This window comes from Hordeum vulgare, chromosome 5H, assembly GCF_904849725.1.
Source record: "Hordeum vulgare subsp. vulgare chromosome 5H, MorexV3_pseudomolecules_assembly, whole genome shotgun sequence".
Classification (NCBI taxonomy): Eukaryota; Viridiplantae; Streptophyta; class Magnoliopsida; order Poales; family Poaceae; genus Hordeum; species Hordeum vulgare.
In genome coordinates this window covers 96,551,621-96,623,709 of record NC_058522.1, presented here as the reverse complement: position 1 = coordinate 96,623,709, position 72,089 = coordinate 96,551,621, and the positions used below count along the sequence as shown (strand labels likewise).

The following is a 72,089-nucleotide window of genomic DNA, read 5'->3' as shown; positions in this document are numbered from 1 at the left end:
ATTTAACACAATCAAAATTAAGTTTTATACCTGACTCTTTACCTTCGTCGAGTTCCCAATCTTTACATTTTCGTTTAATCCTTCCGAGAAGATCCAATTTGAATTCAATAGTCTCCTTAATGTAAGAACGAGTAGCACAAGAATGGAGTAATGCTTGATCATCATGAGAAAGCCAAGCATAAACTTTTTTGTATAATCATTTCTCTTGAGAGCTCATGGTTGGGCAAGTGTGCATCATAGATTTAAGCGTCCCCAAGCTTGAGCCATACTTTCTCCTTCACGAGGCCAACAATTATAAATAAAGTTCTGATCACGATGAACTAGATGCATAGGATAAAACTTCTGATGAGATTCCAGCTTCAAGTGATTCGAGTCCCATGATCCAATATCATCCAATAGCATGTACCACACTAGTGCTTTTCCCTCCAAAGATAAAGGGAAAATTTTCTTCTTAACTATTTTTCAGGGTAGACCTGGAAGCTTAAACAATCCACAAATCTCATCGACATATATCAAATGGTAATCAGGATGATTGGAACCATTATAAGGATTAGCCAATAGTTTCTCTACCATACCCGATGAAATCTCATAATAAATATTTTCAGTAGGTTCAGTAGGTTGAGGAACAACTTTCTCAACTTCCGTTCGAGGCGAAGATGCCCCGAATAAGCCACTCCAAGGATGACCGTTCATAGTGACAAGCAAAAGTAAATTTCAGCACGTACCAAAAATGTTTCCTTAGCAATTTCCATTTACCAAAGACTCGTCACTCCTTGGCAAGGGTGCCCAAAACATTCTTTATGACCCACAAGTATAGGGAATCAATTGTAATCTTTTCAATAAGTAAGAGTGTTGAACCCAACGAGGAGCAGAAGGAAATGACAATCAGTTTTCAGCAAGGTATTCTCTGCAAGTGTTGTAAGTAATAGTGATAGATAGTTTTGTAGCAAGATAATGCATAACAAGTGACAAGTAACAATAGTAGCAAAGGTGCAGCAAGGTAGCCAAATCCTTTTTTTAGCAAAGGACAGGCCTGAAAGTACTCTTATATTAAGCAAGCGCTCCCAAGGACACATGAGAATTTCAGACTAGTCATTTCATCATGTTGAAATTAATTCGCGTTTGCTACTTTGATATGTGGGTGGACCAGTGCTAAGTTGTTGTTCTTACTTGAACAAACAACCAACTTTACATGATTACTTAAACAATACTTCTTGTAATGCCCCAGAGTGTAACTTGCCATATTTGGAACCTTCTTGTATGTGGGTCCATCTTGTTATTGCCATGTGAGATCTATGCATGTGTTATTTCATGTGATGTTACCTTGCCTACCCTTGCATACATGCATCCATTCATCCATGCCTTCATTGTTTTGTTGTTGTTGTTGTTCCATGGATGTGTTATGTGGTGTGAGGTGCTATGTGTAGTGATGTGGAGTGGGGTTTGTAATTGGGTTGCAACTTTGCTAGATTTCAAATAGGTTTCAAAACCCCCCTTTCCATTTTTCTCAAAGCTCAAGTTTCACTTGCTCCATCCCCCATTCAAAAATGTTCATATTTTAGAGTGAATTATGGTGGATGTGATGCTAGGTTTAAAGTGTTTTGAATCTATGTTTGAGAGAGGTAAATATTCACAAAACAGTTTAATTAATCCTGTTTTGTAAATATTTAAATGCTCCAAAAATTCCATTTTCATTTTATTTAAATAGGTCATAATTCCTTATGACCACGAGCATTTTTATCTTTATTTTTGAAGCCATAGAATACCTAGGAGATTTATTGTTTGTTGGCTGTGTTTTATAAAGGAAAACCCCAGTGGGTTTTTCCTTTCTCTATCTCGCGCAAGCGAAGCCCAACTCCTCCCCTAGCTGGCCCAACTAACCCCTCCTCGCGCGCAGCCCACTCCTTCCCTCCTATGTAGACGTCGTCTCCCTCCTCTCGCCCCTTTCCGTCAGTTTTCTTCAAAGACAGCGCGACAGAGAGCGACACCATGCTCACGGACATCGAGGCCGCGCGTCCCTCACCTCCTCCTCCTCCTATAAAGCCCCCTCGGTGTCGAGGCCTCTAGGGTTCCTCCCTAGACGTCGCGTGTCGTCGAGCAGTAGGTGTAGGCCTTTTCGTGGCGAGTTAAGTAGTGGAATGGAACCGGGGACGTTCCCTCTTCCTCCCAGCAACGAGCCCGTGCACAATTCGGTGTGGATCACCGGCGGTGTGCTTCCCCTGTTCCTGCCACCGTCGGCCTGTAGCAGATCCAGAGGGGGTTGCTCAAAAGAGAAGATCCCCCTCTTTGTTAACAATCAATAGCAGTAGCGCAGTGGTAGGCGGGTTTTTGCATATCGCCAAGGCGTGGGTTCGAGTCCCGCAGCGTGCACCCCTTTTGTTGCTTTATTTCTGTGGCACAGTAGCTTCAGGGGAAGAGTATATCCTGCATACTCCCTCTATTCTGTCAAGCCAGAGTAGCTTAGCCTAGTGGTGTGTAGTGGTGTGTTGGTGCAGTGGGTTGAGGGTTCGAATCCCCTCTGCCCCCTTTTATTTTCTTATTTCTTTTGCTATTCTGTAGCATGTTGCTTGTTGTTCTATAGATAGGTTGATGGTTATATTGCTTGGGCATCTCCATTTTGTTGCTAGGATTTCAAACCAGTAGGTTTTTCACCTTGTTCTAGTTATATGCATGTGTAGGAGTTAGTGATTGATGTGTGTGTGTAGGTGATGCTAGTATTTGTGTGTGCAAGCATCTATGTGCATGTGTGCTTGTGTGGTGCAAGCACCCAAGAGCATGTGTAGGTGCATGTGGTGATTTGTGTGTGCATGTGCATGTGTGCACTAGTGCATGTGCATGGGGTGTGTGCTTGAGTGTGTGCAAGCACCCATGTGTTGTGTGAGTGTGTATGTGTCCTTGTGGTGCATGTGTGTGTGACACCCACATGCCCAAGGCATGGCTTTGCCTTAGGAGCACTTGTGTGCAAGCTTGTATGTGTATGTGTAGTGATAGTGGTGTGAGTGTTAGTATGTGTGTGTGTGGAGACTAGCATGTGTAGGTGCTAGTGTGTGTATGCTTGGTGTATGGTGATACGTCCATTTTGTATCATGTTTTCACGTTGATATTTATTGCTTCTTTGGCTGTTATTTCACTTCACTGTACAATCCTTATGCCTTTTCTCTCTTATTTTGCAAGGTTTACATGAAGAGGGAGAATGCCGGCAACTGGAATTCTGGCCTAAAAGTGGAGCAAAGTTGAGATACCTATACTACGCAACTCCAAACGCCGTAAAAATCAATGAGGATTTTTTTCCCGATTTATCAAAAATACTGGGCCGAAGAAGTGCCAAAGGGGCACCAGGGGGTGCCCACAAGCCTGCACGGTGTGGCCACCCCCCAAGCCGCGCCATGAGGGCTTGTGGGCAGCCCATTGTCCCACTAGCCCCCCTCTTTTGCTATATGAAGGGTTTCGTCCAGGAAAAAATCAAGGAGGAGCTTTTTCGTGGTTTCGCCGCTGCCACAAAGCGGAACTTGAGCAGAACCAATCTAGAGCTCCGGCAGGACGATCTTGCCGGGGAAACTTCCCTCCCGGAGGGGGAAATCGTTGCCATCGTCATCACCAACACTCCTCTCATCGGAGGGGACTCATCACCATCAACATCTTCAGCAGCACCATCTCATCTCCAAACCCTAGTTCATCACTTGTAACCAATCTCCGTCTCACGACTCCGATTGGTACTTGTAAGGTTGCTAGTAGTGTTGATTACTCTTTGTAATTGATGCTAGTTGGATTACTTGGTGGAAGAGTTTATGTTCAGATCCTTGATGCTACTCATTATCTCTCTGATCATGAGTATTATTATGCTTTGTGAGTAGTTACTTTTGTTCCTGGGGACATGGGATAAGTCATGCTAATAGTAGTCATGTGAATTTGGTATTCGTTCGGTATTTTGATATGTTGTATGTTGTTTTTCCTCTAGTGGTGTTATGTGAACGTCGACTAAATAACACTTCACCATTATTTGGGCCTATAGGAAGGCATTGGGAAGTAGTAAGTAGATGATGGGTTGCTAGAGTGACAGAAGCTTAAACCCTAGTTTATGCGTTGCTTCGTAAGGGGCTGATTTGGATCCACTAGTTTAATGCTATGGTTAGACTTTGTCTTAATTCTTCTTTCATAGTTGCGTATGCTTGCGAGAGGGGTTAATCATAAGTGGGATGCTTGTCCAAGTAAGGGAAGTACCCAAGCGCCGGTCCACCCACATATCAAACTATCAAAGTAACGAACGTGAATCATATGAACATGATGAACCTAGCATGACAGAAATTCCCGTGTGTCCTCAGGAGCGTTTTTCCTCCTATAAGACTTTGTCCAGGCTTGTCCCTTGCTACAAAAGGGATTGGGCCACTTTTCTGCACCGTTGCTACTTTTGTTACTTGTTGCTCGCTATGAATCATCTGACCACACAATCACTTGTTACCGCCAATTTCAGTGCTTGCAGATTTTACCTTGCTGAAAACCACTTGTCAGATCCTTCTGCTCCTCGTTGGGTTTGACACTCTTACTTATCAAAAGGACTACGATTGATCCCCTATACTTGTGGGTCATCAAGACTCTTTTCTGGAGCCATTGCCGGGGAGTGAAGCGCCTTTGGTAAGTGGAACTTGGTAAGGAAACATTCCTATAGTGTGCTGAAATTTTTGTCACTTGTCACTATGGATACTAATCCTTTGAGGGGCTTGTTCGGGGTATATTCACCTCAGACAGAAGCACAAATATTTGCTCCTCAACCTGCTGCACCTACTGAAAATATTTGCTTTAAATTTCCTTCGGGTATGCTTGAGAAACTGCTGGCTAATCCTTTTACAGGAGATGGAACATCACATCCAGACTTGCATCTAATCTATGTAGATTAAGTTTGTGGTTTATTTAGGCTTGCAGGTTTTCCCGAGGATGAGCTCAAGAAGAAGGTCTTTCCTCTATATTTGAAGGATAAGGCGTTGACATGGTATAGGCTATGTGATGATACTGGATCATGGGACTACAATCGGTTGAAATTGGAATTTCATCAAAAGTTTTATCCTATGCATTTAGTACATCGTGATCGGAATTATATTTATAATTTTTGGCCTCGTGACACAGAAAGCATCGCTCAAGCTTGGGGGAGGCTTAAATCAATGTTATATTCATGCCCCAATCATGAGCTCTCGAGAGAAATTATCATTCAGAACTTTTATGCTCGGCTTTCTCATGTTGATCGCACCATGCTTGACACTTCTTGTACCGGTTCTTTTATGAAGAGAGATATTGACTTCAAATGGAATTTATTGGAGAGAATTAAACGCAACTCTGAAGATTGGGAGGTTGAAGAAGGTAAGGAGTCAGGTATGAATTTCACGTTTAATTGCGTTAAATCCTTTGTTGAGACAAATACCTTTAGTGATTGTAGCGCTAAGTATGGACTTGACTCTGAGATAGTAGCTTCATTGTGTGAATCTTTTGCTGCTGATATTGATCTCCCCAAAGAGAAGTGGTTAAAATATCATCCTCCTTTAGAACTCAATGTAGTTAAACCCACTCCAGTTGAAGAGAAAGTCATTTGCCTATAATGATCCTGTTGTTCCCAGTGCTTAGATTGAGAAACCACCTTTCTCTGTTAGTATAAAGGATCATTCTAAAGCTTCAACTGTGATACGTAGAGGCTATATTAGAACACCTACACCCCCTGAGAAAATTAGAGTTGAACCTAGCATTGCTATTATCAAAGATCTTTTGTCCGACAATGTTGAGGGACATAATATTCACTTCTGTGAAGATGCTACTAGAATTGCTAAACCTCACGCTAGAGACAAACATAGGCATGTTGTTGGCATGCCTGTGGTTTCTGTTAAGATAGGAGATCATTGTTATCATGGCTTATGTGACATGGGTGCTAGTGTTACTGCAATACCTAAATCCTTATATGATGAAATCAAATATGAGATTGCACCTGTTGAGATAGAGCCTATTGATGTCACTATTCAGCTTGCCAATAGAGATACTATGTGCCCTGTGGGAATTGTTAGGGATGTTGAAGTCTTGTGTGGTAAAACAAAGTATCCTGCTGATTTCTTGTTCTTGCTACCGCACAAGATAGCTTTGGTCCCATCATATTTGGTAGACCTTTTCTCAATACTGGCAATGCTCATATTGATTGTGAGAAGCAAACTATCACTGTTGGCTTTGAAGGTGTGTCACACGAGTTCAATTTCTCTAAGTTTGGTAGACAACCTCATGAAAATGAGTTGCCTAGTAGGGATAAAACTATTGCCTTAGCCTCTATTGTCGTGCCTCCTACTGATCCCTTAGAGCAATACTTGCTTGAGCACGAAAATGATATGCATATGGATGAAAGGGATGAGATAGATAGAGTTGTCTTAGAACAATATCCTATCCTTAAGAATAACTTGCCTGTTGAACTGCTTGGGGATCCACCCCCACCAAAGGGTGATCCTGTGTTCAAGCTTAAACAGTTGCCTGATACTCTTAAGTATGCCTATCTTGATGAAAAGGAGATATATCTTGTTATTATTAGTGCTAGCCTCTCAGAGCATGAAGAAAAGAAGTTACTAAAAACTATGAGGAAGCACCGTGCTGCTATTGGATATACTCTTGATGATCTTAAGGGCATTAGTCCTACTCTATGCCAGCACAAAATTAAAATTGATCCTGATTTCAAACCAGTTGCTGATCATCAAAGGAGATTAAATCCTAAGATGAAAGAAGTAGCGAGAAAAGAAATATTAAAGCTCCTGGAAGCAGGTATCATTTATCATGTTGCTCACAATGATTGGGTGAGTCCGGTGCATTGCGTCCCTAAGAAAGGAGGTATTACCGTTGTCCCTAATGATAAGGATGAATTGATCCCACACAGGATTATTACTGGCTATAGGATGGTGATCAATTTTAGGAAATTGAATAAAGCCACTAGGAAAGATCATTACCCTTTGCCTTTTATCGACCAAATGCTAGAAAGGTTGTCCAAACACACACACTTTTGCTTTCTAGACGGTTATTCTGGTTTCTCCCAAATACTAGTTGCACAATCTGATCAGGAGAAAACCACTTTCACCTACCCTTTCGGTACCTTTGCTTACATATGTATGCCTTTTGGCTTATGTAATGCACCTGCCACCTTTCAAAGATGTATGATGGCTATATTCTCTGACTTTTGTGAAAAGATTGTCGAGGTTTTCATGGATGACTTCTCTGTTTACGGGTCTTCCTTTGATGATTGCCTCAGAAACCTTGATCGAGTCTTGCAGAGATGTAAAGACACCAATCTTGTCTTGAATTTGGAGAAGTGCCACTTTATGGTTAATGAAGGCATCGTCTTAGGACATAAATTTTTTGAAAGAGGTATTGAAGTCGATAAGGCTAAGGTTGATGCAATCGAGAAAATGCCATACCCCACAGATATCAAAGGGATAAGAAGTTTCCTTGGTCATGCTGGTTTCTATAGAATGTTCATCAAAGACTTCTCTAAGATTTATAGGCCTCTTACCAATCTCTTACAAAATAATATTCCTTTTGTTTTTGACGATGATTGTGAGGAAACCTTCGAAATACTTAAGAGGGCTTTGATAACTCCACCTATTGTTCAACCACCTGATAGGAACTTATCATGTGTGATGCTAGCAATTAAGCTATTGGTGTTGTCCTAGGGCAAAGAGTTGATAAGAAGTTGAATGTTATTCACTATGCTAGTAAAACTCTAGACAGTGCCCAAAGAAACTATGCCACTATGGAAAATGGGTTTTTAGCACTCGTGTTTGCATGTGAAAAGTTCAGGTCTTACATAGTTGATTCCAAAGTCACTATTCACACTGATCATGCTGCTATTAAGTACCTCATGGAGAAGAAAGATGCTAAACCTAGACTTATCAGATGGGTTCTCTTGCTACAAGAATTTTATTTGCACGTTGTCGACAAAAAGGTGCTGATAACCCAGTAGCAGATAACTTGTCTAGGTTGGAGAACGTTCTTGATGACCCACAACCTATTGATGATAGCTTTCCCGATGAGCAATTGAATGTCATCAATGCTTCGCGTAGTGCACCGTGGTCTGCTCATTATGCAAACTATATCGTTGCCAAATACATACCACCTAGTTTCACATACCAGCAAAAGAAGAAATTCTTCTTTGACTTGAGACATTACTTTTGGGATGATCCTCACCTTTATAAGGAAGGAGTAGATGGTGTTATTAGACGTGGTGTGCCTGAACATGAACAAGGACAGATCCTACAGAAGTGTCACTCCGAGGCCTACGGAGGACACCATGCGGGAGATAGAACTGCACACAAGGTATTGCAATCAGGTTTCTATTGGCCCACTCTCTTCAAGGATGTCCGTAAGTTTGTCTTGTCTTGTGACGAATGTCAAAGAATAGGTAATATTAGCAACGTCGGGAAATGCCTATGAACTATTCACTTGTCATTGAACCATTTGATGTCTGGGGCTTTGATTATATGGGAGCTTTTCCAAAATCCAACGGGTATACTCATATCCTAGTTGGTGTTGATTATGTCACTAAATGGGTAGAAGCTATCCCCACTAGTAGTGCTGATCACAACACCTCTATCAGGATGCTGAAAGAAGTTATCTTCCCTAGATTTGGAGTCCCTAGATATCTAATGACCGACGGTGGTTCACACTTCATTCATGGTGCTTTCCGTAAAACGCTTGCTAAGTGCGATGTCAACCATAGAATTGCGTCTCCCTATCACCCTTAGTCCAGTGGTCAAGTAGAGCTAAGTAATAGAGAGATTAAACTAATTCTGCAAAAGACTATCAACAGGTCTAGAAAGAATTGATCTAAGAAGCTCGATAATGCACTGTGGGCTTATAGAACTGCCTATAAGAATCCCATGGGCATGTCTCCGTACAAAATGGTGTATGGGAAAGCATGTCACTTACCTCTTGAGCTAGAGCATAAAGCTTATTGGGCAATCAAAGAGCTCAACTTTGATTTCAAACTTGCCGGTGAAAAGAGGTTATTTGATATTAGCTCGCTTGATGAGTGGAGAACTCAGGCATATGAGAATGCCAAGCTGTTCAAAGAGAAGGTTAAGAGGTGGCATGATAAGAGGATACAAAAGCGTGAGTTCAATGTAGGTGATTATGTCTTGCTTTATAACTATCGTTTAATATTCTTTGCACGCAAGCTTCTCTCTAAACGGGAAGGTCCCTATGTTGTTGAGGAAGTATATAGCTCCGGTGCTATCAAGATCAACAACACGGAGGGTAATTGTCCGAGAGTGGTAAATGGGCAGAGAATCATGCATTATATCTCAGGTACTACCATAAATGTTGAAAGCAATATTATCAATACCATAACTCCGGAAGAATACCTAAGGGACATTTATCAGCCTGTTTGACACTCCAAAAACGAAGAGGTATGTGATTCGGTAAGAAAACAGAGTCCAAAACTTTTCCAGTAGGAAATTTTCTCCGTTTTGGAATATATGAAAAAATACAAAAATTGGAAGTAGCCCGGAAAGTGCGCGAGGAGGCGACAAGCCTGCACGGCGCGGGACCACCCCCTGGCCGCGCCGTGAGGGCTTGTGGCCACCTCGTGCGCCTCCCGGACTCCGTTTTCATGCAGGGTACTCCTTATGGTGTGGAAAAAATCATTATATATACTTCTGTTTGGTCTGACCCCTGCATCACGTAGATTTCTTCTGTTTTTCGTTTCGAGCTTGTTTCTGTTGCAGATCTAGATCGCTATGACTTCCCCAAAAGCTCCGAAAGACAAGATCTTCGAGAAGGTCATGAATCCCTACCTCACGGGAGTGCTGCAACACCCTCAATCTATCGAGATGCGTGAGGGGATGTTGCACAACCGTGATGTTGAGGGTCCTAAGAACACCGAAAGCGTGGAGATGAGGCTCGAAGCAATGGAGCAACAAGTCTTCAAGTTCCAAGGGATGGTGGAGCGTGGACTCAACGCCAACCACATGATGATCACAGAATTCACCAACAAGCACAGGATTGATGCCAATGACATTGGGAAGCACCTCTCCAGGCTCTATGACACGATTGATCAACTCCAGGCCCAGATCTATGACCTGCAAAACCAAAACTGTGAGTATGAGTATAGATTTAAATCAATCCGGTTGGCTGCAGATTTGAGGATTTCGGAGACTCGTTCATCTTTCCATGATGGAGCACCTATGCCTTGGAAGACAGAGGATCAAACTCACGTTGCAAAAACTCCACCATCACCACCAAAGGAAGACAACTGAGCATTGGTATGGGCAATCCCCTTGGCTTGTGCCAAGCTTGGGGGAGTTGCCCCGGTATCGTATCACCATCACATCTTTTGCCTTTACCTTTGTTTTAGTTTTCCTTTTCAGTTTTCTCTTTCTCTAGTAGATTAAAAGTCTTAGTGTTTTAGTTTTGAGTTTTGCTTTGTGTCACCCCCGATTTTTTCTTGCTTGTGATCCATATAATAAAGAGTGTCTTAGTTGAAGGGCTTTGCCTCTTGCCATGATCAAAAGAGTGAGAATAGAAAAAAAGCATGAAAGATCATGTAATGATCTTATGGGAAGTGATGGCTTCACATATAAAAAGAATGAGGATTGAAACTTTTTGAGGGTAGGCAAACGTAGACATTGGTCATGGTTGCAATTAATAGGAAGTCATAAAGAAGGAGAGGTTCACATATCAATATATCATCTCTGACACCATATATGATTGTGAACACTCACTAAACTATTACATGCCTAGAAGTAGATGTTGGACAAGGAAGACAACATAATGAATTGTGTTTGCTTGGCTCCGAGCAATGTTATATGATTAGAGATCCCTTAGCATGTGACGATTGCTTCCACCTCATATTAGCCAAACCTCCCGCACCAAGTAGAGATACTACTTGTGCATCCATAAACCTTCAAACCAGTTTTGCCATGTGAGTCCACCATACCTACCTATGGATTGAATAAGATCCCTCAAGTAAGTTGTCATCATTGCAAAAAATAAAAATTGCTCTCTAATATGTATGATCTATTAGTGTGTGGAAAATAAGCTTTGTACGAACCTATGATGAGGAAGACATAAAAGGGATAGACTGCATAATAAAGTTCTTTATCACAGGAGGCAATATAAAGTGACGTTCCGCCGCACTAAGAGGACACGCTTTCAAACCTCAAAAGCGCATGACAACCTCTGCTTCCCTCTGCGAAGGGCCTATCTTGTACCTTTACTTTTTGCCCTTGAAAGAGTCATGGTGATCTTCACCAATTCCTTATTTCGCCTTTATCTTGGCTAACGTCATATGCTAGGGAAAGATCTATAATCATATGTCAACTTGAAGGTAGGCATTCATGAATTATTATTGTTGACATTACCCTTGAGGTAAGCAGTTGGGAGGCAAAACTGTAAGCCCCTATCTTTCTCTGTGTCCAGCTGAAACTTTGATCTCATGAGTACCACGTGAGTTGTAGCAATTGAAGAGAACGAAAGAATGATTGAGTATGTGGATTTTCTTTACAAGCTCTTATTTGACTCTTTCTGATGTTGTGATAAATTGTAATTCCTTCAATGACTAAAGGCTTTCGGTTGTTACTTCTCGGTAAGGTTCTTGATCCATGCTTTACTGTGTGAAGGAATTATCACTTTAGCATGAGAGATTATATGTTGGTATTGTTGTTCTGATCATGATCATGATGCATGCATGTTTGTATCTAGTTTTGTCGACACCTCTCTCCATAAACATGTGGAAATATTTATTGAGCTAGGCTTTCGCTTGAGGACAAGCGAGGTCTAAGCTTGGGGGAGTTGATACGTCCATTTTGCATCATGTTTTCATGTTGATACTTATCGCTTCTTTGGCTGTTATTTCACTTCACGGTACAATTCTTATGCTTTTTCTCTCTTATTTTGCAAGGTTTACATGAAGAGGGAGAATGCCGGCAACTGGAATTCTAGCATGAAAGTGGAGCAAATTTGAGATACATATTCTGTGAAACTCCAAACATCGTAAAAATCAACGAGGATTTTTTTCCTGATTTCTCAAAAATACTGGGCCAAAGAAGTGCCAGAGGGGCACCAGGGGGTGCCCACAAGCCTGCACGGCGCAGCCACCCCCCAGGCCGCGCCATGAGGGCTTGTGGGCAGCCCACTGGCCCACTAGCCTCCCTCTTTTGCTATATGAAGGGTTTCCTCCGGGAAAAAATCAAGGAGGAGCTTTTTCGTAGTTTCGCCGCCGCCACGAGGCGGAACTTGAGCAGAACCAATCTAGAGCTCCGGTAGGACGATCCTGCTCGGGAAACTTCCCTCGAGAAGGGGAAATCATCACCATCATCATCACCAACACTCCTCTCATCGTAGGGGACTCATCACCATCAACATCTTCATCAGCACCATCACATCTCCAAACCCTAGTTCATCACTTGTAACCAATCTCCATCTCGCGACTCCGATTGGTACTTGTAAGGTTGCTAGTAGTGTTGATTACTCTTTGTAGTTGATGCTAGTTGGATTACTTGGTGGAAGAGTTTATGTTAAAATCCTTGATGCTACTCATTACCTCTCTGATCATGAGTATGTTTATGCTTTGTGAGTAGTTACTTTTGTTCCTGAGGACATGGGATAAGTCATGCTAATAGTAGTCATGTCAATTTGGTATTCGTTCGGTATTTTGATATGTTGTATGTTGTTTTTCCTCTAGTGGTGTTATGTGAACATCGACTACATAACACTTCACCATTATTTGGGCCTAGAGGAATGCATTGGGAAGTAGTAAGTAGATGATGGGTTGCTAGAGTTAAAGAAGCTTAAACCCTAGTTTATGCGTTGCTTCGTAAGGGGCTGATTTGGATCCACTAGTTTAATGATATGGTTAGACTTTGTCCTAATTCTTCTTTCGTAGTTGCGGATGCTTGCGAGAGGGGTTAATCATAAGTGGGATGCTTGTCCAAGTAAAGGCAGTACCCAAGCGCCGGTCCACCCTGATATCAAACTATCAAAGTAACAAACGCGAATCATATGAACATGATGAAACTAGCATGACAGAAATTCCCGTGTGTCCTCGGGAGCGTTTTTCCTCCTATAAGACTTTGTCTAGGCTTGTCCCTTGCTACAAAAGGGATTGGGCCACTTTGCTGCACCATTGCAACTTTTGTAACTTGTTGCTCGCTACGAATCATCTCACCACACAATCACTTGTTACCGACAATTTCAGTGTCTGCAGATTTTACCTTGGTGAAAACCACTTGTCAGATCCTTCTTCTCCTCGTTGGGTTCGACACTCTTACTTATCGAAAGGACTACGATTGATCCCCTATACTTGTGGGTCATCATATGGTGATGTTCTATGACACACATACATGAGGTCTAAACCCTCATGTCACCATTGGAGTTGTGAGTGTGTGCAAGTGCATGTGTAGGTGATGGTCTAGTGAGAAACACATGTGATATGGCACTATTTGCATCCTTGTAATTCCATGTTGTTTTTCCTTTCAACTTTGTGCCTATTTTTTCTATGCAAGTACCTAGGTATTATATATGTTTTTGGGGTAGAATCATCCCAGGAATCCATTGGTGGAATTAGATTTACCTTTGGAACACTTTCAGGGAAAGTCATTTTTCTGTTTTGAACAAAGTTTAGAGCTTGGTGCCATGTGATGTGACGAGCCTAAGAGGATGTTTCCTTGATGTGGCAGTAGAGGGTGAAACCCTCTATAGCATGGTGGTTTTGTTTTATTCTTAGGATCTTGTATGTGCAAGTTGTGCTTTGTCAAAGTAGGCATGTGGCTGAAATTGTCAGTTCAGATTTTCACTAAGTCTGAGAAACTGCTCATATTTTCTTCCCTTGTAGTTGTGATTGCAAAAGTTCATGTGTTGGGAATCAGCCCTTGCAATCAACTGGAAAGTTGGAGATTTTGTGTTTTTCTAGCTCTGTGGCAATTTTTATTCCATTTCACTTCCTGTAGATATTGTTTTGGGTGCTGTCAAAATGCTTCAGAGCATAAACTGCTGGTGAGAATCTGAGATTTTCACTAAGTCCGTGAAAACTGATATTTTGTCCAAGTTAACAGTTGTGGATCTTTCTGTGTGTAACTCCTTTGAATTATCTTTTTGCTCATGCTTGTAGAGCTTTTGAATAGATTTTTCCACATATCTTATTTCGCACATTTGGGTGGCTGGAGGTGCTTTGCATGTTGCTCTCAAACTGCTATGTTGCTGTTTAGGACAGATTGTATAGTTTTGTTGTTTTGATGCTTGTGTGTGCATAGTTGATGGTGTGGTGAGTTTCTTTGCACCACCCCATCTATACTTGTTTGTTTGGTCATTTGGCAACCTGGGAATACCAGAAGTATGCCATTGGAGAGTGCTTGTGGTAGATTTGATCCGTAGGACTCCAGTTCTTGTTTCGTAGTTTCTGGTCGATCCGTAGCTCCGTTCGTAACATACTTTATATGTTTTTGCATCGTTTTCGCGTGATTCATATGTTCATGTCATCTTCATGCATGTCAAGATAGATTAGGGTGAAGTTCTGTCCAGAAGTTTGTAGTTTCTTCGCATGCATATGCAAGTGATTAGAATAGAGATGCATGATCATTCTCTTCTCATGCATCATGTGCATGTTGCATCATGTTGTGATGTTGTTCATTGGATGCTATTTTTATATTGGGTAGCACCGGGATCGGAGAGCGAGTACGTGGATTCGGGAGAGTACGTGCAGGACGAACAAGAGCAGTTCCAAGTTGAAGACATCAAAGGCAAGATGACCATGACCTTGATACCGTCTCTAGCTTTGTTATGCCTAGATTCACGTTTCCTTCGTCATATGCTCGTTGCCTACCACCTAATATATTTGCCTCCTGATATTGCCATGAAACCCAAACACTTTCCCCCTCCTAGCTAATATTGAATGGCTAAGTAGGCTTGCTCGGCTTCTAATGTTAGCGTTGCTAGTTGCACGTGCAGATGTCTCATGTGATAACATGAGTTTTGATATCACTATGTTTAAATCTGTTATTTAATTAATGTACCTATATACTTGGTAAATGGTGGAAGGCCTAGCTTGTGTCGGGTGATTTGTTCCATTATTGCCGCCTTAGTTTCCGGCTACCGGTGTTTGATTCCATAACTGTTCGCTCCTAACACGTTCGGGGTTGTTAGGGGGACCCCCTTGATAAATCGTGTAGTGTTAAGACTTGTCCGGCAGGACCCAACATTGGTTTTAATTTGCTAATCACCTAATAATAATCTCCATAGGGAATAGCTACCCCGAGGAATTAATCAACAACCCGGGCCAGTGCTCCTCATGAGTGTTGGTCCAAATTGAGCAGACTATGGGGCCACCACAGTGTTGGGTAACATAGCATAAATTCAAATTTTTTCCTACGCATATTCAGATCTTCCTATGGAGATACCAGCAACGAGAGAGGGGTGAGTGCATCTTCATACCTTTGAAGATCGCTAAGCGGAAGCGTTGCTAGAACGCGGTTGATGGAGTCGTACTCGCGGCGATTCAGATCGCGGTGAGATTCCGATCTAGTGTCGAACCATGGCACCTCCGCGTTCAACACACGTGCAGCCCGGTGACGTCTCCCGCACCTTGATCCAGCAAGGAGGAGGGAGAGGTTGGGGAAGATCTCCGGCAGCATGACGGCGTGGTGTCGATGGAGACACGAGGTCTCCTGGCAAGGCTTCGCCAAACACCGTGGGAGGAGGAGGAAGGAGGGGAGCAGGGCTGCGCCGAGAGGAGAAGAAACCGTGTGCAAAACAGCCCCAAACCCCTCTCTATTTATAGTACGAGGGGAGGGAGTGCCACCCCTAGGGTTTCCCCCCTAGGTGGTGCGGCAGCCCCCCAGATGAGAGGTGTGGCGGCTAGGGCAGGGGAAGGGGGTGGCGCACCCCTTAGGTGGGCCTTAGGCCCACCAGCGCCAGGGTTCCCCCCCCCCCTTCTCTCCCTCCTGCGCCTTGGGCCTCTTGTGGGAGGCGCACCAACCCACTTTGGGCTGGTTGCCCTCCCCCTTTTGGCACATGCTACCTCTTGAGCCTGGTGGACCCCCGGGACCATTTCCGATGGTCCCGGTGGTCCCGGTACGCTACCGGTGACGCCCGAAACATTTCCGGTGTCCAAAACCATCCGCCCTATACATCAATCTTTACCTCCGGACCATTCCGGAGCTCCTCGTGATGTATGGGATCGCATCCGGTACTCCGTCCAACTTTCGATAAGCTCGTATAACATTTCCCTATAACCCTAGCGTCATCGAACCTTAAGTTTGCAAACCCTACGGGTTCGGGAAGCATGCAGACATGACCGGGACGTTCTCTGGCCAATAACCATCAGCGGGATCTGAATACCCATAGTGGCTCCCACACGTTCCACGAAGATCTCATCGGGTGAACCACGATGTCAAGGATTCAATCAATCCCATATACAATTCCCTTGTCTGTCGGTATAGAACTTACCCGAGATTCGATCGTCGGTATACCTATACCTTGTTCAATATCGTTACCGGTAAGTCTCTTTACTCGTTCCATAGCACGTCATAGTGTGACTAACTCCTTAGTCACATTGAGCTCATGATGATGTTCTACCGAGTGGGCCCAGAGATACCTCTCTGTCACACGGAGTGACAAATCCCGATCTCGATTCGTACCAACCCAACAGACACTTTCAGAGGTACCCGTAGTGCACCTTTATAGTCACCCAGTTACGTTGTGACGTTTGATACACCCAAAGCACTCCTACGGTATCCGGGAGTTGCACAATCTCACGGTCGAAGGAAAAGACACTTGACATTAGAAAAGCTTTAGCATATGAACAATATGATCTAGTGGTATGCTTAGGATTGGGTCTTGTCCATCACATCATTCTCCCAATGATGTGATCCCATTATCAATGACATCTAATGTCCATGATCAGGAAACCATGATCATCTATTGATCAACGAGCTAGCCAACTAGAGGCTTGCTAGGGACACATTGTGATCTATTTATTCACACATCTATTACTGTTTCCTGTTAATACAATTATAGCACGGACAATAGACGATTATCATGAACAAGAAAGTATGATAATAACCATTTTATTATTGCCTTTAGGGCATATTTCCAACACACACGGCAACCTGAGGTTTGGTATAACCCGTAGTGTGACTCATCCGTCGTGTCCTGAGACTGAGATACGTAGCTCTTATCGGGGTCGTCGACACGATGGGAGGTCCTGCTAGTCTTGTCTTACCTTAGCGATATATCTTGCGTATAGGAATCTCGGTGAAGCTTTGGTTCTCCCCAGAGTTGAGGTTTTCCTCTAAGGAATCCGACGAGATCACGAGTTCCGTGATAGAGGATGACTTTGCGGCCCGTGACCGTTTGTGATGGACTAGTTGGAGCACCCCTTCAGGGTTTAATCTTTCGGAAAGCCGTGCCCGCGGTTATGTGGTAACTTGGAATATTTGTTAACATCCGGTTATAGATAACTTGAACTTAATCTAATAAAATTGCCAACCGTGTGCGTAACTGTGACTGTCCCCTTCGAAGACCTCTCTTCGGGTGGGAACACGGTGGGGTTATGTTTGACGTAGGTAGGTGTTCAGGATCACTTAGTGATCACCTAGTCTTCGACCGCGCGCGTAACCACCACATCAATAACTTGTTCTATGTAAGTTAGCCACCATAAATGCTTAGGATGCTGCAACCTAAATACTAAACCTTCCTCACCTAATAACTTGACTAGTTTCGGTACCGAGGTCATAGATTGTTGAGTCCCTGTGGCTCACAGATTACTTCAACACCCCAACCGGTACTGGTACGCCCGACATAGGTGATCCCGACAGCACGCAGCTGGCGTGGCAGTACGATGAGGAGAACGACCGCCTGTACGTGAACTATCCAAAAGACTAAGGTGTGGTCTTGATTGTGGGCAAGCATGCGGGATAGCATAGCCTTTTCTTACGTTATGTAGTCTGTAGCGGAACTATCTTGTCTGAATAAATGTGTGGATGTAACTCTCATATTATCTATGGAGATGGTAAACGATTCCCTATTTGTCATTCTTATATTATGTATGTGCTATGTTTATCTTGCTTGCGAAACGCTTAGATGCGCTTCTTTCCATTTTAGGGCCTCGTTCCCTAAATCGGAAAGGATCGCATCTTAGTCGTTACAAACAAACAACCAACTTTACATGATTACTTATAACAATACTTCTCCCATGTCCTCAGGAACAATAGTAACTACTTACACCTCGTCAACGTGTTCAAGATGAGAGGTATAATAATAGTAATTAAGGATATGAACATAATATCTTCCACCAAGTAATCCAACAAGAATCAACTACCACATGTAATCAACACAACCTGTAACCCACATGTACCAATCTGAGGTTTTGAGACAAAGATTGAATACAAGAGATGAACTAGGGTTGGAGATGATATGGTGTTGGTGAAGATGTTGATGAAGATTGGTCCTCCCACGAAGGAGAAGTGTTGGTCATGATGATGGCTATGATTTCCCCCTCTCAGAAAGGAATTCCCCCAGCAAAATATCTCTGTCGGAGAGCAAAAGGACCTCTTCCTAGGTTTTCGCCTCAAGACGGCGGTGCTTCGTTCAGAATGGTTGCTTATGATTTTTTAGGTTAAAACACACCATATAGGAGAAAAGGGGCGCTAGAGGGCATGGAGGGGGCACAAGCCATTGGGGCGCACACAGGGCGTGGGCGCGCCCTATTGGCTCGTGGCCAGCAGGTGGCCCCCCTCTCTTATATTTTTGTTCCAATAATTCTTACATATTCCATAAAAGTTCTCCTAGAATTTTCACGTCATTTGGAGTCGGGTGATTTTTCTGCCTTTTTCTCGGTTTCCCGGTCGAGAAGTCCAGTTTCCAGATATTTTCCTCTTTGTGATGTACCTTGCATATTCAGAGAGAAATGGCATAAGAATGGTATGATAATAGAAAACAATGGACAAAAATAACACAAGTATCAATAAAGAATCATGATGCAAAATGGATGTATCAACGCCAACCTTCTACATTTTAAAGCTTACTAAGGATGATGCCAAACTTTGAGTGGCCGTAGGGGCTAGGCACTTGTGTGCTATGATGCCGCAAGAGAAATCAGTTGAATCACTATTAAGGATGAAGGCCTCCTAAGGGAGATGCACATGGGAGTATCAAGGCCACCTAAGGGAGAAGACACATGGGAGTATCAAGGCCACCTACTAGTGAAGATTCCTCTTGTGGAATTCAAGCCCTCCTTATCCTAAGACTTAGGGAAGAACACTCTCTTATTCCATCTCCTTGGTTGATTTGGATTAAGGATTTATCTATGTGTATATTCTATTACATCTACGTGTCTTGATTTATGTACTTTCCTAGTCTTTTCTCTCACTCCCCCTTGTGTTCTCCGTATTCATCCTCAAATCCATTTTCAATGCGTGAAAATTGGGCCACCATATGGTTTGCCCATATCATATGTTTTCACTCAAAAATTTATGGTTGTCTCCATCACATTCGTTACAATTTGTTTTGAAAGAAAATAAACAAAGTCAAACTTTTAAACTTCTTTTATATTCCTCAAATATTTAAAATGGATGCGTGAAATCATGCCCACGAATCTATCTCCGCAAGTCCCATCATGATATACATTTTTGCTGAGTTTTATGTATACGTTGCAATATATAGTTTCAGTTCAAATTTGAAATTTGGTGCCTATGTGGATGTCTAATTTCATTATTATTTTGTGAGATAGTGGATTTCTAAATTAATGGGCAGCATTTTGAACACTTAATTTCGTATAAGAGGTATATTAAAAAATGACAAAATAGGTTGTGTCACTACTAGTCAAACTATGCAAAAGATCTTTACATTATGTGTATGTTTAACGTGCGTGTGACTCCCTTTTTTGCACATCCAACAACTTAAGAAACCAAAGGTCTTTTTTCCTAGAATCTTTGCCCATACGGAAAAAGCTGCAGTCCGCTTTGCTAGGCCACTGAATTAAGTAAATACAAATGGTGCTTTTGGTTGCTCCGACTCAAGGGTGCGAGGTTACATACTACTCCCTCCGTTCTTAAATATAAGTATTTCAAGAGATTTCACTAGGAGTCTACATACAAAGTAAAATGAGTAAATCTATCTTTTAAAGTATGTCTATATACATTCGTATGTAGTCTATTAATGGAATCTTTAGAAAGATTTATATTTAGGAACGGAGGGAGTATAAGTCTTTGAAGAGATTTCACTAGATGACTACATACAAAACAAAATAAATGAATCTACACTCTAAAGTATGTCTATATACATCCGTATGTAATCCTCTAATAGAATCTCTAGGAAGACTTATATTTAGGAACGGAGGGAGTAGAAACGAGCCATGTTGATTAGAACCTGATTAAGAAGATAATGTTGAAGCCGTAGATCAACTAGGCATAGATAGATCCGGTGTTACCATTGTCCTCACCTAATCCTGAGCCTGATGAACTCCCAGCGCTAGCCATCGGTGCGGTGGAGTCGTCGGTGGCATGAGGGAAGAGTGTAGCCGAAGGTGGTGCTTTCCGTGAGCACTGCGCTAAACCCTAGATCGAAAGGGGATTTAGGTGGGGAGTCTGGCGACGCGGTGAACCTCGTACCGTGCGCCCTGGCACCCACCACTTTATTTATAGCGCAGGTCACAGGGGCCCACCAACCATAACGGGTTGGGCGCCCCTCATCAGGGCGCATAGATCAAGGGCTCGGTGGGCCGTTGGGCCCACGCGGAAGAGATCAACCTAACATGGCAAATGGCACATTTGCCATGTCCAAAGAAACATTGATAATCGTCTTTGTCTAAACAGGAAACACTTATTAAGTTCCTATTACATGAAGGTACGAAAAGCACATCCCTAAGCATAAGTTTGAAACCACCGGCTAGCTCCAAGGAGACGTCACCCACAGCTTTAACTTTGGCTTGGACACCGTTCGCAACTTCAATTCTTCTTGAATTTCTTGGCATAGTTATCGTCGAACTGAATCCCTGTAAAGAATTTGCAACATGAACAGTTGCTCCTGAGTCAATCCACCAAGTAGATTTCGTAAACTTTGTATACAAGGATTCATTAACAAAAGAAACTATATCTTTACCTCTCTTAGCCATGAAGGTCTTTAGAAAAACAGTGCAATTATTCTTGTAGTGTCCTTTCTCCTTACAGTGGACGCAAGTTTCCCTGTCCACTAGAATGTGCCTATGCTGATAATGGACAGGAGCTTTGCCATTGCCATTGCCATTGCCCTGTGGCTTGGAGGGAGAACCTTTGTTAGGCGGAAAGCCCTTCTTCTTTTCCTTCACATAGTTAAGAGAGCCACCATGTGAGGCCTTAATCCTCTCCTCCTCTTGCGTGCACATTGTCATGGCCTTTTCAATGTCCCAAGTCTCGGGTTGCATGTTGTAGTTGACTACAAAGGTCTCGAACTCCTTAGGCAACGAAGCCATAACCAGGTGGACAAGGAGAGCTGATTTTATCTCGAGATCCGCATCCATAGGTTTGAGCTTAGCCGCCCTATGGCTCATCCTAAGGATGTGCTCCCTTATGCCATGGCCACCACCATGGTAGCTCTCTGTCACCAGTTGTTTGATCAACTCGGTGGCATACGTCTTAGAAGAGCCAGTAAACTGACTCTTTATCTTGTTCAGCATTTCTTTTGCCGTAGGGCAGTCAGCAATTGATCCCACGATGGTGGTCTCAATGGTGTTCTTTATAAACGCCAAACATTTATTGTTGGCATTTAACCATAGCCTGTTGCTGATGGAGTGGGACATCACCTCTGTTTCATAATTTGCTTGCTTTTTGTCCCAGCTCTCATCATCCTCATCAGCCTCTCTGACTGGGTCTGCAGGTGCAGCTGGCTGTGGTTCCTCCAGAACCCAGTCCACCTCTGCAATGCACAGAGCCATGTCCACCTTCTTCCTCCACTCAGAGTAGTTGTCCCCCCTGAGTGTCGGAATTTCCTTGAGGCAGCTCATCACATGGAAACCTCCTGAAATCACCAAATAAGCAAAGTTAGTACGACAATCATATGCATTAAATAACGTTGGTTAAAATAATCATATAATTGCCTATGCATATTAATCTACATTACCGTTGGGCAAATGATAGAAATAAATGCATCATTTTGCAATATGCAATATGACAATGTGATTAAACAACGTCGGTCAGAATAACAACATGATCATATTCCATATTGCTTTTAGCAGCAGAAAACGTGAAATAAAATTTCATATGCCTCTTAACTCTACAGAAAAAAATTCTGACATTTAAAATAAAATTCATGAACTTTATTAATGCTTTTATAAAATTCATGAACTTTTCCTTTTCTGAGAAAGCTATTTTATTCTCAAAAATCCTTTTACTTTTCTTTACAGAAAAATAATATAACAATTTTGTAAATATTCACAGAAACTTTGAACATTTTTCTTCTTCTTTCTAAACATATTTTCATAAAAAAAATTGCTTAGAAATCAATTTTAAATCTGCCTAAAAGGACAGAAAACTTAAAAAACCCTTTTTATCAGAAAATCTGCTTGGGCCGGCCTGGTGTTGGGTCGGCCTGCTCCCGCTGGCCAGAGGCATTGCCTCGGTCCCGGGTGGGCCTTGGCTTGGCGCAGCTGGCGGACTGTTAGGCCCAGCCGCCCCTCCTGGCGCTAGGGTTTCGCTCCGGACCGTCGCATCTAATCCGACGGTCGGGCGCCTTTTCCTCCCCAACAAAACTGGCAGCATGTGGCCCGGCGGAGAACCCTAGTCTCCATTTGCCCCATCCCGCCGCTCTCTTCTCCCGCAGCTCTCGCTCGGGCGGCACCGATCTTGCGCCGATCTCCTTCTCTGTGCGGCACGATAGGGCAAGGGATGGCCTTGGCCGCCGGCGACGGCGGCAAACGGCCGCGCCACGCGAGCCTGTCTCCCTTTCCCTCGTCTCGCAGCAGTCAGTGGCGCTCTTCTCGCGCAGCGGCTTTTTGCCCTGCCGAAGAGTCCCGCGGCGATTGCCTCTTGCGCGGTGGCGTTCGTGCCCCACCGGAGAGCACAGGGGCTGAGCCCTTTCCTGCGTGGTTGGCGTGCATGCCCCTCGCGGTCCTCTCCATTTCTTTCCAATCGCAGCGGCGGCCCCCTTGGCTCCTCTTGCCGGTGTGAGCCCTCTCCCGAGGGAGAGTGCACCGCCGTCAAGGGGGGCGTTGGGGTGCCATCCACCCTACCTTTCGCTCGCATTGTAGCCGAGCCCCTCACCAGAACCTCCTATGTTTTTCTTTATAGAGAAAAGGAACATGGCGCCGTGGCCTCCCGTTTCGCCGGTGGCGCGTTCCTTTGTGGGGAGCGCGTCGCGTCGAGTGGGTTGGCCGTGGTGCCTCGTTGCCATTCTCCCTATCTTTTGCCTTTTCGGATCTGATCCGACATGTTTTCTTTTGTCCTTGTTTTGCATCGTTCCCCCCTTCTTTTTTGTTTTTCCTTTCAGATCTTGATCCGTACTTAGCCCCTGAGGGGGTAGGTTCTTCTTCCCCGCACCTCAGCTTGCCGATGCGTGTGGGGATCGAGAGGAACAGGCGCGGCCTTGCGGCGGCGCTTCTTTTCCGACAAGGCCGTAGCCATCCTCGGTGCCTTGCCCATCTAGGGTTCGTAGGGGTAGGGGAAAATGCTTTCTTTTCTTTGTACCGAATAAATCTCTGCCTAGTGGCTCTGATACCGATGTTTCTTTGGACATGGCAAACGTGCCATTTGGTCTCATAATGATTATGTTGGGAATGCATTTCTACATGATGAGATATATTTATTATCGCTATGTGAAAAAGCGCCCTATGTGTTGAATGTGAATGAACAAAGTACTTCGTCGAACAACGATCAAAAGAAAAGAAAAAGAACTCACGACTCCTCGAAACTATGGCACTGTCGATTGGGCCATATTTCGAGGGGGAGAATAGAAAGATTAATCAAGAATGAAATTCTTCAAAAGTTGGAGTTCTCTGACTTAGAACAATGCGTGGATTGCATTAAAGGAAAATATGTAAAACAGATAAAGAAAGGAGCAAACCAAAGCACAAGAACACTGGAAATTGTCCACACCGATATTTGTGGACCGTTTCCGATGAAAAGTGTGGATGGTTATGATTCATTCATAACATTCACAGACGATTACTCCCGCTTCGGTTACATTTATCCAATCAAAGACCGACATGAAGCATTGGATAAATTCAAAATATTCAAAGCTGAAGTTGAAAATCATCTTGATAAAAAGATTAAGACAGTGAGGTCTGACCGTGGGGGGGAGTACTACGGTCGACACACTCCATATGGCCAAGTCCCTGGACCTTCTGCAAAATTCTTGCAAGAGACTAGCATTGTTGCCCAGTATTCCATGTCGGGCGAGCCTCAGCAAAATGGAGTAGCTGAAAGGCGTAACCGTACTCTCATGGATATGGTACGCAGCATGATGAGCTACTCAGACCTTTCGTTGGGATTGTGGATGGAGGCGCTTAAAACCGCCATTCACATTCTCAACAGAGTTCCAAGCAAGTCGGTGCCCAAAACACTGCACGAGCTCTGGATAGGAAGAGTGCCATCCCTACAACACTTAAGAGTGTGGGGATGCCCTGCTGAGGCCAAAATGTTTAATCCAAATCTTGGAAAGTTAGACCCGAAGACAGTGAGTTGCCATTTCATTGGCTACCCTGATAGGTCAAAAGGTTTTCGTTTCTACTGTCCAGATAGATACACAAAGTTTTTGGAAACGAGACATGCTGTCTTCTTAGAGGACGAGATGATGAGGGGGAGCTAGGTAGCTCGGAAAATTGATCTTGAGGAGAAAAGGGTGCATGCATCCATTCCGATGATTCAAGAGCCATTTTTCTCACTACCCGCTGTAACTCCAACCATGACAACTGCGGGAGAAGACCCGGAACGTGTCCTTCAGGAGCCGACTGAACCCGTTGTTGATCATGAATTAGAAGTACAGCAAGAAATAGTAGAAAGTGTGCCCGACAATGAGGCACTTAGAAGGTCTAATAGAACAAGAAGACCTGCTATTTCTACTGATTATAAAGTATACAACACAGAAATGGCTCATATGGAAGGTGATCCCACCACATATGAGGAGGCCATTAAAAGCCCTCACTCATCAAAATGGATAGAGGCAATGGAAGATGAGATGAAATCGATGAGTTCCAATCATGTTTGGGACTTAGAGATTATTCCTAAAGGAGCAAAGACAGTAGGCTGCAAATGGGTCTACAAAACAAAGTATGACTCTAATGGGAATGTAGACAAGTATAAAGCCCGACTTGTGGCAAAAGGATTTACACAAAGAGAAGGGATAGATTACAATGAGACCTTTTCTCCGGTCTCTTGTAAGGATTCCTTTAGAATCATAATGGCACTAGTTGCTCATTTTGATTTAGAGCTACATCAAATGGATGTAAAGACGGTGTTTCTAAACGGTGATTTAGAAGAAGATGTCTACATGAAACAACCCAAAGGTTTTATCATGGAAGGCAAGGAAGATCTAGGTTGCCCTCTAAAGAAATCCATTTATGGGCTAAGGCAAGCCTCTAGACAGTGGTACATCAAGTTCAATGATACCATTAAAAGATTTGGATTCCAAGAAAATGTTGAGGATAATTGCATTTATGCTAAGTTTAAACATGGGAAATATATTTTCCTAATCTTGTATGTGGATGATATCTTGCTTGCAAGCAATGGTATTGGTCTACTACAAGAGACAAAGAAGTTTTTATCCTCACACTTCGACATGAAAGACCTTGGTGAAGCTTCATATGTTTTGGGCATTGAAATTCACCGAGACAGGAAAAATGGAGTCTTAGGACTCTCACAGAAAGCATATTTAGAGAAAGTTCTCCAAAAGTATAATATGCATAAGAGCAAAGCCACACCCGCTCCCATAGTCAAGGGCGATAGTTTTGGGAAATATCAATGTCCCAAGAATCAGTACGAGCTCAATGAAATGAAAACAGTACCGTATACTTCGGCTGTTGGAAGTTTACAATATGCACAAGTGTGCACACGCCCTGACTTAGCTTTTATCACCAGAGTACTCGGTAGATATCAAGCAAATCCAGGCCAAGAGCACTGGAAGATGGCAAAGAAAGCTTTGCGTTATGTGCAAGGCACAAAGGAAATCATGCTGACATATAGGCGATCTTATTCCCTAGAGATAAAAGGGTACTCAGACGTCGATTTTGCGAGAGATAGAGATGATAGAATATCCACGTCTGGGTACGGGTTCACTCTCGCAGGGGGAGCTATTTCATGGAAAAGCTCTAAACAGACCATAGTTGCATCGTCTACGATGCAAGCAGAGCTCATAGCATGTTTTGAAGCCACAGGGCAGGTGATATGGCTAAAGAAATTTATACCCGACTTGAAAGTGGTAGATTGTATCTACAAGCCACTAAAGATATACTGCGACAACCAGCCCGCAGTATTCTATGCTCACAACAACAAGTCCAGCAGTGCTGCCAAGACAATAGATATAAAGTATTATGTTGTGAAAGATAAAATCCAGGATCAAACTATAAGTCTCGAGCATATAAGTACGAAGTATATGCTTGCGGATCCCCTAACGAAAGGCTTACCACCCAGTGTGTTCAAGGAACACTTAGCCGGCATGGGTTTGATGGAAAGCCTATGATTCCTGGATAATAAGAGGCCCAGAAGTAAATGAATTTGTTTTAAAACAAAAGGTGTGTTGTGGTTGTATGATTCTATCGGCAATCAAGCTGTGACAATGAGACATGCTCTACACGCCTATATGTGATGGAACAAATAAAAGTATAAAGTCAAAGTGAAAGTTGAGATCAAGGGGGAGAATGTTAGGTTGATCTTTTTCGCGTGGGCCCAACAGCCCACCGGGCCCTTGATCTATGCGCCCTGATCGGGGGCGCCCAACCCGTTATGGTTGGTAGGCCCCTCTGAACTGCGCTATAAATAAAGTGGTGGGGGCCGGGGCGCACGGTACGAGGTTCACCGCGCCGCCATACTCCCCACCTAAATCCCCTTTCGATCTAGGGTTTAGCGCAGTGCTCACGGGAAGCACCAGCTTCGGCTACACTCTTCCCTCACGCCACCGACGACTCCACCGCACCGATGACCCTGGGAGTTCTTCAGGCTCGGGATTAAGTGAGTACAATGATAATACCGGATCTATCTATGCCTAGTTGATCTACGGCTTCAACAGATACAAGCCAAAATACGACCATTGCAAGTTGTTTGGTTATGACGACCCCGTGTTTGGTTGTCTGACTCGTATGATGATTAGCAGTTAACAATTATACTTAAGAGGCACGGGAGCGAACCTTGGAGCTGCAGCCAGCGCGCGCGCCGAAGCTGCAGCAGCCGAGCTCGTCTGCACGCTCGTCGGAGTTGCAGCAAGCCTAGCCGCCTCCACGTACACTGCAGAAAAGAGCCGCCTCCATGCACGCTTTGCCTCGTCGAGTGGACGTCCCTCCCAGGCCAGTACAGGCTCCTTGCTGCGGTGCCGCCCCGCCGCCTCTTTGTCGACGCGTCCCCCTTCCCGTGCCCGAACGCCCGTCGAGCGGGAGGTCATTGTTCTCCCTTCCCGTGATCCGTCGCAGCGCCTCACGGCAGATCCTGGCGGCAGTCACCGAGCCTGGTCTCGAGGACGTAGGAGGAGATCTTCCAAACGACGACCTCAATGACGATCACCTCGTCCTCCTCCGGCATTCTCACCGGCGCGGCGCCGACGCTCTGCAGCAGCGCATACTGCGCGGGCGCGGGCTTGGGCGGCTGGGTGGAGGCCAAGAGGAAGTTCTCGTCCTCGTCATCGCTATTGGAGACGACGGACTGGACGAAGGCGATGTCAAAGAAGCTGATGAGGTAGATGAGTGAGGCGGCGAAGCTGTAGACGGTGAACTGGGCCGGTCCTGAGGATTCGGGGCCGGGGCAAAAAAAAACCAGAGGCCCTTTAATATAAATATGTAAATATGATTCAATACATATATTATAGACGAAATGTCCCTTCTTTATTACAAGATTACCCTAGTTTATTTGTTTTTTTTCGGGTACGCTAGTTTCTTTATTCATTTGTAAAATTTGGTTTCTCGTATATATGTACTACTCTTTCTGTGTTCTATTATAAGACGATTTTAAAGTTTAATTTGAACTACAAAGACATCTTATCATGTGAATTAAACATAAGATCATAGTCACTTACACTGTTATCATCCTGTTGATGTCAATATTATCTTCAGTAGGATCCTACCTTCTAGACTAAAATTTAATTATCGTTTTGCAACCTTCAACGCCTGCACGGAATGATCAGGACGCGAATGGCCGGTCTCCTCCTGGGCATGAACTAGGGAGCCCCTCCCTTCCCCTCGGCGCCGCGGGCCGCTCTGGCCGCGGCGGCCACCCACCAGCCTTCATGGCCCCGAGCCGCGCGCCAAGATCCACCGGTCTCTCGCCTGCCCGCGCTGTCGTCAAGCAGGGGGCGGGATCCGCGGAACGGGACGCGTCCCCTCCGGCTTCTCCGGCATCTAAGTCTCCGCGCGATCCCCCCGCGCCGCCGCGAATCCTGCTGCGGGGGGAATGCTCCTACTCGGCGCAGGAAGGCTCCCCCCTTTTCCAACCCGGTCCTGGCGCGGCACCCTCTTCTGCACTCCTGCAGCCGACGGACCGGCCGAGGCCGCGCTCCCCAGGACCAGCCGTAAATGCGCCGCGCCCGGACCCTGCTGTCGCTGAGACGCCCTTGCCGTCCCGTCGCCTCATGTCCATAGTCGTTGCTCCTCCGCTCCCCATTTCGGGGCTGGTTGGGAAATGGACAGAGGTGGCTCGCCGGAGGGGACGCGTTGCCTCGGCAGACCCATCGGTCCCCGGGCAGCGCTGTGCGGATACGAGGCAGCACCGCCCCTCGGGCAGAGCTGCAGCCCCGCCGGCCTTCTTAAGTCAGTTCAGAGGAAGATGTTTTCGGTGCCTCAGTAACAAGCACCGCAGGGCAGAGTGCAGAGACCCCATTCACTGCATACTCTGCAGAAGAGCTGGCCACATCGCCAGGAGTTGCTCTCGTCGCCGTCTCCCTCCGGGGGCGCCGGTCTCGGCTCGCAGCCGGCTAGGCCCGCCTGCTCCTGGCCAGCCGCTACAAGCGCGCGTCTGCTTCCCTCCGCCCCCGGTCGCTCCTCTCATGTCGAAGCTGAAGCCTACAATGCTACACCACATCGACCCTGCGAGGCGGCCCAGGGACAGCCGCTCGGTGGCTGTTCCCTCGCCGGCAGTAGACCAGGCCATTTTCTTCCTCAGAAGCCACGCCGTCACCCTGTCTGCCGCCGACGGCGTCAACGCATCGTCCCCCATGGCGGTGGGAAGGGCCCTGGAGGCGCAGCTCGCAGTGCCCGAGCACTCGCTGCGCGTCACGGCACACCACCGGGAGCACTACCTGGTGATCTTCTCCCAGCCGGCACAGCAGGTCAATGCACTGCGCCAGGCATCCATCCGGGTTGACGGAGCCGTCTTCAACGTCGCCTCCTGGCATGACCACGACCACGCCTCGTTCGGCTCACTGCTGCTCCATGCCCGAGTCGTCATCGAGGGCGTCCCCATGCACCTCTGGTTTGTAGAGGGGCGGAGGAGATCCTCGGGAGGAGGGTCAGAGTGGATCGCCTCGACAGCAGGACGCTCGAGCGAGGCCACACGAAGACGTTTGCGTGCTGGGTTTGGACCGACGACGTCGGAAGCATCCCCACCAAACACTGCCTCGGGATCCTTCCGAGGGGAGCAGGCCGTGTCGAGGAGATGGTGGGTTTCTCCCCACCAGACAGAAGAGTAGCTCCTCCACCGACGACGGCCGAGTACTCCATGCTCATCCACGTCGACCGCGTTGAAGATTGGACCCCTCCGTCCCCCCGTTCCTCCCACTCCGAGCGGAGCGGACTCCCGTCCTCCGATTCGGACGGCGATGACGCCCCCTTCCCGGCGGTCGCGCCCGCGTCCTGGACAATGGGGACCGAGGACGGCCAAGATGGGGGAACAAAGAAGCGCCAGGCACGCGCGCCGGTGGCCAGCGTCGGCTGCCGGGGAATGGCTCGCATCGGCCGAGAGCAAGACGGCGACGGGGATGATGACCCGAGGGGGGGAGAACACCGCTCCTGGAAGGACGTTCTTCTCCGCCGTAGCCGCGCTCCGGCAGTCCCCGCACAACCACCGGCTCCTCGACAGCGCAGCCGCTCTCCAGCGCCAAGACGCCGGTCACGGGACTCCTCCGGCCGCCGCCGCGGCGAGATGAGGGTCTCGGTCGGGAGGCAGCGTCACGCACAGCGGGGCAGGTCCAGGCCTCCGCCACCCCACTCTGTCAGACCAACACAGCCGCGTGAGGCTCACGCCGAGACCACGGGAAAAGACCCGGTGGACGAGTTCTTCAAGACAGCGAGCAAGCAGCCGATGACCTCCCCCGTAGTCGACGGCACGGCGGCAGACGTTCAGGCGGCAGCGGACGCCGTACTGGCCGAGCCACTGCACTTCGATGAAGGATCCCTGCTCGAGGCACCAGGGGAGGCCCTGCAGCTAGACGCCTTCAGTCCCATGCTGTCCGACTACGGCCACTTCAACAGGGCGACCCCCTCCTCCGCGCGCACGATGGAGGTCCAGCTGGGAGCTGTGACCAGCCGTGTGAGCCAGCTCGAGCTCGTCGAAGCTAGCGGCAGCAGGGAACCTGGCCTCTTCCGCGAGTGCAGGCCTCCTCTGCTGGCCGCGCCACCCACCAGAAGATCTGTGCCGCCGCCGAAGAGAAGAGTGCAGGCTGCTCCGACCAGGACAGCACGCGGCAGGCAGCAAACACGTCCACCGTCCCGGTAGCGCAGCGTGCCTCCCTCCGTCTCGTCAAGGAGCTAGGGCTGCTAGGACCGAAGGAGAAGATGACTGAGGACGTAGCAAAGGCACTAATTCGACGCTTCGATGAGCCTCTCTCGGACAGCGACATCGCCGTCATCGCCAAGCTCACCCGCCTCGACGGGGAGGCCCTTTCAGCCATGGCACGCATGGCCGGCCCCGACGTAATGGCCGAGAAGGCCGTAGTCTAGTTATGTTAAGAGAAAACTTCGTTTTTATCCGGTGGCGACCGGCGGGCAGCCGGTTAGAGCTAGGTTTCTTTCCCTTGTGTAAGGTTAGCGAGGTCGTATCCTATCGCCGTCGTAGCTTGGGGCCTATTGGTGGGCGACGGCGATCCCCGGTTATGTTGGAGGTGTTTGTTATGGGCCAAAGGCCAACGAAATATAGTCACCGGAGTCTTGTTAGTTCCCCCCATGAGTGACAAGCTACCCCCGATCATGTGCTGGAATGTTAGAGGTCTAAACCATCCAGCGAAGAGGGAATCAGTGTGCGCGATGGCAAAATCATTGCGAGCAGCAATTTTGTGCCTACAAGAGACAAAGATAGACGCATGGACACCACAACTAGTGCAGGAGATAGGAGGAAAACAACTCACAGAATGCATCGCTCTTCCGGCGATCGGCACGAGCGGGGGGGCAGCAATCCTATGGAATAAAGAGCTCGCTACAATAGTTTCGCATGCGGTAGGGATTTTTGCGATCACTGCAAAGGTCACCCTGCTAGGACAGACCTAGCCTTTCTGGCTATCCTCGGTCTATGGACCAGCGGACGATGCCAGGAAGGAGGCGTTCCTCCGCGAGCTATCTTTCTCTACGCCACCGCATGCGGAGCCGTGGTTGATAAATGGCGATTTCAACCTATTTTACGAGGCTAGGGACAAAAATAACCTTAACCTCAACAGGAGGCTCATGGGCAGGTTCAGGCAGGCCATCGACACTGCCGGGTTGAAGGAAATTAGATGTACAAACCGCCGCTACACGTGGAGCAACGAGCGACAAAACCCGACGCTAGTTAGCATCGACAAGTTCTTCTGCAACCTTCATTGGGAATGCCAATTCCCCTCGGCGTCACTGCACGCGGCATCCACGGCCACCTCAGACCACTGCCCGTTAGTACTCACCGACACATCAACAACTGCACGCCCTACCATGTTCAAATTTGAAAACTTCTGGCCTGGGTTCCCGCGGTTCCACGACACGGTTGAACGGGCCTGGAATAGACCAGTGCAGTCTACCTGTGCTTTCCATCATCTCCTCACCAAAATGACGCGAACTGCACCGAACCTGAAGATTTGGAGCAAATCCTTCTTCAGCGATGCAAAATTGCAATTCCACCTGGCGGCGGAATTAGTCCTTAGGTTCGATGTAGCACAAGAAAGTAGGCGTCTCTCAGATGCAGAGTTTGATCTTCAAAAACTCCTCAAGCTACGTATGCTCGGCCTCGCTGCGGTCGAGCGTGCACGACGGCGACAAGCATCTAGACTTACATGGCTTAGGATGGGCGACGCGGGAACAAAATTCTTCCACATCAAGATGAGAGCAAGGCGGCGGAAAAACTTCATCCACACTTTAAAGGCTGGCGACGGCATAGCTACGACACACCAACACAAAGAAGAAGTCATCTATAGGCATTTCAACGAAGGGTTAGGGAAAACAGCTACACGCACCGTCACAATAGACTGGGCTTCCTTACAACTACCATTAGCTCATGGGAGAGGCTTGGACAACCCTTTCACAGAAGGGGAAGTATGGGATGCAGTCAAGGCATCACCTTCGGAGAAGGCACCGGGACCGGATGGTTTCACGGGGACTTTCTTCAAAACGAGCTGGGCTCTAATTAAGGAAGACGTGATGGAGGCTTTTCACAGCTTCTATCACCTCACTAGAGGAGACTTCTCCAAACTTAACTCTACCACGATAGTACTAGTGCCAAAGAAGGAAGGAGCCTCCGAGGTGCAGGACTACAGACCGATAAGTCTAATTCATTCGATCTCCAAGCTTATAGCTAAGGTTCTTTCAAGAAGACTAGCTACGGTCATCGACAGCTTAATCTTGCCAGCACAATCAGCTTTCTTATGTGCCAAGTCAACGCAAGACAGCTTCCTCTACGTACAAAATGCCGTTAGATCTCTACACCGAAAGAAGACCCCCGCGCTGCTGCTGAAGCTAGACATTGCAAGAGCCTTCGACAACGTCTCCTGGGAATACCTATTAGAACTACTGCAGCATCTAGGGTTCCCAGCAAGATGGCGAGATTGGATAGCACTACTCCTTAGCTCTGCATCGTCTATGGTAACGCTAAATGGCGCCGCGGGCAGACCTATCTGGCACAAAAGGGGTCTGCGACAGGGAGACCCGCTGTCCCCACTCCTTTTCATCCTAGCCATCGACACCATGCACAGGCTCCTGTGTAGGGCCACTGAGATGAACATGTTCCAGCCACTGCCAGATAGAGACATCTCACTACGGCTTAGTCTTTATGCGGATGATGCCGTCATCTTCGCAAATCCCATACAGGAAGAAATTGAAGAGATTATGGGCATTCTAGTAGACTTCGGAAGTGCCACGGGTCTGCACATCAACCCTGCCAAGTCTACTGTCTCGGCAATACGCTGCGAAGGTATAGATCTCGACGCTGTGCTCGCAGCCTTCGGAGGGGAGAGGGTAGGCTTCCCAATAAAATACCTGGGACTACCTCTCACCCTTAGCAGGATTCGCTTGGTACACATTCAATTCATCCTAGATAGGATTAGAGCTAAGTTAGCCGGATGGAAAGGGAAGCTAATGAACATCGCAGGAAGGCGGGTCCTGGTTCATAGCGTACTCACCGCGCTGCCAACTTTCGCCCTAGCCGTCCTGAGAGCACCCAAAAAATTCCTCGACGAGATAGACAAGGTTAGGCGCCGCTTCCTATGGGCACATGAAGAAGATATCAGTGGAGGAAAATGCAAGGTTAGTTGGCCAATAGTTTGCTCCCCTGTGGAGAGCGGTGGCCTAGGGGTGTTGGATCTGCATCGCTTCTCGAGAGCGCTCCGGCTGAGATGGCTATGGCTGTCATGGACAAGTCCGCAAAGGCCATGGAACGGCATGCAGCTGCCATGCGATGACGACGATCGAGCCCTTTTTACCGCCTCCACGTCAGTCACCCTGGGGGATGGAACAACGGCCTCCTTCTGGAAATGCCCCTGGACGGGTGAGGGGGCGCTAAAGACGATATACCCGTCGCTCTTCAGGCACTCACGGAGAAAAAATAGGACTGTGAAAGAGGCGCTTCAAGGCAACACATGGATAGCCGACCTTGCGCACGGAGACACGACGCACCTTTGGGTAGACGTCCTCCGTCTGCATAGATGGATCCAGGAAGCGGACATCCAGCTGATAGAGCAAGCAAGCGATCAAATCAAATGGAGACATGAGGCCTCGGGGACTTACACTGCCAACTCAGCATACAAAGCCCAATTCCTAGGAAGAAAAACGTCGGAAATCAGCAACTTTACATGGAAAACTTGGGCACCGCAAAGGCTCAAGATATTCATATGGCTGCTGACAAAAAATAGGCTCTGGTGCAATGACAGATTGCAAAGAAGGGGCTGGCAAAACAGCTACTTCTGTCAGCTATGCCTCAGAAATTTAGAATCAGCAGATCATCTTTTCTGGAAATGCAACATCGCAACAACAGTATGGGGGGAGACGGCATCTTGCACAGGATGCGCCTCACTAAGCCCAACAATTTGGGCCCAGAACAAAACAGTCAGAGAGATCATCACCAAGATGATAAGCAAGGCAAGACCAGAGTACAAAAAAGGAACCAGGACAATGATCGTGCTTGTTCTGTCAGAAATCTGGAAAGAAAGGAATGAGTGCACTTTCAGAAACAAAACAGCAAGAGCAGCAAGCATATCCACCTCCATCACAACAACTCTCCAGTCTTGGAGGCAAGCAGGAGCAGTTTTTCTAGAGCACCCGTTTGGGGAAATTACGTGAGGAGTACGGCGTCTGTGCCAGGCTACCTTGTTTTCACCATCTTTTTACGAGGTTTTCTTCCTGTTATGTCCTTTTTGATCTTTTGATCAACCCCACCCTTTTGTATTCCCGCCTTGCTTCCTGCTATCTAAATATATGCCAGCCAGCAGCTGGATCTTTCAAAAAAAAAATTTATCATTTTGCGGCAACTACCGCCGACTGGTAGTGGATTTCTTGAAGTGGTTGTTCCCTTATAAACTATATAATCAATGAATCATGACGGTGATTCTATTAACTCATGTATATGCTTTCCTTTTTTATAACAATCAGATGCATACCTTTGTAGATGACATGATGGTGTTGAAACTAAAACAAAATTAGGCAATTGAAAATTGACACAAAGACATGAGCATACTAGATCAATCCAATAAAATCTCTACAATTATCCTCGAATAATTATGGTAAAATCACTACCTTCTCTTTGTTGCATGGGAAAGGAGTGGGTATGTCTACCTCTCCGATGGAGTTGTGTGGTTATGGCATGGGGAGCACGCCAGCAGGAGGCACTGTTGTTGTTCATGGCAGGATCTGGGCGGCGGCGATGAGGCATCACGGGAGTCAGTTTGCAACCTGATGAGCGACACAGCCGCGAGAGATCCAATCGCTAGTGGAGTCCTGGTCTACCCTCTCTACTGTGATGCATTTGTTAGGTTTTTTTAGGGCTGATGCCTCCGTGTGATATGTATAGGAAGTTGCCGATTCGATTGGCATCGGTCGATGCTCAGTCTCAGGTTGTGCTCACATGAACTCGGTCAAGGCACATCAGGGTTCTTTTTACCCCAGCAGACCAGAGACCTAGGCCTAACAAGTAGGTATCTGGTTGGGGCGGCCGCCCCCTCTGCCCCCCCTCAGGGCGGGCCCTGATGGTGAAGATCTCGGTGAGGCCCATGACGTGGAACAGGGTCGAGGAGTGGATCTTCTCCCGCCAGGGCCGCATCAGGTAGGCGAGTGAGGCGGCGAAGAGCGCTAAGAAGTTGAGGTTGGTGTGGCGGATCGGCAGCGGCAGGGCGTCCCCAGCATGCACCCGCTCCCTCCCCTCCACGAGGCGCGCCCCTCCGAGCGTCACGGGAGTCGTGCGGCAAACCTCCACTATCATGGGGGCGGGGCGGCAACGACGTTGGGTGTGGAAGGATCGGACAATCCGGGCCGTTTAGGGCGCGTTTGGTTGGTGACGGCTCGCATTGCCCCGGCAACGAGCGTGGGGCAGGGCAGCGACGGTTGTTGCACGGGCTGGGACGACGACTGCAGGAGGCAACAAGAGAAGGGGGAAGGGGACAAGGGGATAAGGTGATTAAGAACATGCATTTTGAGGGAGCCATCCACATGCTGACATGCGCTTCCTCGTATCGCTTGAGCATGACTCGCTATAAACCGTCGATTCGAAAGTTCTCAGGAAACAGCCCCAAAGGTGCTTTAAGGATCATGCTATGTAGGTTCAATAGTATTTACATACAACTAAACAACCCACAAATCAAAAGATGTTGCATGCAGCAGACCTGATTATCATTTTGTGAGCAACCAAACACGTCCAAGGCATATGAACAACAATTGAGTAGCCACATGCCGATTTCCATTTATATTGCCAAAGTGCCGCTCACGCACTATGCATCATGGTCTCACTAACTTTGATCAGCAACAACCATAATGTGCCAACAATATTTTATTTCTCTAAGCATATTGCCGGTCCCTTTGTCGCTGGCCAACGTGGCTTTAACCCCAAAAGGAATATCTCGAAATTATAATACTCGGAAAGGGAAGGGAAATAAGTGTGAAAAATCAGTAGCTTTTGGAGCTAGCAGTGTCCGCAATCATCATGGAGAACCACTTTGGACACTGATTTCTTGCTGGAGGATCGAACACTATCTCCTCGATGGCTTACACATATGTGTGCATGCCTACTTGATTAATTATTATGGTGAAACATTATAACTACTTCTTCCGTCCAGAATTGCAATATACTTATAGTAAACCAAATCATGACACTCTTCATTACACCTGAACAGATGGAGTATTTATAGAGGGTGCTTGGGTCCAAGGGATTTATCTTATTCTGACTAAAAATAGTTTCTTTAAGAGACTAAAGTTTCAAGCACCCCTGATTAAAGAGGAGTTAAAACTAGTCTTGAGACTATAAAAAATTAATCAGTGGTACCCCTACTAAAATGTGGATTAATCCTCTCTCTTCTCATTTAACTCCTCTTCTTTAACACAAAAGAGTTCTGAATTGAATGGTTTGAAGGATAATAAATGCTCATTAACTTGATTTTAGTCTTTTTTAGTATTTGGATCCAAGTACGGATGAGGCTACCAAGTTTTAGTCTCACTACTTTTAGTTAAGAAACTAAAACGTATCCAAACACCCTCATAATAAACCAATGTATGATACTCCTTCTATAAACTAATATAAAAGTTTTTAGATTATTAAAATAGTATTAGTTTACGGAGGAGTACCACTCTTCGTTACAACCAGCCATAGTAAATCAAAAGCATGATTAGTGTTTACGTGACCTAGTTACCGTGTGATGCGCACGGTGGATTAATGAATTCCGTGCATGGTGACTTTAAACGTGCGGGACATTTTGCGAGAGAATCGAAGTTTCTTTACGCAGGCGGCTTTTTTTTTCTCCGCTGTAACGCCGATCTCTGGGGCTGGCACGTAAGAATTATTCCCCCAGACTATATATTTTAGGCGCGGAATAACCACAGCCGACAGAGTTGAGTGGGTCGATGGTGTCCAGCCCATGCAAATGAAAATGCAGATGCTGCTTCCACTGGTTACCACCACGGTGCTCCTCTCGATCCCAGCATGGCAGCCGTTGGCTGCAGCGCCGGCGTGCCAGCGGCAGTGCGGCGGGGTGGACATCCCGTACCCCTTCGGCATCGGCCGCGGCTGCTTCCTGGATACGGGGGACGGGACCTTCGAGGTCACCTGCCGCAAAACCACCGCTTCTGACGGCGGCGGTGGCGGCGCCCGGCCCTTCGCCGGCGGCTTCGAGGTGCTCGGCATTGACCCGGGCCGGAACAAGATACGCATCCGCAGCCCGGTCAGCTCGTGGTGCTACGACGGCGCGAGGCGAGTCATGGGCGCGCCGGACACGTGGTCCTTCAACTCGACGGCGCTCCGCGTCTCCGACGCGGACAACAAGCTCGCCGTCGTCGGGTGCAGCGCGCTCGCCTACATCGGGTCGCAGGACGGCGCCGTCCAGAACCGATATGTGGTCGGGTGCCACGCCGAGTGCGCCAGCGCGGCGTCGCTGTCCGACGGCCCGTGCAACGGCACGGGATGCTGCCTGACGCCGGTGCCCCCGGGGATCAGCTCCTTCGACGTGGCCTTCGACGACGCCTACAACAATTCCGCTGTCGCCGGCTTCAGCCCGTGCAGCTACGCCGTGCTGGTCGAGGCGGCGGCGTTCGAGTTCCGGGCGACCTACGTCACCACCGGCGCGCTCAGGGACGCGGCCGGCGTTCAGGTGTCGGCGGTGCTGGACTGGGCGGTGAGCAACCAGACGTGCCGGGATGCTTTGCGGAAGAAGACGGGCGCGTACGCCTGCGCCAGTGCCAACAGCGAGTGCGTCGACGCCAAGAACGGCCCGGGCTACCTCTGTAACTGCTCCAAAGGGTACCAAGGAAACCCTTACATCATCCAGGGCTGCGAAGGTTAGTTTCTCACCGGTTTTGATTTATCTTTTCATCCATTGTCTTGCCGGAATCTACGTGTTTCCCCGTTTCTGTTCAGGCTCAACCTTTTTCCTTTGGGCAATTGTCTTTAACAGTAGTTTTAAATTTTCAAAGGAAAATTATGTTTTGGAAATGCATCGAATCATATCAGTTTTTTGGCACATTACCTATGTCTTACAGTAGCAAATATCTCCGTACGAAGCATAGGAAGAAAAAAAATCATCCACAGTAGCTAGAGAAACAAAAAATTTGAATGCCCCAAGGGCCAAGGCGGTGAGCTTTGGCATCAGACTCTAACAAGCAACACTTGCAGGGCACCGGGTTTTTTTTAACTCGGCCCCTCAGAATCTCGATTTCTTAAGAAAGAAGAATAGAGTCTTCCGGTTTGCATCGAATTGTAATTTTGCAGACTTGTAATGCCGGTGGATATCACCGTAGCCTTGTAAGCACTTGTAATTTTGCAGACTTGCAGAGCATGTGCCGTATCCACACGTATGCACCCTCCTAGTCATCTGTCCTCCTCATCGGCCGGTGACAACCTCTCCTTGCAATGTGGCGCACCGTCGCTGCGGGTCTAACGCAAGGTGGCGCCCTGCGACGAGGTTTACGAGCGGCGCGGTCTGGCGACCCTGAGTCGTCGGGTGGTGGGTGCTCGCGGCAGTGATGCTCAGCTAGGCAATGGTCCGGCGAACCGACGGCGGGCGAGGTGACTGCGTTGCTTTTTGGTGGCAGGGCAGAGTGGTGCGTGGGGTGGCCGGCAGCGCGCCCATGGCCCAAATCTGAGCCCTGCAGGGCCCATTTGGGTCCTAGCGGGCAGACTCTCAGCACGGATTCGATGTCCTCTCCATGGTGAGGACGAGGAGCAGCTTGGACGGGGGCGGTGACGTCGATGGCGTGCCTGCTGCAGCGCGATGACGGGAGCTTCACGGGATTTGAGGTCTTGGCCAGGCTTGGTATGCTCCTATTATTGCGTCCGACCGACTACCGTCGTTGGCGGTGGAGGTTGAGCCCTCCCGCATGCACCGTATTACCACTAGTCCTGGCTCCTTTTCGTCGCTATGCAGCCTTACGGTGTCCTGGTGGGACGACGTGGGGGCTTCAAGACCGTATTGGTGTGGGTGGAGGTCGGTTTGGTGGCAGGCTTCGAAGCGCCTGAGGTGCGGTTAGGATCGGGGAAACCCCTGTCGACCTGACCGACACCGATGCGGTGGCGCCTGTAGGTTCCGTCGAACCTTTCTGGAGGGCGTCGGGGCTACCTTTTTCTCGGACCTCATTGCGTACCGTAGGAAACCCTTGACAACAGTTTCATCATCGTCGCGGTCCTTTTTAAAGGTGTTGATTGGTAAAGGTGCTTCAAAGTCTTGGACTTGGTGGGAGGTTACCGATGGACGTAGCGGTCATGAGGCTTCTTCGTTTTTGTCGATTTGCCGGTGTCGACATTTTTTTTTTAACGTGACTATGTTGCTTTCGTCTCAACACCTACATTGATATGGTTGATTGCTTTGTAATAAAAAACGAGAAGAAACCCTTTTTCGTGAGTTTCACCTAAACCGTATAAACACCAATGTACCTCATAACCTTGCGCGGAGGTGAGAGCCTCATGCTTGGGCTAGAATACAAGGTGAGGCCTGTATTTCCAATCATGTGCCTAACGATTAGGCGTACACCAAACACTCACCATGCTGCACGTTATTAGACCGACGTTGTACAGGCTTTTCGTGTTTCTCTGTGGTTCTTGGAAGGTTCTAGAAGTTTATTTGTCCTGTCTTTCTTATCCTGTGCTTTCCCTTCTTGTTTTGTCGGTTTACTTTGGTTCATATTTTTTGTTATTTCCTTTTCTTTAATTCCTGAATTTTATTTCAAACCCATGGAAAGTTGTGTAATTAAAGACCAGTTTTTTAATTCATAAATAAATGGAATTTTAGAAAAAAATTAATGCATGGTTTTGATAAATTTGTAAAAGAAAAACATTTATGGGGCATAATTTAAAATTCATGATTGTTTTTAAATTGGGGAAATTTTCTAAAATTCTATAACTACTTTTTAGGTTCATGAACATATTTTGAATTGGGGACGTTCTCCGACAAACGTTTAGTAAACATCCGTCAGCTTGATAGCCGTCGGATCTCCGCAACGCAGCTGTCCGATCTAATTCCTAGCACGCGGCTCCGTCGCTTCTCCAACACATTAATTTCTGAAACAACAAACTAGTCGCGAAAACAACCGTCGATCGATCTCCTCGCACGCCCTTTTGTCTCCTCGCCCACTTATTAATTTTGAAACAACAGTCGCGTTGCAGAAACAACGACCGCGTTGTAGACACAGCAGTCGTGCTACAGAAATAGCAGGTGGGTTGCAAAAAGAATTCTTGAAACAGCAACCGCATTGCAGAAACAATTTCTGCAACTCCAGAAACAACGGCTGCCTTGTAGAAACAACGACTGCGCTGCAGAAACTGAAGAGCGATAAATGGCTGCGAGGGTAGAGGAGAGGGAGCGGGATGAAAGGGAAAGGAGCTTAGCGGGGCTGTGTCAAGCTCGGACGCTCCCCTACAGCCAACAGCCTTGCGGCGGCCAATGGTCGTCTGGCCTGGCAAGCTACAACACTTCAATGAGTGCAGGTGCCTTCTCCATGAGTGACTCTGTTCACATAAGGGAAAAGTAGTGTGATGCATGGGCCCATACTAGAAACACGTCATGCGTCACAGGCGGTGGACGACTCGCGGTGAATCCGTCGGCTGATCAAGATCGTTTCCCTTTTGAATTTGTAATATTTTTAAAAAAGTTGCACATTTTTTAAGTTCTATACCTTTTTTTTGTAAGTTCAATTTTTTTAATGATTCAAGTAAATATTTTAAACTTTTAACATTTTATAAATTTTTATGGTAGCTGGTTTTTAGGAGAAAACATACTCAAAATGTCCACCCAACACACCTAAAATGGTAGCTGGTTTTTAAGAAATAAGCTGCCTCTTTCCAATAAAAAAATAAGCCATTTTTAAAATTTGTTAAGACTTTAAAATTAGTTCTTTCATAACTAGTTCAAAAGCTCAAATGAATAAGGGAAGCAACTTATGAAAAAAGAGAGAAGGCGGCTTATTTTTCAAGCCGTCAAAAGAACCAACCCCTACACTAGCCTGCTCCATCCCAACAGAACCGAACGAAAAAACAGTTTGAAAGGTAAGTGGGACCATCCATACGGTGCACGTTTGGTAGGCTCGTGGAGAGCTCCTAGTTGGTGCTATCGGAGGAAACAACTAGTTAGCGAGCACTCCTCCGAAAACCTTCCAGCGATCACTCTTGCGCGCCGTCATTTGGCGCGTTCTCAGCCGCCGTCATGTGTCGCTCTCTGAGCGTTTCCTTCGTATTTTTTATTATTATTTTTCACACGTGTTTTTGGCTGTTTAGAGTTGTTTTTTCTGTGTTTTTTCGCACGGTCGTGCCTCTCGAAAAGAGAAAAATGTGTTTTCTGCTCTCTTTTTTCCCGCGAGAGACACGGTTTTGCTATCACGAGAGGCACGGCCGTGCCTCTCGAAAAGGGAAAAACGTGTTTTCTGCTCTCTCTCTCTCTCTCTTTTCCGTGAGAGGCACGGTTTTTCTTTCGCGGAAGGCACGGTTTTGCTATTGCGAGAGGCACGGTCGTGCCTCTCAGAAAGGGGAAAAACAACACGTTTTCTGCTCTCTTTTTTCTGTGAGAGGCACGGTTTTGCTTTCGCGGGAGGCACGGATTTGCTATCGCGAGAGGCACGGCCTTGCCTTTCGAAAAGGGAAAATCGTGTTTTCTACTCTCTCTTTTTTCCGCGAGAGACACGGTTGGCACGGCCGTGCCTCTCGAAAAGGAAAAAAACGTGTTTTCTGCTCTCTCTCTCTCTCTCTTTTCCGTGAGAGACACGGTTTTGCTTCCGTGAGAGGCACGGTTTTGCTATTGCAAGAGGTAGAAAAGGGAAAAAAACATTTTTGGCTCTTTTTTTCCACGAGAGGCATGGTTTTGCTTTCGTGAGAGGCACGGTCGTGCCACTCGAAAAGGGAAAAACACGTTTTCGGCTCTCTCTCTTTTTTCAGCGAGAGACACGGTTTTGATATCGCGAGAGGTACGGTCGTGTCTCTTGGAAAGAAAAAAACGCCATTTTTTCGTCCGGTTTTTTCGTGAAAAAAAGTTTGCCAAAACCTATCAACATGGGATCTAGTTTTAAAGATCTCGACGTGAGAAACCCAATGATGAAAACAGTTCAAGATTTGAATACACGGTTTAGAAGATAAAACATTTTAAAAATATGAATCTACGAAAAAGAAAAACTTCCAGATTGCGACGAATGACACGCATGTGGTGCACCAATTATCGCAATCTAGGGGTGGAAGTAGTAGTTGAAAGGGAATCGTTTCTAGCCGGTGCGCCGGCTGAACCGTTCAGCCGGCCACACGCGACCGAACGCGCCCGCTGACTGGGCATGCAACATTTTTTCGTTTAAATTGTTGTAACCAGCGTCATATTTGCTGCGAGCATTTTTTTTTCCTACATTTGTTCAGTAAAATAGCTGCATATACGTTTGGTTGCAACTCTAGTTCTTCGATTTTTTCATTACAATCGATGTTTTTACTTTTGCTACAACCGTGTTTATTTTTGCTACAACCGACATCATTTTTTGCTGCAACTGTTCACTAAAAGAGTTGCATACACATCACGTAAGTATTTATTACAACCGGCGTTTCACTTTTGTTATCACGTACCATCAGCTTCGTATTTTCCTACAATCACGTAGATACTTTTTTGCTACAAATTTTATTTTTTGTTGCAACCGTTGAAAAAATTGCTGCATCGCATCGAAATGTTGATGCATAGGAAAAAAATATTATATAAAAATCCAACGGTGCGGACGCGCGGGGGTTGGTGGATCGTACGGGTACGGCCTGCACGCGGCCGGCCCAAAGTATCGGCCGACGCGCCCTCCCCTGGTTGAAAGGTGTACTCCGATTTCGGCCTTTGGCGCTAGCTAAGATAACGGGCGCCCCTGGTGCAATAGCATATGGGCCAGCCCAGTTCTTTTTGTTTTACACAAATGTTTTTTTGCTGATGTTCCCTGGGCTGGATTCCAGTGAACTATGTGTCTGTCGTCCGATGCGCTGCACCAATCTTGGCGCGCAGTTGGGTACCAGGTCAACGTTTGAACCCCATTCGCTATAAGATAAAACTCATACGGAGTAGAATATTTTCACTTTCAAAGCAGCCCGCGCGACTCACTGGCTAGCGGCATGAGTTTGTACCTGCGAGGCCTGTGATTGAATCTCACGCCATCTGTTTTGTCTTTTTTTTTCCACCCTGATGGTAACTAGATACGTATAATATAACAGTTTCATAAGTTTTCTCATGACAATTACTCCCTCCGTTCCTAAATATTCCCTCCGTTTTAAAATATAAGACCTTTTAGGTATTTCATTAAAAGACTACATACGGAGCAAAATGAGTGAATTTATACTCTAAAATATGTCTATGTACATCCGTATGTAGTTTATAGTACAATCTCTAAAAGATCTTATATTTAGGAACGGAGGGAGTATAAGTCTTTGCAGAGGTTTCACTAGGATACTACATATGAATGTATATAGACATACTTTAGTGTGTAGGTTAATTCATTTTATTCTGTATGTAGTCTCCTAATTAAATCTCTAAAAGACCTATATTTAGGAACGGAGGGAGTATAACTTGCTTGCTTTTTTTGGTTCACAAGTCCAGCTTGTCTTTGTAGATGGTATTTTTATTATTAAGAATGACATTATAATCATTTAAGATGACATTTTTTAATGACGCGGTAGTGTTAATAATAAGAGGTTGGAATTTTGTTTAGTAAAATGATGGCAAGTTTATTGTTGGGAGGATGCCGTTTTTTATTAGCAGGGTGCCATTTTTAATATTGAAAGGATGGTATTTTTGTTTTTAGTGATTGATAAGAGAATGGTGTTTTTAGTACTAATAGGATGCCATTTTGATCATTGTGAGGAACTGAGGGTGACACTTTATTAATTAGAGAATGGCATTTCCAGTAGTAACATGTTGGCATTTTTTATCATTGTGAGGATGGTAGTTTATTAATAAGAGCATGCCATTTTTAGTAATAATAGGTTGACATTTTCTATGATTATGACCATGCCATTTTTATTTTATTAAAGAGGATGACATTTATACTATTGAGAGGGCTAGAAATGTCGCACTTTTCCCTTTTTGTACACATACTTCTTTGGGGGTGTGGGGAGATGACCATATTTTGGCACTTTTTGCACATAAGGTAAGATGGTGACTAAAATGGTGGCAACTTTTGCGTAGTACTCCTTCCGTCCCAAAAATTCTTGTCTTATGTTTGTTTAGAAATATTAAAACATGACTAGATACGTTTATATCAAGACAAATCTAAGATAAGAATTTTAGAACGAATGGAGTACTTATTTTTTTCATGGCATTCTCTAAAATAAATAAACATTAACATGGCAGATAGGGGGGAGGGGGTTCTCCCTAGCGACCCATCGCCTTATTCGGGTCCTTTTCTAAAATAAGTTAACTGACGGATCTGCAACCATTGGCAGGCGACCACAAAGAGTTGATCGTTGACATTTGCAAAAAGACACATTTTTTCAAATCTCAAAATGTCATTTTTTTTATGGAAACATGAATTAAAAATTACATATTTTTTAAATCCCATGAATTTCTAAAATATTACAACTTGGTATGGAACACAAATTACGAGAGAAAAGGTTTACAAGATTTAAAAAGTGTCATTCGAAAAAGTACATGAAATTTGGAAAAACCAAATGAATTTAACAGATATCCATGAATTTAAGTAAAATCTCAAAAAAATTATCAAATTTGGCAAAAGTTTGGGAGTTTGTAAAAATGTCATGAATTTGTAAAAAACAAAGATGAAGAAATAAATAAAATATAAATATGCAAACTAAAAGCAGGAAATAAAAAATGACAATGAAAATGAAAAATAAAAAAACCTGACAAAATATGTGCTAGGGATAAATCAGAAGGAAAATTGCTAAAAAGAATATCAGAATAAATCATGTGAAGGTTCTCCAAAAGTAACCGATGAACAAAAAAGACTTACATGAATAGGCCAATTTACATACGCTGCAGAGCGTTGTTTGCCAGTTTACAATTTGCATTATAAACAACGCTCAAGGCATCAAATAGGAAGATCAACTAGTTGGCGAGCTGGCGAGCGCTCCTTCGCGAGCCTCCCAACGATCATTCTCACACATTGTTATTTAACGCGTTCTCAGCCGCCGTCACATATTGTACTCTGATTGTCTCTTTGAATTATTATTTTTACTTTTTCGCACGCGTTTTTAGCATTTTAGGCTGGGATTTTTCCGGGTTTTTTATTGTTCCTTTTTTTAACTTTTGGAAGAAAAAAATTGCACGAAAAGAATACTTTTTTTTAAAAGCACAATTTTTCTTACACGGGAGGCAAGGATTTGTTTCTACAAAACACACGGCGTGCCTCTTATAAACAAAAAAAACATGTTTTTCTCTTTCTTGAGAGGCATGGTTTTGCTTCCGCGAGAGGCATGGATTTGTTTTGCGAGAGGCACAGCCGGGCCACTCGAAAATGGGAAAATAGAAGTGTTTTATATATTATTTTTTTCATGAGAGGCATGAATTTTCTTTTGCCAGAGGCACGGTCGCGCTTCTTGAAAACGAAAAAACATGTTTTATATTTTTTTTTATCGTGAGAGACGTTTTGCTTATATGAGAGGTACAAATTTGCTTTCGCGAGAGGCACCGTCGTGCTTCTCGGAAACGAAAAAAAACAAGTTTTTTATTTTGCGAGAGGTACGGTTGTGTTTTCGCGAGAGACACATATTTGCTTTCACGAGAGGCACGACCATACCTCTCGAAAATTAAAAAAAAAGAGTTTTTTCTTTCCACGAGAGGCATGATTTTTTTGTACAGGCTTTTCCGTAAAGAAAAGTTCGTCAAAAGCTATCAACATGGGCCTAGTTCTGAAGATCTTGATACGAGGAATCTAACATTGAAAACATTTAAAATTTGAACATATGGTTTAAAAGATAAAATATTTCAAAAATGCAGATCTATGAAGAAAAAGTAAAACTCCCAGGTTACACAAATAACGCACATACAATACGTCATTTTTCGTAACCTGAAAAGATAAAAGTGATCTTTAAAAAAAATTAATTATTGATTTCGTCATAGGTGTTGGTAGGCTGCTGGGAGTAGGTCGCAGGATAGGGCGTCCCGATGAGATGCTAGGGCTATTTCACCCGTTACGTGACGTAAGTCGGTATCGATGCTAGGGTTATTTCACCCGTTACGAGACGTAAGTCGGTATCGCCTCACCATGCAAGGAAGTGGGCCGTCCAAGTACTATAGAGCCTGTGGTTCAAGTTGCCTTTTCTTCTGTGTATTGTTTTGATTTTTCTTTTTCTTTTTTTTGCGAATAACTCTTATATTACTCAATCATTAGTGATTACAATCTTGTGAGGTAATACATAAGACTTTATCTGGAGCCGAACCAAGCCAAACCATGATTCGGCCCTGTCTTCTACCAAAACTAGCCATATAGCATGACTAACACAATTACGTGAGCGACGGATATGAGTAATAGAAGAGACATGTTCCCCCATACTTTGATTAATCTCTCCAATCAGAAAAGCATATCTTGATAAGTTACGCCCTGCGTCCTTTACCATTGCAACAGCCTCAAGGCAATCAGACTCCACATCTATTGGTAGAGAGCTCCTTTGTAGCGCCAAACTAAGACCCTCCCGGATTGCTAGGATCTCAGACTCAAGCACGTCATCGCAATCACCAACAAATCTGCAAGCGCTGAAGATAAAGTTGCCATCATGGTCCCACAAGACCATGCCAGTTCGAGCACTCCCGTTCACTACGGATCCATCCGTGTTTAACTTCAATCTTCCATGGCTTGGGGGAGTCCAAGAGCTACAACCGTCTATAGGTATAGCACCGACATCTCTCAGTAATGGAAAACAATGGGCTGGAACCATCTTACCTTTGACGTAATCAGCGTCTGGATCATCTCTCAAATTGGCCAAGGAATCATAATAGCTCGCAAGGAACCGCACTGATGCATCGACTGGAGGAGCCGACTTTGAATGCACAACTTCATTTCTCACATGCCAAATCCTCCATAGGAGCATAAATAACTGGACACACTGTCGTTCATCGGCTTCACATACCACATGGATAAACCAGTCGTCATGCCGTTTTATGTCAGTAAGTCTAGGTAGATCCCAGACCCGCGCCATCGCTTTCCACAACTGCTGCGCCTTAACACATGCACACACGACATGAAACGAGTCCTCCACTTCACTACCACGGATAGGGCAAGTGTCTCGTTCCTCTAAAGTTCTCCGCTTCTTGTTCTTCCACGTCGCCAGGGAGTTCGTCGCTACTCACCACGCAAACGACACAACCTTTGGCGGAGCCGGGCAAGACCAAATAAGCTTCCACACATCCCTCCTACTATCTTGGGCAGAACTCGATGAAGGGATAGATGTTCCAAGCATTTCTCTTGCAGCAAGCCAGTAAGCACTTTTAACGGAGAAGTTTCCACTTTGTTCAGGCGCCCATGCCAAAAAGACTTCCCCTAACCGGGGCGAAAGTCTTATCTTGCAAATCTATGCCACGTCAACCCGCAAAAAAGAACTGTTGTAGCTTCTGCATATCCCAATTACCATTGTGATCTAGCAGTTCGGACACCCATTTGAAACGGCATCGACCTCTACTCGAAAGCAAAGAATTAGTGTTTCCTCGCATGAGCCACTGATCTCGTCATATTCTCACAATTTGCCCGTTTGCTATCCACCACACAAGCCCTTTCTTCAAATGTTCAAGACAATGACAGACCCCTAGCCAAGACTGGGAGGGGTTACCTGAAAATACTGTGTCCTTCAACCGTCCATTTGGATAATATTTAGCCTTAAGTAACATTGCACAAAGACTGTCAGGATGAATTAGCATACGCCAAGCTTGCCTTGCAAGCAACGCTTGGTTGAAAATTCTAAAATCCCTAAACCCAAGCCCTCCTTGTGCTTTTGCTCGCAAAAGTTTCTCCCAAGCAAACCAATGAGTTTTCCGCTTCCCTTTCTCCGATCCCCAAAAATAATTCTGGATCATGCGGTTGAAATCATCACACACTCCCAGCGGGATCTTGAACACACTCATAATGAAGTTAGGGATCGCTTGGGCTAGAGACTTTATCAAAGTTTCCTTCCCAGCCTGTGTTGGGTGCCCATCAAAAGCAAACAATCTCTTACTAACCTTTTCTTGCAGATTTTGAAGCTTGCCCTTAGTAAGCCGGCCATCCGGAGTGGGTAAGCCCAAGTACTTCTCCTCAAATCCAGAACTGATCACCTCCAAGACGCCCTTGATTTCAGCTACAGTAGCGTCCAGACAAGATTCTCCAAAAAGAATAGAAGACTTTGCCGGATTCAACAATTGACCAGTGGCTTGCTCATAAGTCTTGAAAATTTGCTTGACAGTATTCGCCTGCTGCCTAGTGGCCTTAAAGAATAAAAGAGTGTCATCTGCGAATAGGAGATGTGATATTCCAGGAGCTTGTCGAGTTATCTTCAATGGGGACAAATCAGTTGAGTTTGTACCCTTGTTGAACATAATAGAGAGACCATCAGCCACAAATAGGAATAAGTATGGGGATAATGGATCACCTTGCCGTAGCCCACATGATGGTGCAAATGAATCCGAGATGGCTCCATTGAACTTTACTGAGTATCTCACCGAGGTTACACACGACATAATCCAGTCAACCCACCGATGAGCGAAGCCAAGCTTTTGCATCATTTTCTTAAGGTAATTCCAATCAACTCTATCATAAGCTTTGGATAGATCTAGCTTGTAGGCACAGAAACTCCTTGTGGGGTCCTTTTCGTGCTTGATATGGTGAATACACTCAAAAGCAATCAAAGAGTTGTCAGTGATCATTCGCCCAGGAATGAAAGCACTTTGCGTTGGAGAAATAATCCCATCCAACACTGGCCTCAAGCGGTTAACAAGGCACTTAGAAACCACCTTATAAATAACATTAGAGAGGCTAATTGGACCAAAATCTGTAATCTTAACAGGTTGTGAATTTTCGGGATCGGCACTATATTAGTATTGTTGACCCCTACCGGCATTACCCCCGTCTGAGAGAACTCCTGGACCGCCGCCACAATACCCTCCTTGATAACGCTCCAATTCCTCTGAAAGAACCGCACAGAAAAACCGTCCGGGCCCGATGCTTTAAGAGGCCCGATCTGAAACAAAGCATCACAAATCTCCTTCTCGGTAAAATCAGTGCACAATAATGCATTTATGTTATCATCTATAATAGCTTCTACTAGGTTAACAATGGGGCTTGGATCCACCGAAGGAACTGCAGAGAAGATGTTTTTAAAATAGTCCACGGCTACTCGCCCCATCGCTTCATCACCCGTGAAAACCCGACCACTCGTGTCTTCGAGTTTTTTGATGCCGTTCTTCCTAGCCCTCCACATAGCCTTTGACTGAAAAAAATTCGTATTTCGATCCCCTTCCTTGAGCCAAGTGATACGGGAACGTTGCAACCACATTAACTCTTCTCTATATAGGAGCTCGTTCATTTTACCTATTACCTTCCGAATCTCACATCTCTCAGCATTCATCAACATTAGTTCCTCCAATTGTGTCCGTGATTTTTCAATTTCCCAAGCAACACTGCCAAATTTTGCCTTACTCCATTTGCACAACTTTTGCATAGTACCCCTTAGAGCCGCATGCACGTCAACCAGGGATGTCTTTGTTCCCGCCTCCAGCCATGCCTTAGCAATCAGCTCCTGGAGAGCTAGATCTCTTTCCCACATGATCTCATACTGCCTACGCTTTGGCTTTGCTGGCCTATCATCAATATCATCACAACACACATGAACATGCACATGATCCGAGCAGGGGGAGTAAGATGGCGTACCATTGCGTTGAAAAAGGTGTTCCTCCAAGCCGGATTTGCAACTACCATGTCCAGACGAACTTTTACGTTTGCATTCCCGTTTCTTTAATTATCGAATGTATAGGGAACTCCATTGAACCCAAGATCAGCCAAGTCGCACACCTCCAGGACATCTCGAAATGACTGCATCTGTAATGGTGCTCTCCCTGTTAAGGAGACATGCTCGAAATCTCACATGCATTCATCGAAATCGCCCACCACCAGCCATGGTAATTCTGAGTTTGCACAAAGCTTGTGTATGAGAGACCACATAAGATGACGGTCCTCCACCCTCGGTTCACCATACGCACAAGTAAATCTCCATGGTTGTTCGTCCGGCCTGGAAAGTACATGTGCATCAATACAGCGGGCATTTGAGAATTTTACCTCCACATTCAGATTCTCATGCCAATACAGTGCCAAGCCTCCACTATTTCCATTAGCATCAACATCCTCAAAGCCCTTCAGACCCAATCTTGAACGTTATCTCTTCATCTTGCTAGCTGACTGTCTAGTCTCACACACGAAGACTAGAGTGCGGGAATGCGACTTGACCAAAGTCGCAAGATCACGAACTGTCCGGGAATCCCCCCCGGCAGTTCCAACTTAGTAGATTCATTGCTCCCGGCGGTCCTCCACCGAGGAGGCCGCCGATCTACTAGTTGATGTACTGTCAATTGCCACACCATCATCTGTCTTAAACTTCTTACGATTCACATTCTTCTGAGGAGTACCAATCTTTGAGCTGCTGGGTGGATCCGACCCCTCAAACTGGTCTACCCTATTCGTTGTAATCCCCGCGGGAACAATGACACCTTTAGCTACTTGCACATCCTCCTCTACAACTGGTTTTGGGACCGTATGGGAATCATCTGGCCCTCTCTTACGAACAGTCAATGCGTCATCCCGCATCTCCTGTGGGGGACTATCCATGCCAGAGTGCACCCCTGCCCCTGGATCAAACAGTGCATTAGTTGCATAAGCGCCAGCTAGTATGCAAGTGCTCCGCATCAGTCATATTAATCTGGGGGTCCCGAGCTTGAAAGTCCCTTCTACAGGACCTCCCCTCCTTTCACGAGTAACAACCTCAACATCCTCATCACCAGCGCGCGAGCCACGACCCGAACTACGACCAGTGCCTCTAACCGAGTTCCTGCTTCCACCCGCACCTCTCACGGATGCCAAAAAAAAGGAGCCCCACTCCATATCCTTCCTACCATGCTCTCCCGAGCCACACTCCTCATGCCAATGTCCAAGCAGGACACACATAAAATAGAAAACAATAAGCTTTTCAAACTTAACTTGATAGTACTCAGTCACACCCGCTTTTGTAAATCCCACAAACCTCGTCAGTTTCTTGGACATATCAAGTTTTACCCCGACTCTCGTGAATTCACCAATGAAGCCATTAGGGAGGATGATATGTACCTCCATGACCTCTCCTATGCGTTACACCATGTTTCTCACAAATTGTTCCCTCTTCAGGACCATATCACGCAGCCTATGGATCTGACACCAAGTTTCAATCGTGTCCAATTTGACATATTCCAGGTTCTTGAAACCATCATATTCCGCCATGATCAAAGCCATCCCCTTGAAATCCCAGGGGCCCTGGTGCAACGCCTTATTCCAATCTGCCAGACAATTGAACTGCACCGAGAACAGGTTGGAGTTTATCCTTCTCCATACCACATCCCTTGTTGGATTCCATGCCGCTTTCATATAAGCAATCAAGGCCCCTTGGCCCAAAGACTTGTTGGTCAGAACCCTAGCCAGCGCAAGCCACTTCGGTTTTTCATCTGGATCTTCCCCCTCATCCTCCCAGACAAGGTTATCCCGCTCATCCTCCTGCAGATGCGCGCGTTCTAGCAACACACTCGGATCTTCCACACGATTTGCACGTGATCCACTCGTTTCAGCCGCCATTGCCGCAGTCACACAACAAAAAACCCCTCCGCTAACCCTAGCAACTCTACCAAACGACAACGAGTCCGGGAGAGAGAAGAGAGCCACCCCCTAGGGCAGCGTGAGAAGCACGGGAACAAAACCGATCATCTGGAAGAGCGATCGGATCTACGGGAAAAACCCCGACGGCGAGGCCAGGAGGACAGGGAAACCCTAGGCCTTCAGCACTAGGGGAAAAACCACCGAGCTACTGTTTTGATTTTTCTATTTATATTTCTTAATTTCTTCACTGGTTTTCTTGAAAAAAAAATTCTGTTTCTTCTGCATTTCCTCATCAGGTTTTTTAAAAGATGTCTACATTTTTAATACACGTTATGCATATTACGATGAGCATATTTCGTATACATGATGTACATTTTTTTAATATTTATTTTGAATTTTTTTGTATACATGGAAAATATATTTTGAATACACATTAAACATTTTTTATCGGCTCTTGATTTCCACATCCCTTTCTATCTTGTTGTCAATATCAGTTTCACTATTTTTCACCCAAAAAAACATTTGTTTCATTTTGTTGTTGTTAACGAATGAAAAATACTACGAACGTTAGGTTTTGTTTTTGAAGGTTACTACGAACTTTAGGTTTATACTCTACACGGATCTTTAATTTGATTCATATCTCATCAAATCCATTCTTGGTCCTTGCCTTTGCAGATATTAACGAGTGTGAGGAGAAGGCGTCGTACCCATGTGCCATTCGTGGTTCCTGTATCAACACGATCGGAGGTTACAAATGCCCATGCCCTGCACAAAAGCGAGGCTATTCTGATGGAACATGCGAAGCGGATAAATCTATATCTAAATTGCAAGTCGCAATAGGTATTGGAATCTCCATCTCAATTTCATTTCATTCTGTAGTATGATTTCTACTTCGGTTATTATACTTAGACAATAAAAAACATGCAATGATTTGGCTTTTCTTCTTCATCCGTACAGGTTTTAGCATCGGCGTAGTTATGCTGGCACTGGGCATAACCTGCACCTACGCCATCCAAGAGAAGCGGCGGGTAGCCGTCGTCAAGACGCGGCACTTCCGGCAGCACGGCGGCCAGCGGCTGTTCGAGGAGATGAAGAAGTCCAACAAGCAGGGGATCTCCTTCACCCTCTTCACCAGGCAGGAGCTGCAGGAGGCCACTGGCAACTTCGACGAGCGGCACGTGCTGGGCAAGGGCGGCAACGGCACCGTGTACCGTGGCACGCTCCAGGACGGCACGGCGGTGGCGATCAAGCGGTGCAGGATCGCCGGCGAAGACGAGCGGCAGCAGCGGGAGTTCGGCATGGAGACGCTCATCCTCTCCCAGATCAACCACAAGAACATCGTGAAACTCTATGGGTGTTGCCTCGAGGTGGAGGTGCCCATGCTCGTCTACCAATTTATCCCCAACGGCACCCTCTACCAGCTCATCCACGGCGGCGCCGCCGTCGTGCCGTTCGCGGTGCGCCTGAGGATCGCGCACGAGACGGCCGAGGCGCTGGCGTACCTGCACTCCATGGCGTCGCCGCCGATCATCCACGGCGACGTCAAGTCCCCCAACATCCTCCTCGACGAGAACTACTGCGCCAAGGTGTCCGACTTCGGGGCGTCGGCTCTGGCGCCGGCGCCGACGGATGAGGCGCACCTAGTGACGTTCGTGCAGGGGACATGCGGGTACCTGGACCCGGAGTACATGCAGACGTGCCGGCTGACGGAGAAGAGCGACGTGTACAGCTTCGGCGTCGTGCTCCTGGAGCTGCTCACGTCGCGGAAGGCACTGAACCTCGCCGCCCCCGACGACGAGAAGAGCGTCGTGGCGAGCTTCCTGACGGCGGCGAGGGATGGCAGGCTGGACGGCCTGCTGGACGCGCGGATCAAGAGCGAGGTGAGGGTGGAGACGCTGGAGCAGGTGGCCAAGCTCGCGAAGCTGTGCCTGGAGATGTCCGGCGAGAAGAGGCCCTCCATGCGAGAGGTCGCCGAGGAGCTTGACGGGATCAGGAAGGCGTCGTCACAGAATCCATGCTTGTTAGGTGAAGGTGAAGAAGCTCTGTCACACTACTATGTTGTGGATGTGTGTGACAGGTCAGAGTGATCAGACCTACTCCTTAATCGCTGGTTGGAATAGGAAGGTGATGGGGTTGGAGATTCTTGATTAGATCACCAAACATGTGCTGTGATGTACATTACGTGGTAGCTTACTTACTAGTATTAGGATGGTAAAACAGGTTTGACAAATGCACAGCACAGTGATAACGACATACACTTTCGTCTGTATGATGAACATGTACTGGACAACTAGTCTGTCTGAACATGTTTCTTGTGAGTATATTTCAGATTAACCACCGAGTATCAATGTACAAAAACAATGAACATCATCTATGACTGGGAGAAAACGAAGAAGCCGGGACATAATACGTGTTCAGAAGCGGCAGAGGGAAAGGACACGGGACTCTACTCCATTGACGACTAGTAGCCGTGGCGGCGGCCGACGGCGATCGCCCGGACGAAGCACGCGGAGGCGCCGACGGAGAGCGCCGCGAACACCGGCGGCACAATGATGTCGGCGCAGGTCCGCTCTGCCATCCTCGCCGGCACGCAGACGTGGTCCCCGCCGCCGTCGAGCGGCACGCGCACCGACCCAGCCGCGCACCCGCCGCTGGCCAGCGCCCACACGAACGCGGCCTCCGGCGCGAACGACGCCACCGACACGGCCAGCGCCAGCGCGCCGGCCCACGCCGCCGCGTGGCGCGCCGCCGGGCCCCAGCACGGCCACCACCACCGCTCCCCGGCACCCACCAGCAGCGCCCCCACGAGCGGATGCATCGGTCGAGGGAGGGTTCGAGATCGCTCGGCTCGATCTTGATTTTCTTGGCCTCCGTGCAGAGGATCGATCGACTTCGAGCCGCCGTGCAACTTGCGTTGTGAGTTGCGAGCCGGCCGTGCGGCGAGCGGGGTGGTGGTTATGTACGCGGAGCAGAGGTTAAGTGAAGTGGCTGCGTCGCGCGTCGTGGGGGACGGAGTAGGGGCAGATTGAATGAAGAGGTTACGTTACGCATACGTGGCCGTGTGAGTAGGTGAGCGGAGGAGGGAAGAGCGGGTGACGGGCCTAGTGTTTTTTTTTACAGAGTACTCGCTCTGTAAACTAATACTCTTATATTAGTTTACGGAGAAAGTACAATTCAAATCGTTCATATATATATAGACAAACATATACTTATTCTTAACATATATGTATATCCTATCTTAATGAACATCTTTAAGATACTGAGTAGACACAACATTTTAACATTCATAAAGTCATCGTAGACGCTTCGTAGTCGACGAACACGTCTCGTCCACTGAACACACATCAACAAAAGACCTGAAATAAATCCAGAAAAAATACAAACAACAATGTTAAATCTGAGATTTAAACTCTAGTGAACAAGGATAATATAGTCCTTCTAACCATTCAACCACGAGTTGATTTGCAACGACAGGCCTAGTTGAAACGAAAGGTCAAAGAAGGCGTGTTGGTTAAGGAGAGAGTGAACCATAAATTAGCCTACTCCTGGACTGCCTATTGTCGTGTTTTTTTTGAGATTTTTTTTTCGAACAGAGAAAGGACCGGAAGCTGTCAATATATTCAGCTCACAGAACATTGTATAGTCAAGATTACACCAGTTGCCAAAAGATAGAGAAAAAAAACTGCAGATGTAAAGAAAGAAGAGGTGAATAGAGACATATGAGAGAGCAAGGATCAAGATCCTTACTTAAGAAGAGCATGTCCTAAGGAACAAAGGAAGAGAAGGAGAAAAGAAAATTCCAGCTTTGACAGCAATCTCCTTCTTTCCATCAACCGAGCAAAGACAATGAGATCATGTTGAGATGAGGAACATCCCGAAGCCATCAACTTCTACCTAGAAGCAATACACCTTATGAAGCTGAATTACTACAAAATTAAAATCAACAAGAGAGGCAGGACATGATTTAGTCACATGAGAGTGAGAAGAGCAATTGAGTGTAGGTCCTCCAGCCATTTGAAAAACTTGATGAGCTAAATTGTGAGCCACCCCATTCAAATTCCTAGAAATATGAAGAACCCGGGGATTAAGATTAGAAGTAGAGTTGAAAAAATAAGCCACTTCTTTTCTAATATTCCAAGGAGTAGAAGAGTGAGCAATATTCCTCCCAGCAGCAACAGTGGCAAGAGAAAGAGAATAAGCTAAAAAATAGGAATTTGAATGTTAAGGCAAACCGCCAAGTGTGTTGCACAAGCAAGAGCAATTTCTTGAGCTTGAAGAGGAGTGTCCGTCGGAGGGCATGAAGCTTGAACCTGTATATTAATATCTCTATTAGAAGAAGGAAGACAAAACTAAACTCCCACTCATGTGGGCAATTGACCTTGCTCAAATCGTGGAACTCTAGAAGTTCTGAAAGCAACATCAGAAAACACTTTAGCAGCATGAATGAGAAGGTCTGATTTGAGAGTATTGCATTGCTTAGGAAGAGGAGAATTATCAGGTTGAGAAGCCTGCAAAGACAAAATATTAGTAGAAGGCAGAATCTCCTCTTGGAGAATATTATTTAAACTAGCAGCAGCAATTTGAATTTGGTAGGGAAGAATTTTGTTTCCTCTCAAAGAGGAAATCATTTCTAGCTTTCCAAATGCACCACATAAATTTGGAAATATTTTGCAAAGATGCACGAGGATGGCCCATAGAAGAAAAGTGAATTAGAAGGGAATGCATTGAAGAGTATCCTCGCACAAGGCTCTCAGATCTAAGAAACGAAGTAGCACAGAACCAGGCTGCTCTAGCAAAATAACAAAGAAAGAAAAGATGAACTCATCCTCTTGCCGAGCACATCTACAACAATTCTGCGAAATGTGAATAGAAAAACGGGCTGCTCTCATTCCAGTGGGCAAAGCTTTGCTAAGCATCCTCCAAGCAAAAGTTTTAACCTTGGGCAACAAATCTTTCTGCTTCCAAATAGTTTTAAGAAAAGCTTCCAAATCCAAAGGAACATCGAGAGGAGCAGTTCTAGGATTACTATGAATGTCTTGTAAGCAAAGTTTATAAGCAGCTTTGGAAGAGCAAATACTTGTAAGTGCATCTAGTGCCCCTTAGTGATTTTGGTGGTTCGAAGACTCATAGGTTAAGTATCTAATGTGTTTATGAGTGTACACAGGATCTATAAGTCACTGAGGAGTTTGAGATATTTGATGAATATCGACCCCTAAAAATGTATATCTTCGGTTGAAGAATTTGGTCTGTAGCTGAAGAATTGAATCGCGAAGAATCTGCGATGAAATTGATATTCCTCATGAAGATATTGAAATTGAGGAATTCGCTGTGTCCTGAAGAAAATCATCTTGAAGACTTTGAAGCATGAAGATTTACTCTTTCTGTTTTATTTTCTTCACACTTGAGTAATAGGAACACCGTACTGTTAAAGGGGGTTGAAGTTACACTTTGGATGAATTTCCTCATGATGCTCAACCCAAGCCTAATCCTACCAAAAGCCTCAAGTAAGGAATACGAGTGACATGAGGACTCTCACAGTTGAGGGTTCCGACCGTTTCGATAGCCACGCCAAGTCATTGGTCTTATCCACACCAACAGTCATATTATTTAAGGGCATTAGTGTCAAATCATGTCGGGATGCTCCCAGGCTATAAATAGGCGCCCCCACAACCATTAGCTGGTTGGCTGCTCTGTTAGGAACTGACACTTGTCATAAGAGCAACCCAATTCCTCAGAGTCTTCGAGAGTAATTCATCAGTGAGGAAATACCCCATACACCGAAACCACAAACCTAGAACCAAGTGATTGAGCATCACTGAAGAAGTTGTTCCTGTGTGGGAGTGAAGCCTTTTACCTTTGAGGACTGTGCATCCTCCAGACGGTTAGGCGTCATGGTCTAGAGCAATCCAGCAGTCAATTGTGGATCGCCGGGTGACCAAGTTTGTGAGGGTTTGGAAGTCTGCCCTGAAGACTTACCACAAGTGTTGGGCGAGGACTCTGTGTTCTTAGCCCAAGGAGAACATGGTAGGGACTATGTGTCCTTTGGTTTCAATACCAAGCTGCTCCAAACCAGATGTACGACTGTCACATCAGTTGGAACTGGGTCATCAACTACTGTCTTCACCGTGAAACGGGTTCTAATTCCTCAACTCCTTACTTTCCTCAGATTATGTGTTGATGACTTTCACTGCTACTGTTTGACGAATTTGCTGAAAACTTTCTCTGAAATTCCTCAACCCCAAATTCTTCACGCTAGTTAATGCTTATCTGTTTTCTGCGTGCCTGCTCACTGTGCAATCTGTTTTCACATTCCTCACTCTGAAAAACTATTGTTGTGAAACTTTGCACTTCTGATCCTTTACTGTTTCCGCTGTAAGTTAGTCATCAGTGAGGAATTTCCTTAAAAGGAATTTCCTCAGTGATGAAATTCTAAAAATCTCCTATTCACCCCCCTCTAGTCGATAGAACGCACTTTCAATAGGTATCAGAGCAAGGTACTCCCTTGTTCTGTGTGATTTTGGTTTAACCACCTGGAGTTTTAGTTATGTCGACTTCAGGCATGTTTAAGGTGATTGCAGCATGTCCTACTTTCGAAGGAAAGAACTTTCCCTTCTGGAAGAACAAGATGCAAATGCATCTACAAGCTATTGATAATGATCTCTGGTATATTGTGGAACATGGCGTCCCCATCATCTCTGCTAGTGTGTGTGCTGCTGATGTGAAGAAATTCAAGCAACTTGATTCTCAAGCGAAGAATATCATCTGTGGCCATCTGAGCCCAGGCCAGTTTGGAAGAGTGAGTGCTTTGGGCTCCGCATCACTGATCTGGGAGAGACTGTGCAAAGTAAATGAAGGAGTATCAACCCAGCGTGACTCTCGTGTTGATTTTCTTCGCAATCTCTTCAATCGCTTCAAGAGGCATGACAATGAAAGCTGCCAAGACACCTTTGATCGCCTCACTGACATATCAAATGAACTGCAAGCACTGGGAGCTCGATACATTACTGATCACGAAGTTGTGAAGTGAGATCTTTGGATTCTTCATTTAATACTTTAGTTCTGATGATTCAAGAAAGACCACACTACAAGATGCTTGACCCAACTGATATACTTGAAAGACTCAATACTCATGAATACCAGCTAGAAGAAAAGAAAGATCTATATGGACCAAGCTATTCCAAATCACGTGCACTGAAGGCTAGAGCAATTTCCTCATCTGAAGAAGAAGATTCGGATGATAGCATTGGTGACCCTGAAGAATTTGGACAGGAGCTTGCAATGCTCGTGAGGAAATTCCATAGGTTTACACGATGTGGCCAGTTCGGTAAATCTTCAAGAAGAGACATTAGGAAATCAGAATCTTCATCTGAGGACTACAAGAAAAGAACCTGCCACAAATGCAAGAAATCAGGTCATTACATTGCTGACTATCCCCATTGGGGAAAGGAATCAAAGAAGAAGAAATACAAGGATGACAGTTCTGATGACTCGAAGAAGAAGAAGAAATCTTCAAAATCCTCATCTTCAAAGCCCTCATCGCACAAAAAGACTAGTTTCAGAAAGGCTCGGGCACTTATTGGCAAGGAAATGGATTCCGAGGCAGAATCAGAGGAATGTGATGAAGAAGAGGGTTCTCATGAAGACTCACAATCCGGACAGGCTAGTCTTGCACTGGCAACCACTTTCGTCAGCAAGTCAATCTTCAACCTTGAAGAACACGATAACACCATCCACACTGATGACTATGCGGATGACTTCGCTCCAACCTATTGCTTCATGGAAAAAGGTTCAAAGGTACCGAATGATGCTTCCTCCTCTGATTCAAGTGACTGTGAACCTAATGATTATAAAAAACCCAGCTACAGTAAACTTGCTATCATTGCCACTAAACAACAATCTGCCCTGGAAAAGCTTCAGAAACTGTTAGATAGAAGTGATGATCTGTTGAATGATGAAATGAACCTTACCCAAATCCTCAGTGAAGATGTGAAAATTCTTCAGTCTAGATTTGATAATCTTCAAGATCATTATGATACACTCCTCGCTGATCATGAGAAGCTTTCCTATGAATTTCTTCAAAGGAAGCTTGATCTAGAGAAGCTGAGGATGTCTCATGATGATCTTCGTATGGAAAATGATTCATTACTAGCTCAACAGATCAGCGCTGCTCAAGTTGAATTCATTCCTCCATGTCTTAAATGCATTGAACGTGAAACTGCTAATTCTTCACCAGAATCATCAAATGCTTCTATTGCTACAAATTCTTCAACTGCACCTGTAGTGTCTATTTCCTCACTTGAGGAGAACACAAATGTTACAGATGAAAATGCAGAGTTGAAGGAATTGTATGTGACAGGCATATACAAAAGTCTCAAAGGACATCAAACCCTTTGTGATGTGCTCAAAAAGCAGATCTTGAACAGGAACCCGAGGAAAGAAGGAATTGCCTTTGAGAGGAAATTAAATGCTGATGGATCTTATTGGAAACCTGAGCAGTATCCCAAAACCTCATGGGTTGCTGCTACTGGGCCTCCTTTTGATCCATCCAATCTAACTGGATTTTCATGTGAATTATCCTATTCCTCAGATGAGTCATTTGACTCCAACTATAAACCGTTCAAAAATCAGTCTGGTGAAGTATTTGCTCGATATGTTGGAACTAACTGCAGAAATGGTCCTCCCTTGAGGAAAATCTGGGTTCCCAAAAGCTATCTTGAAAATATTCAAGTGAATGTCCTCATGACACCATCGATGAAGAATCTGTTGGGGAACGTCGCATGGGAAACAAAAATTTTCCTACGCGCACGAAGACCTATCATGGTGATGTCCATCTACGAGAGGGGATGTGTGATCTACGTACCCTTGTAGACCGTACAACAGAAGCGTTAGTGAACGCGGTTGATGTAGTGGAATGTCCTCACGTCCCTCGATCCGCCCCGCGAACTATCCTGCGATCAGTCCCACGATCTAGTGCCGAACGGACGGCACCTCCGCGTTCAGCACACGTACAGCTCGACGATGATCTCGGCCTTCTTGATCTGGCAAGAGAGACGGAGAGGTAGAAGAGTTCTCCGGCAGCGTGGGTGCTCCGGAGGTTGGTGATGATCTCGTCTCAGCAGGTCTTCGCCCGAGCTCCGCAAAAACGCGATCTAGAGGTAAAACCGTGGAGATATGTGGTCGGGCTGCCGTGGCAAAGTTGTCTCAAATCAGCCCTAAAACCCCACTATATATAGGAGGGAGAGGGGGAGCCTTGCCTTGGGTGTCGAAGGACCCCTAAGGGCTTCGGCCGAGCCAAGGGGGAAGGTCTCCCCCCTAAGCCGAGTCCTACTTGGTTTGGAAGGTGGAGTCTTTCTTCCCTTTCCCACCTCCTCCTTTTTTTTTCTTTTCTCTTTGATTTTTCTTCCAATGCGCATAGGGCTCTTTTGGGCTGTCCCACCAGCCCACTAAGGCCTGGTGCGCCACCCTCAATGCCTATGGGCTTCCCCGGGGTGGGTTGCCCCCCCGGTGAACTCCCGGAACCCATTCGTCATTCCCGGTAACTCCGAAAACCTTCCGGTAATCAAATGAGGTCATCCTATATATCAATCTTCGTTTCCAGACCATTGTGGAAACCCTCGTGACATCCATGATCTCATTCGAGACTCCGAACAACATTCGGTAACCAACCATATAACTCAAATACGCATAAAAAATGTCGAACCTTAAGTGTGCAGACCCTGCGGGTTCGAGAACTATGTAGACATGACCCGAGAGACTCCTCGGTCAATATCCAATAGCGGGACCTGGATGCCCATATTGGATCCTACATATTCTACGAAGATCTTATCGTTTGAACCTCAGTGCCAAGGATTCATATAATCCCGTATGTCATTCCCTTTGTCCTTCGGTATGTTACTTGCCCGAGATTCGATCGTCAGTATCCGTATACCTATTTCAATCTTGTTTACCGGCAAGTCTCTTTACTCGTTCCGTAATACAAGATCCTGCAACTTACATTAAGTCACATTGCTTGCAAGGCTTGTGTGTGATGTTGTATTACCGAGTGGGCCCCGAGATACCTCTCCGTCACACGGAGTGACAAATCCTAGTCTCGATCCATACTAACTCAACGAACACCTTTAGAGCATCTTTATAGTCACCCAGTTACGTTGCGACGTTTGATACACACAAAGTATTCCTCCGGTGTTAGTGAGTTATATGATCTCATGGTCATAGGAACAAATACTTGACACGCAGAAAACAGTAGCAATAAAATGACACGATCAACATGCTACGTCTATTAGTTTGGGTCTAGTCCATCACGTGATTCTCCTAATGACGTGATCCAGTTATCAAGCAACAACACCTTGTTTATAATCAGAAGAAACTGACTATCGTTGATCAACTGACTAGCCAACTAGAGGCTTGCTAGGGACAGTGTTTTGTCTATGTATCCACACATGTATATAAGTCTTCATTCAATACAATTATAGCATGGATAATAATAACTATATTTATTATTGCCTCTAGGGCATAATTCCAAGAGTCTCCCACTTGCACTAGAGTCAATAATCTAGCCCTCACATCATCATGCGAATTACATTGTAATAAATCTAACACCCATACAGTTCTGGTGTTGATCATGCTTTGCCCGTGGAAGAGGTTTAGTCAGCGGGTCTGCTACATTCAGATCCGTGTGCACTTTGCATATATTTACGTCCTCCCCTTCGACGTAGTCGCGGATGAGGTTGAAGCGTCGTTTGATGTGTCTGGACTTCTTGTGAAACCGTGGTTCCTTTGCTAGGGCAATGGCACCCGTGTTGTCACATAACAAGGTTATTGGATTCAGTGCGCTTGGCACCACTCCAAGATCCGTCATGAACTGCTTCATCCAGACACCCTCCTTAGCTGCCTCCGAGGCAGCCATGTACTCCGCTTCACATGTAGAATCTGCTACGACGCTCTGCTTGGAACTGCACCAGCTTACCGCACCCCCATTAAGAATAAATATGTATCCGGTTTGCGACTTAGAGTCGTCCAGGTCTGTGTCAAAGCTTGCATCAACGTAACCTTTTACGGCGAGCTCTTCGTCACCTCCATACACGAGAAACATCTCCTTAGTCCTTTTCAGGTACTTCAGGATATTCTTGACCGCCGTCCAGTGATCCACTCCTGGATTACTCTGGAACCTACCTGCCATACTTATGGCCAGGCTAACGTCCGGTCTAGTGCACAGCATTGCATACATGATAGAACCTATGGCTGAAGCATAGGGAACGGAGAGCATATGCTCTCTATCCTCATCAGTTGCTGGGCACTGAGTCTTACTCAATCTCGTACCTTGTAAAATTGGCAAGAACCCTTTCTTGGACTGTTCTATTTTGAACCTCTTCAAAACTTTATCAAGGTATGTGCTTTGTGAAAGTCCTATCAGGCGTTTTGATCTATCCCTGTAGATCTTAATGCCTAGAATGTAAGCAGCTTCTCCTAGGTCCTTCATAGAGAAACTTTTATTCAAGTAATCCTTTATGCTCTCCAAAAACTCTACGTTGTTTCCAATCAGCAATATGTCATCCACATATAATATTAGAAACACCACAGAGCTCCCACTCACTTTCTTGTAAATACAAGATTCTCCAACCACTTGTATAAACCCAAATGCTTTGATCACCTCATCAAAGCGTTTGTTCCAACTCCGAGATGCTTGCACCAGTCCATAAATGGATCGCTGGAGCTTGCACACCTTGTTAGCATTCTTAGGATCGACAAAACCTTCGGGTTGCATCATATACAACTCTTCCTTAAGGAAACCGTTAAGGAACGCCGTTTTGACATCCATCTGCCAGATTTCATAATTGAAAAATGCAGCTATTGCTAACATGATTCTGACGGACTTAAGCATCACTACGGGTGAGAATGTCTCATCGTAGTCAACTCCTTGAACTTGTGAAAAACCTTTTGCCACAAGTCGAGCTTTATAAACGGTCACATTGCCGTCAGCGTCCGTCTTCCTCTTAAAGATCCATTTGTTCTGAATAGCCTTGCGGCCCTCAGGCAGTACTTCCAAAGTCCACACTTTGTTCTCATACATGGATCCTATCTCGGACTTCATGGCTTCTAGCCATTTGTTGGAATCTGGGCCCACCATTGCTTCTTCATAATTTGCAGGTTCATTGTTGTCTAACAACATGATTGATAAGACGGGATTACCGTACCACTCTGGAGCAGCACGTGGTCTCGTCGACCTGCGTGGTTCGACAGAAACTTGAACCGGAGTTTCATGATCATCATCATTAAGTTCCTCCTCAACTGGCGTCGCAACGACAAAGGTTTCCCCTTGCCCTGCGCCACCATCCAGAGGGATGAGAAGTTCGACAGCCTCGTCAAGTTCTATCTTCCTCCCACTCAATTCTCTCGAGAGAAACTCCTTCTCGAGAAAAGCTCCGTTTTTAGCAACAAACGCTTTGCCCTCGGATTTGAGATAGAAGGTGTACCCAACCGTCTCTTTTGGGTAACCTATGAAGATGCACTTTTCCGCTTTGGGTTCCAGCTTTTCAGGCTGAAGCTTTTTGACATAAGCATCACATCCCCAAACTTTAAGAAACGACAACTTTGGCCTTTTGCCATACCACAGTTCGTATGGTGTCGTCTCAGCGGATTTTGATGGTGCCCTATTTAAAGTGAATGCAGCTGTTTCTAATGCATAACCCCAAAATGATAATGGCAAATTGGTAAGAGACATCATAGATCGCACCATCTCTAATAAAGTATGATTACGACGTTTGGACACACCATTACGCTGTGGTGTTCCAGGCGGTGTCAACTGTGAAACAATTCCACATTGTCTTAAGTGAGCACCAAACTCGAAACTCAGATATTCACCCCCACGATCAGACCGTAGGAACTTGATCTTCTTGTTACGATGATTTTCAACTTCACTCTGAAATTGCTTGAACTTTTCAAATGTTTCAGACTTGTGCTTCATTAAGTATACATAACCATATCTACTCAAATCATCAGTGAAGGTGAGAAAATAACGATATCCGCCGCGTGCCTCTACGCTCATCGGACCACACACATCGGTATGTATGATTTCCAACAAGTCACTTGGATGCTCCATTGTTCCGGAGAACGAAGTTTTAGTCATCTTGCCCATGAGGCATGGTTCGCACGTGTCAAGTGAATCAAAGTCAAGTGACTCCAAAAGTCCATCGGCATGGAGTTTCTTCATGCGCTTTACACCAATATGACCTAAGCGGTAGTGCCACAAAAATATGGCGCTATCATTGTTAACTCTAACTCTTTTGGTCTCAATGTTATGTATGTGTGTATCACTATCAAGATTCAATATGAACAATCCTCTCACATTGGGTGCATGACCATAAAAGATGTTACTCATAGAAATAGAACAACCATTATTCTCTAACTTAAAAGAGTAACCGTCTCGCAATAAACAAGATCTAGATATAATGTTCATGCTCAACGCAGGCACTAAATAACAATGATTCAAGTTCATAACTAATCCTGATGGTAACTGAAGTGAAACTGTGCCGACGGCAATTGCATCAACCTTGGAACCATTTCCTACGCGCATCGTCACTTCATCTTTCGCCAGCCTTCGTCTATTCCGCAGTTCCTGTTTCGAGTTGCAAATATGAGCAACAGAACCGGTATCGAATACCCAGGCACTACTACGAGAGCCGGTTAAGTACACATAAATAACATGTATATCAAATATACCTGATTTTTCTTTGGCCGCCTTCTTATCAGCCAGATACTTGGGGCAATTGCGCTTCCAGTGACCCATACCCTTGCAATAGTAACACTCTGTTTCAGGCTTAGGTCCAGCTTTGGGTTTCTTCGTTGGATTGGCAACAGGCTTGCCGCTCTTCTTCGAATTACCTTTCTTGCCTTTGCCGTTTCTCTTGAAACTAGTGGTCTTATTCACCATCAACACTTGATGCTCTTTACGAAGTTCAGACTCTGCGACTTTCAGCATCGCAAACAACTCGCCGGGAGACTTGTTCATCCCTTGCATGTTGTAGTTCAACACAAAGCCTTTATTGCTTGGCGACAGAGATTGAAGGATTCTGTCAGTGATAGCTTCTTGCGGGAGTTCAATCCCCAGCTCAGCTAGACGGTTTGAGTACCTAGACATTTTGAGCACATGTTCATTGACAAACGAGTTCTCCTCCATCTTGCAAGCATAGAATTTATCGGAGGTCTCATACCTCTCGACCCGAGCGTTCTTCTGAAAGATAAACTTCAACTCTTGGAACATCTCAAATGCTCCATGACGCTCAAAGCGACGTTGAAGTCCCGGTTCTAAGCCATACAAGACTGCACATTGAACTACTGGGTAGTCCTCCTTACGTGCTAACCAAGCGTTCTTAACATCCTGATCAGCCGTAGCGGGTGGTTCATCTCCTAGCGCAGCATTAAGGACATAATCCTTCTTCCCAGCTTGTAAGATTAGCTTAAGATTACGAGCCCAGTCTACAAAGTTGCTTCCATCATCTTTCAACTTAGCTTTCTCTAGGAACGTATTAAAATTCAGGGTGACTGTCGCGTGAGCCATGATCTACAACACAAATATATTCAAAGTGGACTTAGACTATGTTCAAGATAATTAGAGTTTAACTTAATCCAATTACTCGCTAAACTCCCACTCAAAAAGTACATCTCTCTAGTCATTTGAGTGGTTCATGATCCACTTACACTAGCTCAAGTCTGATCATCACGTGAGTTGAGCATAGTTTCAGTGGTAAGCATCCCCATGCTAATCATATCATCTATATGATTCATGATCGACCTTTCGGTCTCATGTGTTCCGAGGCCATGTCTGCACATGCTAGGCTCGTCAAGCTTAACCCGAGTGTTCCGCGTGCGCAACTGTTTTGCACCCGTTGTATGTGAACGTTGAGTCTATTCACACCCGATCATCACGTGGTGTCTCGAAATGACGAACTGTAGCAACGGTGCACAGTCGGCGAGAACACAATTTCGTCTTGAAATTTTAGTGAGAGATCACCTCATAATGCTACCGTCGTTCTAAGCAAAATAAGGTGCATAAAAGGATTAACATCACATGCAATTCATAAGTGACATGATATGGCCATCATCACGTGCTCCTTGATCTCCATCACCAAAACACTGGCACGATCTTCTTGTCACTGGCACCACACCATGATCTCCATCAACGTGTCGCCATCGGGGTTGTCCTGCTACTCATGCTATTACTACTAAAGCTACATCCTAGCAAAATAGTAAACGCATCTGCAAGCACAAACGTTAGTTATAAAGACAACCCTATGGCTCCTGTCGGTTGCCGTACCATCGACGTGCAAGTCGATATTATCTATTACAACATGATCATCTCATACATCCAATATATCACATCACATTGTTGGCCATATCACATCACAAGCATACCCTGCAAAAACAAGTTAGACGTCCTCTAATTTTGTTGTTGCATGTTTTACGTGGTGACCATGGGTATCTAGTAGGATCGCATCTTACTTACGCAAACACCACAACGGAGATATATGAGTTGCTATTTAACCTCATCAAGGACCTCCTCGGTCAAATCCGATTCAACTAAAGTTGGAGAAACTGACACCCGCCAGTCATCTTTGAGCAACGGAGTTACTCGTAGCGATGAAACCAGTCTCGTAAGCGTACGAGTAATGTCGGTCCGAGCCACTTCGATCCAACAATACCGCGGAATCAAGAAAAGACTAAGGAGGGCAGCAAAACGCACATCACCGCCCACAAAAACTTTTGTGTTCTACTCGAGAAGACATCTACGCATGAACCTAGCTCATGATGCCACTGTTGGGGAACGTCGCATGGGAAACAAAAATTTTCCTACGCGCACGAAGACCTATCATGGTGATGTCCATCTACGAGAGGGGATGTGTGATCTACGTACCCTCGTAGACCTTACAGCAGAAGCGTTAGTGAACGTGGTTGATGTAGTGGAACGTCCTCACGTCCCTCGATCGGCCCCGCGAACTATCCCGCGATCAGTCCCACGATCTAGTGCCGAACGGACGGCACCTCCGCGTTCAGCAGACGTACATCTCGACGATGATCTCGGCCTTCTGGATCCAGCAAGAGAGACGGAGAGGTACAAGAGTTCTCCAGCAGCGTGACGGTGCTCCGGAGGTTGGTGATGATCTCGTCTCAGCAGGGCTCCGCCCGAGCTCCGCAAAAACGCGATCTAGAGGTAAAACCGTGGAGATATGTGGTCGGGCTGCCGTGGCAAAGTTGTCTCAAATCAGCCCTAAAACCCCACTATATATAGGAGGGAGAGGGGGAGCCTTGCCTTGGGGTCCAAGGACCCCTAAGGGCTTCGGCCGAGCCAAGGGGGAAGGTCTCCCCCCCAAACCGAGTCCTACTTGGTTTGGAAGGTGGAGTCCTTCTTCCCTTTCCCACCTCCTCCTTTTTTTTTCTTTTCTCTTTAATTTTTCTTCCAATGCGCATAGGGCTCTTTTGGGCTGTCCCACCAGCCCACTAAGGCCTGGTGCGCCACCCTCAATGCCTATGGGCTTCCCCGGGGTGGGTTGCCCCCCCGCTGAACTCCCGGAACCCATTCGTCATTCCCGGTACATTCCCGGTAACTCCGAAAGCCTTCCGGTAATCAAATGAGGTCATCCTATATATCAATATTCGTTTCCGGACCATTCCGGAAACCCTCGTGACGTCCGTGATCTCATCCAGGACTCCGAAGAACACTCGGTAACCAACCATATAACTCAAATACGCATAAAACAACGTCGAACCTTAAGTGTGCAGACCCTGCGGGTTCGAGAACTATGTAGACATGACCCGAGAGACTCCTCGGTCAATATCCAATACCGGGACCTGGATGCCCATATTGTATCCTACATATTCTACGAAGATCTTATCGTTTGAACCTCAGTGCCAAGGATTCATATAATCCCGTATGTCATTCCCTTTGTCCTTCGGTATGTTACTTGCCCGAGATTCGATCGTGAGTATCCGTATACCTATTTCTATCTCGTTTACCGGCAAGTCTCTTTACTCGTTCCGTAATACAAGATCCCGCAACTTACACTAAGTCACATTGCTTGCAAGGCTTGTGTGTGATGTTGTATTACCGAGTGGGCCCCGAGATACCTCTCCGTCACACGGAGTGACAAATCCCAGTCTCGATCCATGCTAACTCAACGAACACCTTCGGAGATACCTGTAGAGCATCTTTATAGTCACCCAGTTACGTTGTGACGTTTGATACACACAAAGTATTCCTCCGGTGTTAGTGAGTTATATGATCTCATGGTCATAGGAACAAATACTTGACACGCAGAAAACAGTAGCAATAAAATGACACGATCAACATGCTACGTCTATTAGTTTGGGTCTAGTCCATCACGTGATTCTCCTAATGACGTGATCCAGTTATCAACCAACAACACCTTGTTTATAATCAGAAGACACTGACTATCGTTGATCAACTGACTAGCCAACTAGAGGCTTGCTAGGGATAGTGTTTTGTCTATGTATCCACACATGTATATAAGTCTTCATTCAATACAATTATAGCATGGATAATAAACGATTATCTTAACACAGGAATTATAATAATAACTATATTTATTATTGCCTCTAGGGCATAATTCCAACAGAATCTGAACCCCAGATCAAATTCCTCACGAGGACCAAAGTCTTCAAGAGGATCAAAATCCTCAACTGGTCAAAATTATGCTCATACCCGTGCTAATGCGTGTAACATGCAGGGTAACTACAAGGAATATGAATATGAGCGTTACTCTTCAAATCATTATGTTCATGAATATTCAAACCAGTTCTCTGCATATTCATATGAGTACTTTAACCCCCCTACTGTTAAGAGAAGCGCATTAGCTTCAATGCCACCTTTCTCATATGGTGCTCGCAGGATGATGAATGCTTTACCACCCCTTGAGATGTGGGTGGTGAAGAAATCGAATTAATCACTTCTGCAGGTCAGGTCTCCAGATGAAAATCGTCATCTGAAGAATTTGCTAGAGACCTGAGGAAATGCTTGATAGGACGCAAGCTAATATTGATGAAATAGAAATATTTCACACGTCCTTATAATTCTGTTGTGATGAAATTCTTATCTGATGAAATTGATATCATATTCTTAAAATCTGAAGCATATGAGATGGTAAGTTGTACTAATTCATCTGCCAAATTCCTCAAGGATCATCTCTGCGGTGCCTGTGAATCTGGGAAAATGACCAGATCCAAGCACCCCTCGAAGACTATCATGACCACTACACATCCATTCGAATTGCTTCATATGGATTTATTTGGACCTACTCACTATGACACACTAACCAATGCAGCATCTTTATATGGCTTCGTCATAGTTGATGATTATTCCAGATATACTTGGGTGCATATCATAGTGTATAAAACTGAAGTGCAGGAAATCTTCAAACGATTTTCTTCAAGGTCCTCGACGAACTTTGGCATCAAGATCAAACATATCAGGAGTGATAATGGAACAGAGTTCAAAAACACCGGTCTTGATGATTATCTTGATGAACTTGGTATTACTCATGAATTATCTGCTCCTTATACTCCTCAGCAGAATGGTGTCGTCGAAAGGAAGAACGGGACTCTGGTTGAAATGGCAAGAACCATGCTTGAAGAATATCAGACTCCTCGTCGCTTTTGGCCTGAAGCAATCAACACTGCATGCCATATCATCAACAGGGTATATCTTCACAAATTCCTCAAGAAAACCTCATATGAACTCCTTACTGATAAGAAACCCAATGTAAGTTATTTCAAAGTCTTCGGTGCAAAATGTTGGATTAGAGATCCTCACCATAGCTCAAAATTTGCACCTAAGGCACATGAGGGTTTTATGCTCGGTTATGGAAAGGACTCGCACACTTACAGAGTCTTCAACAACTATCACAACAAAGTTGTTGAGACGGTAGATGTGCGGTTTGATGAAACTAATGGCTCGCAAAGAGAGCAATTGCCTTCTGATCCAGATAAGCTGTCTCCTGAGGAAGCAATAAAGCTCAAACCTACCGAAGACATTGTTCCCACTGAGGAAGTTGATGAAGACACGATCCCCATCACTGATGAAAATCAAGAAGATGCTCCTGAGGAAATTGCACCAGAACCACTTCCTCAGCCCAGACGAAATCCTCAACCAGCTCATCCGAGGATTGCAAATGAAGTAGAACTTGACAAAATCCTCAACGACATCAACACGCCAGATCCTCTCACTTGCTCAAAAGCTTCACACTTAGTTAACTTTTGTGGGCACTTTTCTTTTGTATCTATCACAGAACCCTCAAAAGTTGCCGAGGCTTTCCTGGAACCGGAGTGGATCCAAGCTATGCAAGACGAACTTCTTCAATTCAAGCTGAATGACGTATGGGAGCTCGTCAAACGACCAGATCCTCGCAAGCACAACATCATCGGTACCAAGTGGATTTTCCGAAACAAGCAAGATGAGGACGGTCAAGTGGTGAGGAACAAGGCACGACTTGTAGCCCAAGGCTACACCCAGGTTGAAGGAATAGATTTCGATGAAACTTTTGCACCTGTAGCTAGACCTGAAGCTATTCGAATA

At 45.7% G+C, this 72,089-nt stretch overlaps 2 protein-coding genes across 2 annotated transcripts; one reads left to right on the top strand and one right to left on the bottom strand.

The window, feature by feature from the left end:
• Positions 1-37,593: 37,593 nt before the first annotated feature.
• Positions 37,594-54,769, top strand: LOC123399529 (wall-associated receptor kinase 2-like). Its single transcript, XM_045093928.1, has 3 exons — positions 37,594-38,536; positions 53,180-53,344; positions 53,462-54,769. The coding sequence occupies exons 1-3, from the start codon at positions 37,621-37,623 to the stop codon at positions 54,589-54,591; spliced, it is 2,211 nt and encodes a 736-aa protein (XP_044949863.1). The 5' UTR covers positions 37,594-37,620; the 3' UTR covers positions 54,592-54,769.
• A 31-nt stretch (positions 54,770-54,800) lies between these two features.
• Positions 54,801-55,518, bottom strand: LOC123399530. Its single transcript, XM_045093929.1, has one exon. It carries the CDS (start codon positions 55,320-55,322, stop codon positions 54,966-54,968), a length of 357 nt encoding a protein of 118 aa, XP_044949864.1. The 5' UTR covers positions 55,323-55,518; the 3' UTR covers positions 54,801-54,965.
• Between the last annotated feature and the right edge of the window lie 16,571 nt (positions 55,519-72,089).

Coding starts and splice junctions, on each gene's coding strand:
- LOC123399529 (XM_045093928.1), top strand. CDS start 37,621: ATGCAAATGAAAATGCAGATGCTGCTTCCACTGGTTACCACCACGGTG. Junction 38,537..53,179: donor CATCATCCAGGGCTGCGAAG/GTTAGTTTCTCA, acceptor TTGCCTTTGCAG/ATATTAACGAGTGTGAGGAG. Junction 53,345..53,461: donor TAAATTGCAAGTCGCAATAG/GTATTGGAATCT, acceptor TCATCCGTACAG/GTTTTAGCATCGGCGTAGTT.
- LOC123399530 (XM_045093929.1), bottom strand. CDS start 55,322: ATGCATCCGCTCGTGGGGGCGCTGCTGGTGGGTGCCGGGGAGCGGTGG.